The following is a 72089-nucleotide window of genomic DNA, read 5'->3' as shown; positions in this document are numbered from 1 at the left end:
TATAGATAGTTGCTTTAAAGAAAATAACAGATGGAGATTTGATGGAGTATTTAGGAATGAGTACAGGGAGCAGGGCAGGTGGTTTATGAGGTGGACAAGGGTGGACCATGTTTAAAACCTCATAACAAGTTGGAATTTGTTCTAGTTGCAATGGGAAGCCAGCAGAGGGATCAAAGCCGAGAAGAGGATTAGACACAGCTGTTTGGAAGGTCCCTGGTTTCTGAATGCAGGGTGGATTGTGGGAAAGAAGACAAGAGTAGAAGTAGGGGAAATGAGTCTGGGGAGAGTTTCAGTAATTCAAACAAAGACAATGGCTGGGAGAAGGCAGAGAAGTAAAGATGCAAGAAGTAGCTTGAATTTTAAATCATTTGGGTACCCCAACGGAGCTGCTCGTGTGCTGGACACAGGTATGAGGGGAGGCAGCAGTAGTAATGGATACCAAGTCTTTGGCCTGACCACAATGGATGGAGACACCATTGGCTGAAATGTGAAAGCCTGGGGTAGGCTCAACCACACACACCCAAGGGCCTGCCAAAGTCGTGGAGGGTGCTGCCCCCAGAAGTCTCTCCACATCTGACACACACGTGGCATTTATAAGCTGGCCGTTCTTTCTGTAAGAAACATCGATATAAAACAGGCTATGTTAGAATCTTGAGCCAACCAGAAGGGAAAATTACAATCTGATGTCCTTCATGAACATAGATGCAAAGGACATAAATAAATACAGGCAAATAAAATTCAATTGTGGATAAAACATCATTATTAAGTCGGGTTTATTCTAAGAAGGCAAAGTTGATTTAACATACTAAATTTAATCAGCATAATGTACCCATCATCAGATTATATAATCATCTCAATGGATGCAGAAAAAGCATTTAATAAAATTCAATACCCATTCATAATAAAAAGGGAACAGTGAGAACTTCCTTAAGAGTATCAACCAAGGGGGGAAAAAGGCCTGTGAATAATGGCAATTTGGGGGTTTTTCTCTATTCTTAAACTTTTCCCTTACCTTATTGCACTGGCTCAAATCTCTAGTACAATGCTGAATGGAAATAATAGTGGGCAATCTTGCTTCATTTCTAATCTCAGTGGGGAAAGAGCTCAGTATTTCTCCATTAAATTATGATGTTTGTTCTGTTTCAGTCAATGATAGACCACACATATGGTCATGCTCGTATAAGATTATATCACCTAGTGACTTTGTGACCATCTTAGTGTGTTTGAGTGCAATCTATGACATTTGCACATGGTGAAATTATCTGAGGATACATTTCTGAGTGCATCCCCATCATAAGAGACACATGACCTACACATTCACCAAGATAACTAAAACTAAAAAGACTAATACTACCAAGTGCTGGTGAAGACAGAGCAAGGGTCCCTCGTGTGTTGCTGGTGGAATTTGACAGAAGTACCTGAGGGTGGATACCCTACGTTCTATGGCTCAGCAATCTACTCCTGCTTAATGGAAATGTGCACAATGTTTCCTTAAAACACATACAAGAATGTTTGTAGCAGTGCTATTTTAAGCCTAAACTGGAAACAATTATGTCACTAGAATTATTAGGAAATTATGACCCAGGATTTAGAAATGCAGATGAAGAAACAATTGCTATACACAACATGGATAATTTCTACAAACAGTAAGTTGAATGAAATTCAGCATGTATACAAAAGGATGCTTACTGAATGCTTCTGTTTATACAAAATCCAAAGCCAGATGGAAGTAGGATAGTGGATACTTTTTGGAGCACACTGAATAATGGGAGTACAAACAGGGCTCTTGGGGTGCCACTGACCTTTTGGTTGGTTATATGAATATATACACTTTGTGAAGATTATTGGATTTTACATTTATCATTACACATATAATGTATCTTTTTGAACTTACATAGAAAGTTTAAATAAAAAATAAATATTAAACCCATAGCAAAATAGCTGACCCATCTGATTTTAAAAATAATCCAAGAACACACATTCTTAGAATTTAAAATTATCATTATTGAAAAGAAATATTCAGGGGCTGGGGATGTGGCTCAAGCAGTAGCGCGCTCGCCTGGCATGCATGCGACCCGGGTTCGATCCTCAGCACCACATACAAACAAAGATGTTGTGTCTGCTGAAAACTAAAAAATAAATCAAAAATTTACCTACCGCTGAGCTATACCCCCCAGACCCAAATACTTAATTAAAAAAAAGAAATATTCAGTGAATTGCCTGAGTAGAATGATCATGGCTGAACCCCAAGCTGGTGATCTAGAATAGGGATTGGCAAACTCTCCCTGTGAAGGGTAGAGAGTGAGCATCCTGGGCGTAAAGTTGCACCTTCTTTCTCCACAGAAAAGCCCTCTTCCCCATGGCTGATTTTAGTACTGTCAGCAAAAGAATCTCTGAGAAAGAGTCCATTATAGATAAACTTCCTATTTTCATGTTGCCCTATTTTACTTGGCCACTGGCTGAGAAGATACCAGCAGTCCAGGTGCTGGACACCCCTTACTAGTTTTTCACAAACATATCCAGTATAGTACTTTGTAGAAATGTGCAAACAAGGCCTCTGGCCTTGAGCTGGGCTTCACAGAGATGTCTACATTTTTAAGATGAGTTACACTGGGCTTCATGGTAACATCTGGCAGTGGGAGGAAAAAAAGGGGAGAAGAAGCTCTCCCCTTCTCAGTGTTGTCCTTGAAGAGTTAACTTGCCCAGAACAGTGAAAGAAAAATGTCACCAAAAATACCGAGGTGCTGTTTTATGTGAACTTCTGCAGACTGTGAACTTCTGAGCCCCTCCCCTTACATGCTGGGTATAAAGTTCTGAAACTCCCTGAACTCAGGGTTCAGGGGATTAATTGATTACAGCAAAAGCTGTGCCCTCTGAAGCTGGCTGCAGCCAAATAAAACTGTTTCCTGCTATCTTCGGTGCCTTGTCTGGTTTGTCCCTACAACAGGCACCGTGGCCCACGGTCTCTGTCACAGCTGCTCAGCTCTGCTCCTGAAGCACAAAGCAGCCTAGGACCATGTGATGGACAGGCATGGCTGTATTTTGATAAAACTTTATGAATGCTGAAGTTTGAATCATATATAATTTTCACCTACCATGAAATACTATTTTTCTCTTAAACCATTTGAAAATATACAATCCACTCATTCTTAACTCGAGGACCACACGAAAACGCGCCGTGGACTTACCTGCTTAGGGGGCTGTCATCTGCCAGGTCCAGGAGATGTACAGCAGAGACAAAGCAGGAGAGTGCTGGAAGAGACGAAGTCGCAAGTCCAACAACCCAGGAGGTTCAAGCCGATGTCCTTGGAATTCCAACAGCAGAAAGGAGTCAATAAAGGAGCGAGTCAAGGTATAGACATTAGACTAACAGGGCCCACAGAGCCCAGGGGGATGGACAAAGGAAGGGCAGCACCTCGGTATTTTTGGTGACATTTCAGAACTCCAAAGTTAAAGAGAAAATTCCTGACCCTTCTGAGAAGGAGAAAGCATTTTCCCTGGAGAGGCGTCAGACTCGATTCAGCCTTCTCCTCAGACACCGGACACGGCAAGACAGTGGACAGTGCCTCCAGTTCTGCAGGACAGCGCTCAGATCTAGAGGAACCTCTGCATATGGCAGAAAGAGCTGGAGAAATCTTCCCACAGACCAGGATGGGCCTGTTCCCAAGCCCACTGCTGGGATCGAGACCTCAGGACTGCAGGCTCGCAGGCTGCTTGCCCTACAAACCCCCACCCCCTTGGCTAACAAACCCCAATTTTCTTCAGTACAAGAGGACAGTGTGCTTTCAGGCAATATCTCTGAAGGGTAATTATTAATTAGACTAAACCAGGCAACCATTCTCTTTGCCCCTGATCAGTTAGGAGTGGGCGTATGATGAAATTCTGCCATGAGACACTAGGGGAACCGTCCAGATCACTCCTGAGCAGGATCTTCCTTAAAGATAAAGGAAGGGGAAAACATGGCTCTTCCCCTCCTGTTGGCATGGTTGACTCTGCCCAAGACGCTGGGAGGGCAGCGCCTATCTGCAGTATCAGGGAACAAGCCAGAGAACAATGGGCAGCCTGTGGGGGATGCCAAGGGGGAGCAGAAAGCACCTGGTTCTGATAACATCTGCACCGCCTAATTAACCCGCCCTTGACCCCGCCTACCTCCAGGATTCCCCGAGCATGAGATCACTTCTCCTCTAAGTCACTTCTAGCTGGGATTTCTGTTGTTCCCAAGAGCATCAACTGACAGAAGTAATCACAGAACTGGGCAGCCCTTCATCTACATAGTTGCAAATCTACCACCGCAGGCCCGTGGAAGTGAGGAAGGGACACTGGGGACACGGGGGAGGACGGGCCACAAGCCCTGGGCCTGTGGTCTAGAAAGGCAAGATCTGGGAGTAAATATGGCCAAAGTGTCGTTGATAAGGTCAGTGGACCTGAGCACCAGGTGCTGGGACGCTGGGACAACTAAAGCACGAATGTGAAAGGGGTCTGCAGGAGGAGCTGAGGGTCACACGTGGGTGTTAGTGCCCAAGACGTAGGAATCAGGCCGCTGGACTGTGTCTCAGGACTATGACCACTTCCAGCCAGTCGGGACTCGGAAGAACAAGAAGAGCCCCAACACACTGTTTGTCAGCACCTGAGGCCTCCCTCACCCCACAGGAGCTACTGCTGCCTTGGACCACCAGCCTTGGCCTTTGACCCTAACCCGAACCCTAACCCTAAGGATCTGCTAGTGACAGCTGAAGCCCTTAGAAGAATTTTCTTAGGTGCATTTGCATTTTCAGTGATGTCCCTTGGTGTCCCACCAGAGTCTCGCAATGACTTGATTTCATGGCCGTCAGGTCCACCAAAGTGTTTATACAACAGCAGCGATTCTGGAGCCACATTAGAATCAGTGGGGTGTTTTATTTGATCAGTCTAGACGGGGGCCTGTTGAAGGTTTTTATCAACAGCTGGCGACGTGACGTTAGTGTCCTCCACAGAGAAAACCCCTCTTCGGGGAGGTAGGCATGGGAGTCGGATGTACAAACCAGGGGACACTGTGGGAGGTGTGTTGGCTGGAAGGCTGGGTCCTTTCAAAGTCTTGCAGCTGCCTGGCCAGGAGTGCAGAGAAGACCCTAGGTCTGACTGGTTGTGAAGCCCTTGGGCTCAATGAGCAGGACGCACTTCTTCACCTCCCTCCAAACCATCCTTAGTTTCTGTCACAGTCATTGATATTGTATTTGGATTTGGAAATACCCGCCAAAGTCAGGCACCTCTGAGAAATATAAACAGAATACCTGCATCTTGGGGCCAACCTGTTTTCCCCAATTTCATTGGCAAGTTGGTCACTCATTGCACATAAAGGGTAGTTACTGGAGGAGGCCCTTTGGCTTGGTTTTGATTTGTTTGTCTTGCTTACTTTTCCTGCCACTCAACGTGACCATGCAGCAGGCCTCCCATGCCCACTGCAGCCTTCCCTCCCCACCGTCCAGTGCCCACCGGCTCACAGAGACTCCCATGTGCCTTTCTCCTTAACTCCGCACGTGGCGACATCACGATGATCACGGTGGAAGCTTTACGCCTTGCACAGCCAAGGCCACATGTCAGGGCTTGTCCCCCACAGAGCCCCTTGTTGAGCATTTGCCCACACACCACTGAATTCACATCTTCCTATTTCCGGAAGCACACAAAGCATATGAAGAGGATACCTGCTGTTCTTGGTGAAGGACTGACTATGAGCATCCATCTCCATCACCCCTTCAAAGTTACAGTGGACAGCAGCAACAAGGGTGTAGGCCAATAATTATGAAGGAACAGAGAGGGAGACCATCGGCAGGAGTGGTACACGGGACACCTCTAGGCACCCTGCAGAAGCCTCCAGTCCTGGCCACACCACAGCAAAGCATCTCTGGAGGGCTTCGGCTGGGCTCCAGCAGGCAGGGCCTGACCAAGCCTTGTCCCCTGCCTCAGGGTTACCTTGACACCAAGGCCTGGTTGTGCAGGGCCCCCCTGGGCTCCTCCAGCATGCAGCCTGGAGGTGGGGAGGTGGAGCCCCGGGAGTAAACCTTTGACTACTGGGCCCCTGGGGTGGGGGGGAATGGCAATCTGTGGTGCTTACCTGGCCAGCTTGTCCTGCCTGGCTCTCCTTGCCCAACCCCCTTCTACCTGAGATTGCATTTCCTAATGAGGTGGCAGCTCATGAACCTCGCCTTGCTTAGTCGGCCCAGGACAAAGTTCATGGAGGAGAGAGAAAGCAGCGAGTGGTGACAGCCCAGGCCCAGCTGGGGAGGCCACAGGCAAGACTTAGCATGAAGAGGTTAGAGCTTTGCAGGGAGGTCGGGGGGTGCTGGCCCACCCTCAAGGACCCCGGATGACCAGGAACAAGAAACACTGCACAACGTGGTAGGACAGAGAAACAGGCAGAAAGAAATGGGGAAATGGCATCAGCTCTCCACCCAGGCGACTGAAGATAAGGATGTGGTCAAAGGAGACCAGGAGTGGCCCGTGCTAAGCAGCCACTGGACAAAGCCACCAGTGGTCCTCTTCCAAAAGCTGATGGTGTAAAAAAGAACCCAGAGAGGAATGACAACATGACGCAGTGTGTGAACCTGACGGAATCCTGATTCCAAAGGAGTGAAACGATGATGTATGTGTCCCTGGGACAGCAGGAAATGGACATGGAATGTGTTAGATGACATGAAATTCAACACAGTCTCCTAAGTGTGATGACGGTGTTTGGTTATAGTGGGGAAATGTCTTTATTATAGTGGGGAAATGTCTTTATTTTAAAGAGATTCATATGTTGACATATTCAGGGATGAAGTGTACGTCTTACCAGCAACTTGCTTTCAGATAGCTTAGAAAATCAATGCAGGTGTGAGGCAGATGCGTGCACACCTGTGCACACACCTGCAGGTACACACAGGCCCACCTGTTGCCCAGGATTGACTCTAGGGAGAGGAAATCCAGCTGACGCTGTATTACTACTTCAAGTTTTCTATGTTTTTAATTCTTTTTAAATAAATGGTGGAGGAGACAATAGACCAGTGGCTTCAAGATTCTAAGGAAATGTGATTTTTTTTGAATGTCAGTGTATGTACAGGTCCACATTCATAGCTTCTCATAAGTGCAGGAAAGTCCTCACATCAGGGGTGCTTATGAAAATGCCCTCTCCTTTTCTGTTTTCCTTTGTATCCTGGCTTGATCATGCCCCTTCCCCTCCCAATCCCTCACAGCGGCCCTCCGACACCGACACGGGTGAGCCATCAAGAAAGAAGGCTTTCTATGTCCTGGATGCCCGAGAACGCACCTGCAGACAGGAACGTGCATGCAGTCGAGCACCACCTAACACCACGACAGTCAGCGACGGGCCCCAAGTGCAGGGTGGACCCAGAAGATGACAGTGGAGCCAAAACCCCCCAACCTCTTAGTGATGTCACAGCAGTCCCAACACCGAAGCCCCGTGCTCTACCCACGTACGTGTGGTGACACGGAAACAAGCCTACCACACTGCTGGTCACACACATAATGGCACATCAGTCAGGTGCAGTTCATGGTACTCGATGACAACAAGCAGCCGTCACTGGCTTAGGTCTTTCATGCTGTGCTTTATTGTTATGGACTCCTGTGTATTTACAGAGCTCACTGTAAAGCACAGGGTGTCACAGGGCCTCTGATATGCATGTGCATGACTCTCGATTGCATCAAGAGGCCCCATGGAGCGAGTGACCCATACCATCTTGGTTAGGGTTCGTACTCTGACATTCGCACAAAACAAATACCCTGATGATGCGTTTCTCAGGCCATGCTTCCATTGTTAAGTGGCACATGGCTACACGTGTACACATTTGCCCATATCCACATACACAGGTAGACGTTCTTCCACAAACAGTATTAGTTCAATTTTAAACCCTGGGATGGGTGTAGGGTTACCACATGGACACTGCAGTTTGCAACTTCTGTAACCCTGGTAAGTTAAGGCCCATATGCCAGCCTTCTGTTTGCACTCTGGTGAGCAGCCTGCTCCCGTGCTTTATTCATTATTCTAGTGGGTTGCTTCTGTCAGTGTTTTACTGTTAGTTTGTAAGAACTCTTTGTATATGATAGATAGGCATAAACTTCACCATCTCTACCAAACATTCTTCACATCTGTTCCTTGATTTATTTAAATATTCCCCACACAAAGGGTTTTAATTTTTATATATCTAGGTATGTCTATCTTTTCATGAAAGCTTCCAAATGGTCCAGTCAGGTACACGAGGCCTCCCATTCCCAAATTGTACGTGGAGTCTGTTCCATTTGGCTTCTTGTCGTCTATTCTAGAGTGCGGCTGAAATTTGTTCTTGAGTAGGAAGTAAGATGGGAATTCACTTTTTTTTCTTCTAGCTGAGTGATGAGTTGTGCCAGCAAAGTGTATTAAATAATCTTTTTTTCCCCCCACCAAAGTAGACCATTGCCTTTGTTCCATATTAGATTCTCTCCTGGATCTAATTTCCAGCTCACTATTCTATTCTACTGATTTAATTGCCTAGTCATATAAAAATGATATTTGATTTTTATTTCACTCAATAACTTCACAGCAGCACCTTGACAGTGTGGTCTGAGACTAATGAGGTGAGTTTTCCCTCATTAAGCTCACTCATATTCTAGAACTTACTCCTCTATAGAAAACTTCAAGATCATTTCGCCCAATTTAAAAAATAAATCTGCCCGGGTTCGATTCTCAGCACCACATACAAACAAAGATGTTGTGTCCGCCAAATACTAAAAAAAATAAATGTTGAAATTCTCTCTCTCTCTACCTCTCTCTCACTCTCTCTTTAAAAAAATAAAAAAATGAAAAATGAAAAATAAAAAATAAATCTGCTTAGTTTTCCATTAAATGTGTATAATAATTTATATGGTATTAGTATGCGTGTTATGTAAAATAATGTTATGCAAAATAATAGTTGTTTTCCCTTTTGTTCGGATCTCTATGTCTCTCAACAAGATTTTATAGTTCCTTGAGGTCAAGAGTCCATTAAATTTATTTGTAAGTATTTTACAGGTTTTGCCATTATTGTCAACTATATGTTCTTCATATTTTATTTCAAGGTACTTATTGCTAGAATACAGAAAAGCTATTTTTTTAAATATTCATGCTAAAATCGTTCATCTTCCCAAGTTTTCTTTAAGGTATAGTTGGTTTATTAGTTTTTCAGTTTGGTTTGGTTTGGTGTTTGGTGTTTTTTTGTGTCTGTCTTTGCTTCTGTTCTGCAGTACTGGAGACTGAACCCGGGGTACTTTACCACTAAGGTCCATTCCCAGCCTTTTCTTATTGTTTATTTTGAGCCAGCATCTTGCTAACTTGCTGAGGCTGGCCTTGAACTTGTGATCCTCCTGCCTCAACCTCCTGAGCCACAGGGATTATAGGCATGCACCACCACACCTGGCTAAAATATAGTACTTTATTCACTAAAGATTTTTTGCCTGTTTGTTTTCTAGGCATATTAAAGTATCAACAACAAAGATTCGAGTTTTTCCTATTTTTCTGCTGTTCATGCAACTTACTCAATTTTTATTGTATTACATTTGCTAAAATCTCTGTGACAAAATCAGCTGTAATAGTGATAGTGGGCCTTCTTAGTTTCTGATTTTAATTGAAATGACTTTAGGATTTTGTCTTTTCGAGTAAGTGTGCTCTTGGGTATTGGTAAAGGGTGTTTAATTGAAGTAGTGTCCTCCTAGTTCTGTTTTATGGAGAATTCCTCATGTAGATGTCTGCTAGCTTTTAATAAATGAATTTTTAAACATCCATTGGTAGGATTATGTGATTTTTTTAGTTTCTGATGTAATGCATTGGAGTAAAACATTTCCTGAGATTGAACTGTCACAAGATAGGGGTCCGAAGAGATCCCCCTGGAAGGGAAAAGGGGCGTCAACTCCACGCTGGCAGATTCTTGACTTTTGCAACAGAAAGGGATTTCAGGACACAATAGTGGGCACAAAGATGTACCAGGACAGCCAGGAGCTCCCTCAGGAAAGCCTCAACAGAGCGGGGCACCTACTCCCAGGGAGAGGCAGGCACTCAAGAGTGAGATGCACTTTGGTGCCCTGGGCTCTTCTTTTTAAAGGAATCTTTGTAAATGGTGAACATGGGAAGTCCGTGGGGTCGGGCAGGGCATACTGTGAGCCTGGAGAAGTCAACTCTTCGTGGTGGAGTGCAGGTCTGGTTCTTTCAGGGTCTCTAGGTTGACGTCATCCAGTCAACAGATAACGTTTGGAACGCACCCATGACATGAGTATCTCATGATATTTTCCATTTGCTTTATGTAATCTAAAGAAAATATGTTGTGTAAGCTAGCAGTATGCGTGGGCATTAATCATGTGGACTCAAATACTGGAATAATCAGGGCTTTTAAAGAATCTAGTACTGGAGGAAGTTTTCCTGTGGAGTGAAGGGGAGGTGCTCCCAAGGCTACTGCATTTAAAGTGACAGCTCCTGTCCTCCCTGTTGGTCTCCTTTCTACCTCCCCTTGTTTCTTGTATCCCACTGCAGAACCACCATGATTCCTAGAATAAGCCTTACACAGACATGAGTACAATTTTTTTAGGTATGTGGATTCTTTTCTGTTGTTGTTCTTTTCTATTTTTTCTTCTTTTTTAGTTTGCTCTGATTAGTGACACATGACAGTGGGATGCGCTTTGACACATCATACACGTCACACATAAACGGAGTATAATCTCTCATCTCCTGGTTGTGCGGGATGTAGAATCCCACCAGTCCTGTAGTCATATGTGTAAGTAGGGTAATGATGTCGGATTCTATTTGCTAATCTTTGACCACTTTCAACTGTGTTTGTGAGAAAAAACGGTTTTATAGTTTTGTTAGTACGTTTTTTGTTGTATACTAGATTTAGGCAGCAAACTTATTTTGTCTTATTCTAAAGCTTGGGTTAAAAACAGTGGATATTTGCTCTTTAACAACTAGATCAAACTCAGCTGGGATTTTCTGGTCTTGTTGGCCTCGTCAATAATAAATCTTTAAACATTTTTTCCAATTTCCTCTGTGATCCTTGGTCCTTTCAAACTTTCATTTCTTCTTTGGTCCATTTTGGTGAACTGCACTTGGCTTTGGTGTTGGTGTGCTACACAGGTCCTCTTGGGGCCATCGCCTCGGCTTGGGGGTGCTGCTGCCCTGGGTGTGAGTGCGACGCTCCTCCAGAGCTGTTTTTGTGCTGTTTAGAAAAGGCCCTAGAGAGCCTCCCAAGGAACCAGCCGGGATCGTGGAGCCACTCTGGCTCACCGTCCGTACGTGACCTGGAGTAGACTAGCTCCTATGACCCACGCACTCCCCACCAGACAATTTTGGACGTGCGAGGTATGGCCTGGCCCTGAGATGTGCCAGGGTGTGCCCCTGTCTGCCTGTGGTGATGAGCCTCCCCCAAGAACATGGGTACGTCCCCAGAAGCCAGCTCGCTTCATTTGGACAGGTGTTGCCTTGAGCACCCTCCCTCGCGCAGGTGATGACCCTGTCTCTTGCTCATACCCACCAGCTGCTCTGTCTCCCCTGGGGGACCCACTGCCTTCAGGGACATCTGTGTCTGCTATCACAGAATGGCACTCAAGAGTCCTCTTGTGACATTTAAAATATCTTTATCCCAATTTATATCCCCATTCTAATTCCTAGTCTTAACATATTTTGCTCCATTTTATGTTTAATTAGGGTAATATGGGATTGGTACCAGGATTGACCTCAGGGGCACTCGACCACTGAGCCACATCCCGCCCTATTTTGTATTTTATTTAGAGACAGGGTCTCACTGAGCTGCTTAGCATCTCACTATTGCTGAGGCTGGCTTTGAACTCACGATGCCCCTGCCTCACCCCCTCCTGGGCCACTGGGATTGTAGGCATGCACCACCACTCCTGGCTTCACTGGTATTTTCAATAGACAGTTGGATTTATCTATTTTTGGTACTGATTTTTGTTTTCTATCCCATTAATTTTATATTCTCTCCCTCTCTCCCTCCCTCTCTCTCCTACTAGGGATTGAATTCAAGCCCTAGCACATGCTAGACAAGTGCTCTACCTCTGAATTACATCCTCATCCCTTTTTTATTATTATTATTTTTTGAGACAGGGTCTCTCTAAGTTGTCCAGGCTGACCTCAAGCTTGCAACCCTCCTGCCTCAGCTTCATGAGTAGTTGGGATAAGAGGATGTACCACCCTATCTGAGTAAATTTTAGCTTTTTATCTTTATTAATTCTTTCTTCTTTATTTCTTTGGGTTGATTTTAGTGTCTTCTAGTTTGTTAAGATGAATGTTTAATGCTTTCATTGTTTTTATTTCTTAATGTAGAAGACACTTAAGGCTCTAAACTTTTCTGTAAATGCAAGCTTCTCGGTCCCCCAGGTCGTTATAGTAACATGTACTAATTTACGTGCTAAGCAGGGCAGGGTGATGTTCCAACACGGCAGGCACTGGTGGAACCCAAGAAATCGGCATCTCCCTGTCCTTGTTAATTCTTTATAGTCGGACCTTTGAGCCCCTCTCCTGTAGAATTCCATGAAACATGTAAAAAGTTATGGTGAACTGCAGCCTCCCTCTGTGCTGTGGAGACCAGGACTGACTCTGCTCCCTAACTGTGTTTGGGTACCTGTTCTCCAACCTCCCTCACCCTCTCTCCTTCCCAACCTCTGGTAATTAATGTCTACTCTCAGGTCAAATTGCGTACAGAATGTTCCATTCTTCTTGCTGTTTAGATGGTATGTAATTTCTCTTTGACTTTTTTGTTCTGATAATTAATAGTATACTTAATTTCTTACAAGTAAAAACTCTTCTGTTGCCCTTCTATTATTTAGTTATTTCTAATTTTTTTATACTGGAGAATATGGTTTCCTTTGCAAACCAACTTAGACATAATTGATTTCTGCAAACGTTCAATGGATATAGGAAAAAAAATATCTCTCTCTTGTTGAGGCATATAATTTTTTACATGTACTAATTAAACCAAGTTTCTTATCTTGGTATTTTATTCTTTTATAGCCTTACTTATTTTTATCCACCAGATCTGTCCAATTCTGATAAAAATGAATTCAACTCTCCACTGTATTTTTACATCAGACTTTCCTGGCATTTCACATCACTTTTGTTTAAAAATAAGTCACTCGGTTGTTAGGTGCCTGTACGTTTTTACAGTTGTAACTTACCGTCAGTCACGCTGTTACCGTCGATCTGTCCGTGTTCATTCTTCATTCTCTGTGCTCCAGGCCCCACTGCCGATGGCTTGGTTGTGTTTGTTCAGTGGCGGTGCACCCACGCTGGCGCTCAGCCACTTGTCACTTACCTTTGAAGGTGTGTAAACTGTACTTGACTGGCTTTGGCATTTAGCACTTGGTAGGACAATCTCTGTATTTAGTGGTTAAATTTAACCCATTCGTATAATGACAGATGCTTGATTTTATTTTTTTCTTCATTTGTTATTTAATTCAAGTACTGGGTCCTCTTTCACGTTCTTTTATATGCCCAGGTTTCATGAAATTGCCAGTCATTCCATTTCTCCTGTTTTTTAATATATGTTTTTAATTGTAGTTGGACACAATACCTTTATTTTATTTATTTTTATGTGGTGCTGAAGATGGAACCCAGGGCCTCACACATGCTAGGCACGCGCTCTACCGCTGAGCCCCAGCCCCAGCCCCCCATTTCTCCTCTTATAATTGTTTGTACCTTTTTATTGTAGAATGATACATGTAAAAAACACAAAAAACAAGTATGTCACCTAATAATTCGATATTACTCATAGATTACACGATTTGTATTATCATGAAGTGAACACCTTGTAACCACCACTCAGGCGAGAAACAGAACTGTGCTCGTGCCTCAGAACCCTCTCCAATCGGCCTTTTTTCTTTGGGCATGGAAGACTGGAGACAAGTCATAGAGATTCAAGTTGTTACTAGAATTAAAGGATGTTATTATGGGCTCAGTTCTTTCCCCCTAAAATTCACATGTTGAAGTCCTAACCCCCAATGCCTCAGAATGTGACTGTATTCATAAAGAGGGTCTTTAAAGAGGTAAGTAAGTTAAAGTAAGATCATACTGTTGGACCCTAATCCAAGATGACTGTGTCCTTATTCCTAAGTCCATACCAACAATGGATACTTACATAGCTACATAAGGGAGAATACACAAAGCTTCCATTAAGAAGAATTCCAAATAATCTATGTGAGCAGAACTCTCCCCTCCTTAACTGTGGACTATACATAGTGACCTTCTTCCAAACAGTCCGGGAAGGAGGTGGGGAAGTAACAAGCACTCCCCAGCCAGGTGATCGAGGTCAACGTCAACCATGATGAATCATGTGGACAGTCATCGTGAGGACAGTGCTTTGCCTGGTAGTCTTCCTCCCTGATCCCCAGTCTGGTCAGGAGAAAAACATCAGGTAAATACCAACGGAGGAGTATTCTCCAATACGCACAGCCACTATTCCTCAAACCATCCAAGGAAAGCCTGAGAAACTGTCACAGCCAAAAGGAGCCAGAGGAACATGATAACTTAAATGTAAAATGGTTCCAGAATGGAATCAGAAAAGGGGCACTACATTAAAACTAAGGAAATCCTGCCAGGTGCCGCGGCGCACACCTATTAATCCCAGTGTCTCAGGAGGCTGAGGCAGGAGGATCACGAGTTCACAGCTAGCCTCAGCAATGGTGAGGCATTAAGCAACTCAGTGAGACCCTGTCTCTAAATAAAATACAAAATAGGGCTGGAATGAGGCTCAGTGGTCAAGTGCCCCTGAGTTCAATCCCTGGTACCAAAAAAGAAAAAAAAAAACACTAAGGAAATCTTAATAAAGTATGGGCTTTATTAACAATAATGTATCAAAATCAGGCATAAAAATACTGACAAATATAGTAATGTCAAATGTCAATAATGGTGGAAACTAGGTGTGGCACATGTGGGACCTCTGTACTACCTTCAGAGTTTTTCTGTAAATTTAAAACGATTTTAAAATATGAAGTTTTTAAAAAATAATTTAGGGGCAAAGGCAGGATGAAACTGTGTAAGAGAGGCATTGTTCCAGTATGAAGAAAAATAAAATGTGACAAGACTCTAAGCAATTGATGGAAAGCAAAATGGAAAATCCATTTGAACACCCTCTTGTGAGCAGCCCAGGGAAGGTGACTTCCGAGCCTTAGGCAAGGAAATACAGCCATGGCACAGACGTGGCTCTTCTGTGAAAAAAGGGTAAAAGCATTTTAATGTAAATGCTGCATGTTGTTTTTAACATTAGATAAAATATAGAATTAGCATTTAGATAAAATGAAGGCCCTGGGTTCAATCCCCAACACTGAAAAAAAAAAGTTTTTTTAAAGAATAAAATGTTAGCATTCTTTGCAAAGAAAGAGTAAATAGACAACTGACTGAAGTTGGACGTAGATCATTCCACCTTACAAAGAAGTAAACAAAGAGTACCCTCTCTAGGCGATGGAACAGGAAGTGGATAACTATGTAACCTCTAATTTTAGCGGCTTTCTTTAGGTTTCTTCTATACTATGGAATTCCCTCTTCACAGGCAGATTCGATGATTATTAAGCTCCCAGGCCACCGTCAGGACTGTCCAGGTCTGACATCCATCATCTCAGATCCTGGGGCCCCCAGTTTCTCCCTGTCCTGCCCCAGCTTCCGGCAAACGCAGCTGCTGTCTCTGTCGACTGTCCTTTCCCGGACACATCACTAAATGGGACGGCACAGCAGATGGCCTGGTGGGCACGGCTTCTTCACTTAGCCATGTCCCCGTGGCTGCTTCTGTGGTTCTGCTATCTGCCCTGCCCTCCTTGTTGTTGGCGAATAATATTTTTGTATGGATTTACACATTTATCTGTTCTTCAGCTTGCGGACGTAGAGAGTGGCTTCCACTCTCTATAGGTTGTTAAACTATTCTTTATTTGGCTAGGTAATATTTGTTTTAATTAAATTTATTTTTTGACTGACACCAAAATTGTACATGGTTGGGGGGGATTCACGGGGTAACGTTAAACCTGTTGCACACATTCGTCTCCTGGAACCTGTCACTCCCTGATGGTGGACACCCACCCCTGGCAGTGCTGCTGGGAGTGTCTCATAGACACCTCTGTGTGGACGTGCTATTCTTTCTTATGCGTAGATATCAAGAGGAATTACCAAGTCACCTGCTGAAATTATGTTTAGCTTTTTAAGAAACTGCCAAACAATAGAAGATTAAGTAGATTTTTATAGGCACAACTTACCTTTAAACATTTAAAAAATGATTAGAGGCGTGCACATGGGGAGGGGAGGGGGAGCATAAAGCTAAGAAAGGGCCATGTCGCAGTTGAAGGGATGACCTCAAAGAGCAGGAGCGAGGGATGGGGTCTGGAGGCAGGAGCCCCTCTTGAGCCCCTTGACTTTCATTGTCACACCACGTGCACGCATCACCTTGATTTGGAATCTTTTAGGTGGATGATAGCCAGTGGGCGGGTGTGCAGACCTGCTCTGGGGCTGTGTGGGTATTGGGTTGGGCTGCTCATAAAAGATGGGGAAAGGAGCCAAATTCAAGTGATCTGTAGAAGGAACATTTGAAAAAGCTGGGGACTATTGAGTATCAACCTGTGCCACCTCTGTAAGAATCACGCATCGTCACTGTGATTGCTCACGGCCCATAAGAGATGTCAACATGGAAAGCTTTCCAAGGACCTAGGTTAATTTGAATTCTCTACAATGAATTCCCTATGTCTGTCTGTGTGGTATGATTGACTTCTCAAAAGAAGACCTCCTTTAAAACAGAAAAGCATGGATCAGTATTTTCACCCAAACAATGCATGTTCAAGTAAAAGTGGCTTAAACATGAGATTCATCTTCCTCGCTTTCCACGGAGGGCAGGTGAACCATCGCCAGGGCCGGTTCCGTGGCTCCACAGCGCTAGGGCTCTGGACGACCCTCGTATTTCTCTGGTCCTTCCCCACAGGCCTTAAGACAGCACAGCAGCTCCAGGCTCCACCTCCGCATGCGATGGCCTCCAAAAGCAAAACAGGGTGAGGGCTCCCTCAGAGGGCCCCCCTCGCCTGCCTCCCTGGGCTCCAGGGGTCTTCTCCTTAAGCCTTGGGGGCCGGGGTTGAGTCTCAAGCTGGTGGCTGAGCTGCAAGGGAGGCTGGGGAGCAAGTATCTGGCACTTTCCACATATAGAAGGAGGTGCTCCTGCCAGGCAGGGAGGGAGCTAAGGGGTCGAAGCGCAGTCACCCCAGGCTGCTGTAACAAAATGCCTCAGACTGGGGCACGCACACAAAGATCTTTTTTTTTTTTTTTTTTGGCAGTTCCAAGATCAAGGTGCCAGAAGGTTTGGCTTCTCCTGGGACCTCTCTCTCAAGCTGGCAAACAGAGCGTCCTCAAGTGGCCCCTTCTCGTGGACATAACTCCTGGTGCTTCTTCCTCTTCCTATAAGGACACCAGTCAGATTGACCAGGACCCCACTCTCAGTACCTCATTTCACCTTCATTAGCGTCTGCAGAGCCCTGTCTCCAAATACAGTCCCCTTGGGCATTAGGGTTCAGCACATGGATATGGGGAGGACCTGCTCTGTCCCTATCAGCAGACAATCAGGGTTATCTGCCCTAATGACCAGACTGTGAGGGGCTTCTGGCCAACATTCCTCCTGAGTTATCCAGGCCTTGTGTGCACACACACTCGGGTTTTTCTTTATTTTCGGTTTATAACAATCAAGAATCTGGCACCGCGTGTCCCTGCAGAGCTGGCAGCAGGCAGAGCTTCTGCTTGGTCGCCATCAGAGCTGTGAACCCTTCCCACGTCTTCTCTATCCCAGAAAACACTCTCTGCCCATCACTTAATGGTGCTTACAAGGGTCTTGACTTTTAAGCAATGCGACATTCAGTGTGCATTTAAATGCCATCCATTACCATCAAATGCTGACATTTACTTCATTTGTAATTCAGAAAAAGAAAACACATATCCGAATACAGCAAAGAGACACTCCCATCAAAGATAATGGACCCAAACAATTGCTGTCCCTTGTATTTCAAGTTTGGAGAACCGAGCTAATAAAAGATTAAAGAGAAGGGCCAGGCAGTGCAGGAACAAGTCTGAGCAATCGCTTGTCACTTGAGGTTAGCGCAGAAGTTATTTTAACAAGATATTACTTGCAGAATTCCCCCATAAATCTTTTATTAAGTCCAAGAATCTCAGTGAAGACATTTCCCAGGCAGGACTGTCAGAAATCACAGCTTCATGGCTTCCTTTAAAACCCGGGGATAAGAGATGATAAGTGCCAAGCCCACTGACCTTCAAATAAACCTAATATTGTTATTGATTTTCCTCTACTCGGAAAAGCAAAATATATTTTTTTGGAAGCAACCATTAACGAGCCTGTTTAGATAAGCCTGGACCAAGCCAATGAGTATTTATTTTACACTCCGATTTGCTAGGAGCGGAAGCCCCTGGTTGGCTGTAATAAGCCTGGACACTCTCTGATTGTTCTGCATCGCCCATGGGTACCATAAAGAAGGACAGTGGAGGCAGCCTCGGCAGGTCAGAGACGGAAAGTCCTGCAGAATTCCGGCGTCTCAGGAACTTCAGCCGTGGTGACCTTGCCAACAGGGGCCAGGCTCGGTATTCCTCGGGAAGTCCACGTGCCCTTGGTGCCTCTGCCGACTCCTGCACTTCCTCCCCCACATCTAATGCATCTTTCTTTCCATCTGTCTTTCTTTTTCTTTCTCTTTTGCATGTGGCTGCCCAGGTGTCCCAGCTCCTTTGTCGCCGTCAGCTGACTGCGTTTGCATGGTCTGATTTCTGGGATCCCTCTTCTGTTCCCTCTGCCGCCTCTGCTCACGGCAGCTCTAGCCTAAGCTCTGACCTCAGGCAGCGTCCATCCTCCAGGGTTGTTCCCCTTCATGTGGGGTTGGCTCTGCTGGGTCCTCTGCCTCTCCACAGAAACTTCCTGATCCGTCACTCATATCTGCAAAATGACTCGCTGGGATCTAAGGTCCACTACAAGGGGAAAATCCTCTCTGCACCAGTTTTTTGTTTTTATTTTTTTTCTTTGTTTGTTTGTTTTTCCTTTAACTTGCAAGCTTTCTGTGGAGGAAAAAATGCAAAGGAAAAAAAAAAAGAAGAAGAAGAAAGAACTTTTGAAGAAAGTGCCAGCATGGGATATGATTGGCTGGGTTTAGTACAACAAAATCCCCGGGAGGCGACGCCCCAGAGGCCACCCAGCCGCAGTCAGCTTCTCTCGAGAAAGCTGGCTCATTGTTTATGATTGGTCAGCTGCCAAGATCATCTCACAGGTTATGATCACCCTCCTGGAATTTAAGACTAATTAAAATAAAAACCCGGCAGTTTCTAGACAATGGGAATGCTTAAATTGAAGCAGAAACAAACACTTTTCAGAAATCGTATGTATGATAAATACTTGGTAAATTTATCCTCTGAGCAGTTGACTTTATAAAAAATACTGCCAAATAGGTGGTTCATGTTTTGACACATGCCAACTTTTAGGTCTTCCCAATTCCGGTCAACTAGGCAACGAAAATACTATTACCAGCAAGGGAATTTTAAGAGATGGAAGAATTTTTTTTTAAATAAACTAAAAGAGATGAGGTGGGTTATAAGATACTTACTCTGTGTTACATAAAGTGATTTTTAAATATTTTAAATTTTGGCTGTGCGGGAACTTCTTGTGGATTACAGTCCCACAAAAACAAAAGTTAGTGTCAGCCATAATATTTACCTAGAAAATGTTCTCTCTTCTGGCTGCTAATGCTTGCCCATCCTAAAAACGCTTACATATGATTTGTCCTGGTCTCTACAATGCTGAGACTCAGAACTGGTGGGTAGTTTGAATTTTGTTCTATTTCGATTCTTAAAATGCAAAGGCTTTCGCAACCACCAACAACACTACAACAGCCCCTTGTCCCGGGTTTCACCTCTGACCAATTCAGTTACCTGCAGTCAATTGAGGATTGGAAACTTCAAGTGGAGAATTTGAGAGTAAGTTTTAAATAACTTTTATTGCAATATATTGTTATAATTATATTAGTTATTGTTGTTAATCCCTTACCATGCCTAATTTATAAATCAAATTGTATCTTAGGTGTGTACACAATGGAAAAAACATAGCACGGATAGGGTTAGGCCCCCTTGGGGTTTCAGGCATCTTCGGGAGTCTTGGAACACTTCTCCCATGACGGGGGACTACTATACATGGATAGTGGGGTACAGATTGCAACAGGCTCTAAGGAAGACAATTTAACGATATCAATAAAAATGTAAATGCACATGTCGCTTGACTTAGCCGTTCTGTCTGTGATGACTTATCCTACATATCGACTCACACATGATGAAAAATGTGTGGACAACGGGTTTTATTGAGACACTGGGCCTTTCCCTAGAGAGCAGGTCGTTATACGTTGGCTAGCCCACCTCTGGCCCCATCCTCTTTCCATTTTCAATGCAATGTTACATATCATAAAGTGCAAATCTCAAGTGTTCTCTCAATGGATTTTTATATATATGTGCACCAAATAGCCTTTAAGTTAATCACTCTGAACAAAAAAAATGGAATGCATTCACCCTAAAACACTCCTACATGCCTTTTGCTGGTCACAACTCTCTCTCTCTCTCTCTGTCTCACTCTTGCTCTCAAACACACACACACACACACACACGAAGTTATCATCCTGACCTCTTCTGTTATAGGTGAATTTTGCCTACTCTTAAACATCTTATAAATCCACACATGGTTTATTCTCTGTTTTTCTGGTTTCTCAATCTTCATTGTGGCTGAGTTTCATCCGTGTTGTTGAATGAAGCAGTACTTTTTCACTTTATCTCTGTGGAGTGTTCCATTGTGTGAATGTGCTGCAACATATTTATCTATTCGGCTCTTGATAGACATTTGGATTATTTCCAGTTTTTAAATAAAACTAGTAACATTTTTGCCCATTCTTTTGGTGGCAAATGCATTTTTGTCTCTTGGGCAAAATTAAGTAGCTGAGCACAGTGTGTATGTTTGCCAAGTGTTAGTAGATACTGCCAGACAGTTTTCCAAAGAGCATACTCTCCCACCAACCACATAAGAGTCCTATTGCCCCATGTCCTCACCTGCACTTAGTATTAACAGTCATTCAGTCATTAACAGTCTTTCAGCCATTCTGGAGAGGGTGCAGAGGGGTCTTTAATGATTGTAATTTGCATTTCCCAGTGAGTAATGATACTCAGCATCTCTTCACATGTTTGTTTGCCATTTGAAAACCTTTTTTCATGAAGTTCCTGCTTTTTTATTTTATTTTATTTTGCCTATTTTTAATTGGGTTAACTTTTTCTTTTTGGCTTATATGAGTTCTTTATATATTGTAGGTACAAGTCCTTCACCAGATATACATCTCGCAAATATCTTCTCCAATCTTTGACTTCTAACTTTCTCAAAACTATATTTTAATAAGCAAAAGTTCTTAATTTTAATGAAGTAAATCTGGCCACCTCTTTTGTGGATACTGTTTTCACTGTGGCTTTGCCTAAACCACCCTTGTGAAAGTACTCAGTTTTCCTTTAGACAACATAATATTTTGCCTTGACATCCTCTGTCAAGTGTAAATCAGACAATAAACACTTGAAGCTCACAAGTCCTAGAACCATCATTAGACAACATCACCATTAACTAATTTTGTTATCTGGGATGAGGTGCCAAGCAGATGCACTTGAACTTATACAACCTGTGGTCTCTTTGGGTGCACACACCCAAACTCAGAAAAAAGCCAACATAGAGCCATGATTGTTTTTCACAGTAGCACATTTATTAGGAGTTCAGATCTGCTTATTTATTGGACATTATTCCAGGGTTAGGCCAAGTGACTGAGCCAGTAGCCTTCACCAATTAAATTTGATTATAACACAATTAAATAAGCATGTTGCTTTTTAAAAAAAAATATGATCCTAAAACATTTGTCACAAATATATTCTAAAGATAAAATTTAAGGCAAACATTTGGTGTGCCATTGGTGATTCTGGCATGAATACCACTATCTTGATATTTAAATAACAGTAGAAAATTCAGAAGAAGTGTGCACAGTTTCCACCCTGGGAAGCTCACCCAAAGCCCTTGACCAGCCTAGAAACCCCAGTGACAAGAAGGCAGATGAGCCTTCTCTCCCATGACCAGTAGAAACTGTGCCCCCTCCAAATCACAGGGAGATCTGCCCTTCTTTCTTGTGATGATCTACAGAAATTCAGAACATTCTATAAAGCGTGTAGCAGCGATCAATACAGACTTGCAGCTGTACCCTCAAAGAGTTTAAATATTTATGTCACGGCTGTGCTTAAGTTACTCGTGGAATTATGTTGCATGTGATCCTTATGCAGTCAACAAAACGTTGATTAAATATCCACAACTCTGTTTAGTGCTCTGCGTTAGGAAATTACATTCTTTGAGTCAGCAAACAGGAGCAAGCAAACCGACCCAGCCAGGACAGGAGGAGTTAATGCGCACTGTGCCAGTGCCTACTCACAGGCCGGGGAGCCCACAGCACCAGGGGAAAGAAAGTGAGAGCAAGACCCCTACTGCCCTGTCACTCACCACTCACCCAACCAAATGAGGATCGGTAGGGTTGGAATAACTCATGCAAGATCACACATACACCCTTCCGTGTGTGCAAAGGTGGAGGGGTCATCTTGCCCTGGTGGGTCCCAAAGTGGCCAAGGCTGGAAGAAGGAGCTGGAGCCAGGGCTACATGGGGCAGCTTGTTCTATGTGAGGTGTGCATAGGTGGATTTAAGGTCTGAACATCCTGAGAAGATTTTCTTGATTTGCAGGGACTCGTAGATGGCTTGCTTGCTGAATTTAACAGTCAAGTCGGGAGTTTTTGCTGATAAATGCACCTGGACAGGCTTTTCAACTCCCTCTTCATTCCTGGAGATATTATTTAGTATATTTCTTTGATGGCTGGCAATGCACAAATCGGTTTTAATATCAATAATGTACCATTTGGAAAACATTCAATTCTTGGGCCCGCCAAGAAAACATCCCTCCGTGTCAGGGTTTATTGAATCCAATCCTGGAAGACTGCGGGAGAGGGGAGGTCCTTCAACAGAAGTGTAAACAGATGGTCTTTGGGAAGTGCTAGCGTTCTTAAGCACTGAATTAGTTTTGGACAGAATGGAGTTGCATATGCCAACACTTTTTGGCCAGTGGGATGGTAGCAGAGAGACATAAAAACTATCATGACAGTCTTCAAACCTTTGGGCTTAATTTGGGCCTCAGTGATCTGATAGCAATGGTTACAATTGCCAGGTACCCCTTGGCCAGATAATTTAGGGAAAGAAAGCATGATTGGCAGACAGGAACGGGATACCCAACTGGACTGAGAGAGTTCCAAGTGTCTGACGGTCAATACACTTCTGGACCCCTCCCCCAGGGGCCAGGGATCAGTGGGGCTGTGCCTGACAGCTTCTGACTTCTTCCAAAATAGAAACACCACTCACCACCTTACCATCCCCACCCACCTCACCCCGTCAGGGCATCCCTCTCTGGGTTAACTATACCCAGCCTGGCTCCCTCCTGCTCTGCCCCTCTGGGGGTCTCACTGCTCTGAGGTCCTTTTTTCCCTCCATCCTTGATGATCCTCTGAACCTACCATCTTCGGGTGGACATCCTCACCTGATCTGCAGCCCTCTCCAGGACCACCTCAACTTCCATCCCTCTGTGCCTGTCACTTTCCCCTTTGACTGTCCCCTCCTGAATTGACCAGGAGCTGACTTCTCTCTTAGCCCTGGGCTGAAGCTTCTTCCACCAAAAACACTGAAATTCCTGTGACCAGTACAGAGCGTGGCACATAGTAGGTGCTCAGTAAGGATGTGTTAAATAATTCAACCCGGTGACCTTCCTCCAGCCTCCCCACTGCTCTGCCACCCCGAGCCAGGTGCACACTGCACCCCCCGCATCCCTCCTTCCAGTTCCCAGGGCCTTTAGCACCTCTTCCTAAATGCTCCCGTGTCTCTCTAGCTCCCTGGCCACTTCCAGATCCCTGGTCACCTCTTCTCTGGTGCTTTTTCGATAGAGGCCATCATTGCCCCAAGCTGGGGATTTACAAATCCATGACCCCCACTTTTAAAAAAGTGTCCTTTTTTTACTGGGATGAAAGTCATATAGCATACACGTAAAGATGTTAGGGTGTATAATTCAATGACATTTAGTAATTCCAATTTTGTGCACTACCACCTCTATAAAGTTCCAGAACAGTCTCTTCACCCCCAAAGAGACCCTCTACCAACTATGCAGTTCCTCCTCCTGCCTTCATTCCCCGACCTGGCACCCATGCAGCCCTTTGCTGTCTTGTGGATTTGCCTTTCTGGACGTTTGGTTTCAGTGGAATCGTATCACTCCTGGTCTTTCTATCTGGTTTCTTCAAAGACCCCCAATTTGGAATATGCAAATTGCAGACAATACTCTTCGTTCCTTCCTAAGGAACGGTATCCCATGGTACAGAGATGCCACAATTTGTTTGTGCACGTGTCACTTGATGGACAATCACGCGGTTTCTGCCTTTTGCCTGTTGTGAATAGTGCTGCTGTGGACATCATACTTATTTTTTAAATGCCTATTTGCAATCCTTTTGGGTACGTATCAGGAGGAGAATTACAGTCTTATGCCAATGCCATGCTTGACTTTTTGAGTCATTCCCAAACCCTCTTTGCAACCCTAATCCGGTTACCTGGGCTTGTACAGTAGGTGTGATCCAAACCTCCAGGTCTGAAACTGGCTTTGCCCCCACCCCAGCCCTGTCCTTCCCTGCTGGTGGTCCCCACTTCATGGGCTACTTCACCAATGGGTTTATAGCCCAAAACCCTTGCCCAGGGCAAATCTTTTCAAAACACTGTTTGCAAGATCATTCCAGATTCTTCTTTCAGCCCGGTCTCCGAATCTTAGACTTCAGCAGCATCCAAAGGCAGGTGGTTGTCTGCCCTCATTCTTTAATTCATTGTCTGCACCAGAACTAGGAAATCCTCAGCTTTGGGGAACAGAGTCCCTGCCCTCACAAAGCTTGAACACGAAAGTGACCAAAACTCCACAAAACCACAGGTGTCTGCAGAGGCCTGAAGAGCATGAGATGACTCAGCAGACAGTGAAGGAAGACACATCTGAGCACATCCCCTGGGAAGGGCAGACCTGTCCACAGGCAAGAGAGACAGGCCTGGATGAGCACAGAGCGTGAGTGACCCGTGAGCTGAGAGGGCACACTGTCCAGGGAGCGGTCCTCTCCTTCACAACTCAGGAAGTGGATGTCGAGCTCAGAAACAAGGACCCTGGGATTGGAAGAGAGGGGGAGGCTTTCCCTGGGGAGCCATGAGGAGCCAGGAAGGTACTGAGAGGAAAGATGGGGTTTCCATGGCAATGCGTGGGGAGTGCTGATTGACAGCAGTGCGGGGCGGGAACTGGACCCAGTCTGCTGGGAGAGCACTGCAGGTTCCCTTCCACCTCACCCAGCGGCGGGTCAGAAGGGTGCTGGATGTTTTAGAAGTCAGAACCCATACGACCAAACGTTAAGACCGAGCACAGCCCTGAGAGGGACCAGAGTCACACCATGCTGTCCTTTGTACCTCCCTGAGTGCTCAGAACATCGCAATGGCACTGCTTCAAAGAAGCCAGAAGATAACTCCAAAAAAAGTGTGCTCATGTGCGTTTGGGACACGCCGGAGTGAACAGAGCTAAATCAATTTCCACACACCAACCCCTCTCAGAGCTGCTGACGCTCCAGAGCAGGCTACGAATTTCCAGATATTGAATGTCACAGGCAGAGTCTCCCACTGACCCCACGGAGGCCTTCACCTGGACAGGATCTGTGCGGCCAGGCACGGGAAACAGGGTGGCAGCCCTGCTGAAGGGATCAGCAGGGGCCTTCTTCATCTGCTCCTGGAAATCAGTGGGCCACGGAAGTTCTCAGATGAGAGGACACTACGAGAAAGCCTTCTTGAGGCATTACCCACAGCACCCAATATCTAGGGGATTAAGATTTAAAGCACCATCTTGACCTTGAGGATATTAGAATCCACTGGGAGGAGAGAGAATCACTGACAAATAACAGTCAGCCAGTGTCTGCCAGGATCCAGCAAAAGACTGTCTAACCTGAGAGCAGGCTCCTTAATTATCTGCCACCCACCTTTTAAAGCAACACGTTTTAAATATTTAACAATTAGAGAGGTAGAGGAAATTACTTTTGAATTATTATTAATAAGAATAGCATGCCTCTTCTTTATGGCTGAAATCAACAACTCACCACATGTTCCAAGCACCTTGATTGGCAGTGTCTTTTCTCAGCAAACTTTTGATGCCCCAACCTGAAGAGCCTTGGTCCCTCCCTCCCTGTGCCAAGGACCGAGGTATTCTGCATGGACTTGGCCACAAAGTCCCATTCAAAATGCAACTGAAAGTTCTTCCCAGGTTCTGCTGCCAACAGGATGCTTCTTATGTTGCTATAGTGCTGTTTTCGTTGCTGTTTTCATTTGCTGTTTTGCCAAACTAGGAGAGTATTGTCTGCAGAGTGGAGTTAGAGTAGACTGTCTCCATGCAGATGAGGAAAGGAACGCCTCATTCCCAGGAAACAGAGCTCTGCCGTGCACTATTTGGGTGTTCTGAGATGCCAGGAAGCTGTCAGTCACGGGTCTCAGACTACAGGGTGTGACCTACGGGTGCTCTGTGCCTTGCCTTGGTCCAGTGCAGCATCACTCGCTGGGTTGGCACCAGCAAGGAGCTCTCTGTGCACAGGCTTGCCCCAGGTGCGAATAGAACTAAGTTACATTTTACCTGCTGGGTAAACCGTTAGATGTGGAAACTTGCCTCAGCTAACCTGCAATTGGCATCAATGGTGTTTGCCAAAGAGAGAGTCACCCCTGCACCTAACCCCTGCTCCTCCACTGTAACCAAGTTCTCAGCTGGCCACCTGATGGCTGAATGCAAGGTTCTCAGCCACCTGATGGCTCAATGCAAAGACTACATTGCCTAGACTTCTTTGCAGCTAGCTGAGGCTATTGAGTTAAGTTCTAGCCAATGGGATGAGCAAAAGTCAGGTGTGTCCTTAAGGAAAGATACGCCCTTTCCTCTCCTTGCCCACTTCTGGCCAGAACAGGGACGGGGTGGCCAGCATCTTGCACCATGCACACAAAGGCTTGAATGTGGAGCCATGAGAGAAAAGGAGTGGTGCCCTGGCGACTTCATGGACCAGACCCCCGTTCCTACTCAGGCTGTGGTGTGAGTGGAAATGGATACCTATCTTGGTTCAACTATGGTAGGTCTTTATCCCACACAACAGAAACCATACCCTAAGACTGGTCCTCAAGAAGCTGCCTGGCTGGTTCCCCTTAATAGATGGACAAGGGTAACAGAATGAGGGCAGGAGCAACTCCCCTTGGGAAGATGCTTCAGAGAAAGTGATATTTGAACTGGGTCTTGGAGGATGTGAGGCCCAGACAAACCGAATTGGAGAGGGGATCTATCGGGAGACTCAGAAAGGAAAAAGAACAATGTATTTATCAATTCTTTTAACAGATCTGTATACACATGCACACACATGCAAGACCCCAGAGGAGGCGGGAAGGGAGGGTAAAGGGATTCCTGAGCAGCAAAAGAAAGCTTGCCTATTCCAGTTAAACTGAGGGGGAGAAGGAAAAGAGGGCAGGGTTTTAGTTCTTAACTAAGAGCTTTGGCTGCAAGAAACAAAACCCCAGCACAAACTGGATTAGGCAAAAGAAAAGCATTGGCTCATAGAACACCAAACTGGGGGTAGAGTGGGTGTCAGAGGCGGTTGACCAGAAAGCCCAATAATTTCACCAAAACCTAATGTCCCTCCCTCTCTCCATTTCTGCCTTCTTCATCATTCGCTTTATCCCAACACTATTCAACTGACTGTAGTATCCAAAAAAACAGGCTTCTTCCTCCACACTCAGAGGGAGGAAGAAATCCTGGCTATCTTAAGAGTGAGGCAGAACCTTCTCAGAAACTTCCAGAAGAATATTTCAAGTTTCACTGGTTAGAACTGGATGGTCAGTCATTGGCAAGGGGAACCCTTAGCCTTAGGCCAGTCTCACCTGCCCTCTATCAGGGTCATCTTTCCCCACTCCTTGCTGCTCCACAGTGGGACAGGGGGTGTGGGCAAGGGGAAGCTGCCCGCAATGCACCCCAACATGGGCTTAAAGGGAATGGGGCAAGAATTTTGAAATCATTCAAGCCAGACATCTCTGTTTTTCTGAAACAAGGGGGAAGTTCTTTGGCAGAGAATCTGACATTTTCACCTACACTTCTTCCCTCATCTTCCACATCAGCTGACAATGGTCAGCTCTGGAAGGGAGGGAGGGAGGACTGGGAATTAAATGAGTAGAGAAGGCCTCTGTCTCCTGGGCCCAGGACAAGCAGGCACCGCCTGGAGGTAATGTCGAAGGTTAAATGCAGGAAAAAATAACACAGTACACAATTATGGTTGCTCATTCTTCTGCCTAAAACGGGGAGTAAAGGTCACAAATCAAATCAAGTCACCACATTAATCCAGGAGTCACCTGTTTCCAATCACCTCAGTCCTTTGTCAGTGCACGACAGAGCCCTCCCTGTTGCATTAAGCAAAAGACCACGACTCTCCAGAGGATGACAATGGAGCCACCAGGAGAGGACCACAAACCCCCAGGTTATCACCCCCTTGAAGACACAGCTCTGGGCTCTGGGCCGAGGTGGCCCCGGAGCCCAGGCGCCTGCCACACTGAGGAAGTTTGAAGAAAAAGAAAAATAAGGATGTGCCCCAGACCCAACCCAACAAGTCCAGAGGGGAGCCTGTCCTCCCAGCTTGGCCATGGGAAAGTCCCGTGTTCAAGGCCGAGGTGACCTGGGTTCCTAAGTGTCTTCCTGACTTGAATAGACGCAAAGCTAGCAACTCGTTGTCAGTGTCCTGCATGCTGTGTTCTGGATCATTCCATTCCACAAAATCCATACAGTGGGAGACACCAAATAAGTGGGGCTCTGCTGCAGGAGTGGTCTCACCTGTGTCCCTGTCCCTCTTCCCTTGAGGCAGAGGGGACCCTAAGATGCTCCACTGTGCCCCTGTGTCTAAAATAGGCTTGCCCCGTAGGCTTCGTTTATCTGGCAAAATCCAGCCCCACAACCTTTACCCAAGTTCTTAGTTTTCAGCCCTTCCTTCATATTTTTCTTTGTCCTCCTCTAAAAAGTCTCTGTGTCTTTCTCTGTGAACCCCATGGGCCCTGGAGCACCCCTGAGCTGAGCCCAGAGCTGGTGCCCAGAACAGGGCTGTGCTGGGTGCACGGCCGACCCACTTCCCTGCTCCGACCACCCCCTGGGCTCCAACTTTACCCCAAGTACTTTCTCACTCTCCTGTTCCAGCTTGGCTTCCTGGACGTGCCCTTCTCAATGCTCCCTGAGCAGCCCTGGCCTGCTGAACTCTCCAGTGGCTTCCACCGTCTCTCCAGCCTGGTGTCCCCAGCCCCCCTGACCCTAAGGAAGACCACCCTAAACTTAACTCTGCCTCCCACAGCAGTTCCCTGAAAGTGCTGGTGCCGAGGATGTGGGCTCTCTGCTCTGAAACAGCCCCCAGAGACCCGCGTCCTCCTCGTTCCTGTCAGCATCCAGGCGAGAGGCTCATGGATTCAGACTTTCTGCTTCTCTGCGTGACACCTGTCACCTGTCAGATGGCTACTGTTCTGGTGCACTGTGAACCACACGTCCTTCATCGTGTTGACTCCACATTTGGCAAACAAACACAAGAGTCAGTACAGAGGACACAGGGGTCATTCTGCTAATTTGATCAGCACAGACGCCTACCACAAATCACTAAACTAAATCCAGCACGTGGCTCGGACCTAAGAGCTGCAGCAGTGGCTTACCCAATGGCCAGAGCTGGTCAGAGTTCCTAGAACACAGTTCCTCCTCTTAAGGCGGCAGCCACACAGCATTGGGGTTGAACTTGGCTTGTGATCAAGGGATGCTGGGCTAGTCCGTAGGAGATGATGGGGAAGCAGTGTTCGAATGCAGCCTGCCCTCCTTGGCTGCAGAGCTCATTCATTGATGGGAAGAGAAGTTGCCATGCGTCTCCATTAGTGTCGTGGGTGATATGCTCTGGCAGATGCCAAGCCCAGACCACTCCAGAAAAACACTTGATTTCAACAGTACTTGAGAGGTGTCGATCCCCTTTCCAAGCATAAGAGACTAGATTTTGTTTTGGAAAATGTCAAATCCACTTTTTAAAACCATGTGATAAGGGGCTGGGGTTGTGGCTCAGTGGTAGAGTGCTTGCCTCGAACGTGTGAGGTACTGGGTTCGATTCTCAGCATCACATATAAATAAAAAATAAAGGTCCATCAATAACTAAAATGAATAAAATAAATAATTTTTTTAAAAAATAATAAGAATAAAAAATAAAAACGTGATAAGTAAGCATTAACATACCTCTTACCCGGATTCATCAAATCAACTATTAACATGGGGCCACATTTGTTTCCCCCCACCCTCTCTCCTCTCCTCTTCCTCTCTCTCTCCTCCTCCTCCCTCTCCCTCTCTCTCCCCCCTCCTCCGCACCCCCCCACCCTGTTTCTCTCATTATTGTTTTTTTTCCTGAACTCATTGGAAATACATTGCATAATAATGACCCATCATCCCTGAATACTTGAGCCTTGTTTTTTATAAGAACAAAAACTCTCTTTTATGTAACCCCAATATAATTACCAAATTCAGAAATTTAACTTTGACACAATCCTATTACCAAATGGTCCACTTGCAAATTCCCAGCTGTCCCAAGAATGTCCTTTAGAGAAACATTTTTGGGCCTTGGGATCCAAACTATACGTGTCACACTAACTGTCGTGGCTGTGGTTTCTGTCAGTCTGGACAGATCTGAAGCCTGTCTGCCTTTCCCACATAGACAGCTTAGAAGGCACAGGCCAGTGGTTTTTCAGTACCTTCCTCGATTGGAATTTGTTGAAGTAGAATGAGATTCAGGCTGTGAATTCTAGGCAGAATTCAGGCAGCAGCCACAGCATTGAGGTTAAACTTGGCTTGGGATTAAGGGATGTTGGGCTGGTCCGTAGGAGATGATGGGGAAGCAGTGTTCGAATGCAGCCTATATTGCTGGCAGAACTGCAATACAAATGACACCGGGTCTTCAGCACGTGGGCCAATTCATCCCCCACTGGTGACATCAGCTCTGATCACTTAATTAAGCTCTATCTGCCAAATCTCTCCACTGTAAAGGTACTTTTTTTTAGAGAAGACTTTATGATTACTAAATAATATAAACACTTTGATACCTCAATTCACAGCACTTGGTTAAACATAGAAGCACATAGCCGGGTGCGGTGGCACATGCCTGTAATCCCAGCAGCTCGGGAGGCTGAGGCAGGAGGATCCCGAGTTCCAAGCCAGCCTCAGTAAAAGTGAGATGCTAAGTAAATCAGTGAGACCCTGTCTCTAAATAAAATACAGAAATAGGGCTGGAGATGTGGCTCAGGGGTCGAGTGCCCCTGAGTTACATCCCTGGTGCAAAAAAGTAAATAGATAGATAGATAGATAGATAGATAGACAGACAAAATCGAACAGCCCCAGTCTCGGCCAACATGAAGTCCATCCAGGGAAGACACCAACACACACAGGCCCCATGCTTTGTGAAAGGGAGCAGAAAGGGAGCTGAGTTGAGCACTTCCCATTATACCAAGCCACACGAAGTGAATGGTACGGCAGGGGTCATACCAACTGCAGCACCAAGGAATGAAGCGTCTGCTTCCAAATGTAACAATCGAGAAAAGTATGAGACTTGTCATAAACAAAATGGAGTTCCTCGTGCCAAACCCTAAAATATATATAAATATATATATAAAAAATAAAAGCCAGGAGGCTCTGCCAGGAGAGATGTCCCCCATGCGAGCCTGATAAAAAGAACTCTCACAAAGGCTCTACCAGAACCAAGGCCTTGCACGGAGGACCCCACAACCTCACACAGAAGACATTTCTGCAAGGACATCTGCCCGAGAACTGCCTGTCCAGCCTTGGACTGACCCCACCCTTGTTACCGCTCTTTGTATTCAAGGATAATTAATTCAAAATAACTCATGTAACCCTCCTCACTCTGCCTTTGGAGACTTCCCTGGCCTCAGCCTCCTTGACCCTGCACATGGTTTACCGGGGCACCCACAGTCCTCTCTCAGCGCTGCGGCCGCGGCTGCCACGTGAGCCCATTCGTATCTGGAGCATGGCTCTCGGTTATTTAGGCCTCAACAAAGGCTTCCCAGGGCAGAAGAATCGCCTGCAATATAACAAGCAGGCCAGAGAGAAAAGGAGAGTCCAACAATCAATGAAAGAACGATGTCAGCCTCATCAATAGTCAGAGAGGCACACAAAAAGGGCGACTGCTGGACCCATGGTAAAGCCAGGACCTTACCTGTTGATAAATCCAGTGCTGACAAGAGGGCAGGGATTGGGGGTGAGTGTGATTGGCACCTTCTGGAAAGTGAATCTTGCAGAGCCTCCTGGCTTCTGCCACACCCCAAGGAAGTCCAGGTGGGGTGGCCACAGATTGCCACTTACCCACCAGGCCACACCGGGCTCCCAACACTCCTTTGCTCAAGTGATAGAGACGACCTAGACTGAGCTTCCTGAAGGGGTGGGAGTGAGCCTGAATCCCGGGACCAGCCAGGTATGAGGTCCGAGATGCGCAGTCAGTGATTCAGGAGTGAATGGAGAAACCAAACGATGGGTGTACAGATGGATGGGTGCATGGGTGGGGTGGATGGACGGATGGCAGGTGTTTGGTTGAGCAGATAGATGGATGATAGATGGTGTTATGGTTTCGATGTGAGGTGTCCCCCAAAAGCTCATGGGTGAGACAATGCAAGAAGGTTCAAAGGAGAAACAACTAGGCTGTAGAGTCTTAATCCATTCGGTGAATTAATTCCCTGATAGGGATTAACTGAATGGTAACTGGAGGTAGGGTGTGGCCGGAGGAGGTGGGGACTGGGGTGTGGCTTTGGGGTATATACTTGTATCTGGCAAGTGGACACCTCTCTCTCTCTGCTTTCTGATCCCCTGTGAGCTGCTGCCCTCTGCCTCACTGTTCTGCCATGATACCCTGCCTCACCTTGAGCCCCCGGGAATGGAGCCAGCCTCTTACGAACTGAGACCTCTGAAACCGTGAGCCCCTAAATAAACCTTTTCCCCTCTACAGTTGTTCTGGTCAGGTCCTTTAGTCACAGCAGTGAAAAAAGCTGAGGAAAGCAGACGCGTGGGTGGATAGGTAGATAAGTGGGTGGAGGGGTGATGGATTGGTGGGTGGGTGGGTGGGCAAGTCGATAACTGGATGAATAGGTAGTTTCTTGGGTAGTTGGACAAGTGGGTAAATGGATGTATGTTAGTGGATAAGTGGATGAAAGGGTGGATGGATTGACTGGTAGATGGATGGATAACCCACTAGAAAAAAAAAACATGATTTTTAAAATTTGTTAACTTGTTCTGATTAGTTACACATGACAGTAAAATGCATTTTGACACATTGTACACAGATGGAGCACAACTTCTTATTTCTCGGGCAGTACATGGTGCAGAGTCACACCACTAGTAAAATCATACATGTCTATAATGTATATAATATCTGTCTCATTCTACTGTCCTTCCCATCCCCACAGCCCCACCCCTCCCTTCACTCCCCTCTGCACAATCCACAGTTCCTTCATTCTTCCTTCCTCCCCCACTATGGATCAGCATCCACTTATCAAAGAAAACATTTGGCCTTTGGTTTTTTGGAATTGGCTTATTTCATTTAACATGAGATTCTCTAGTTCCATCCATTTACCTGCAAATTCCATAATTTCATTCTTCTTTAAAGCTGAGTAATATTCCATTGTGTATTTGTACCACATTTTCTTTGTCCATTCACATGTTGAAGGACATCTAGGTTGGTTCCATAATTTAGCTATTGTGACTTGAGCTGCTATAAACATTGATGTGGCTGTGTCACTGTAGTATTGCTGATTTTAAGTCCTTTGGGTATAAACCAAGGAGTGGGATAGCTGGGTCAAATGGTGGTTCCATTCCAAGTTTTCTGAGGAATCTCCATACTGCTTTCCAGAGTGGTTGCACCAGTTTGCAGTCCCATCAGCCATGTATGAGTGTGCCTTTCCCCACATCCTCGCCAGCATTCATTATTGCTTGTATTCTTGATGATTGCCATTCTGACGGGAGTGAGATGAAATCTTAGAGTAGTTTTGATTTGCATTTCTCTACTTGCTAGAGATGATGAACATTTTTTCATATGTTTGCTGATTGATTGAATTTCTTCTTCTGTGAAGCCTCTATTCAGTTCCTTGGCCTGTTGATTGATTGGGTTACTTGAAAAAACATGATCTTAAAGAGTCTTCAAGGCACCATTTTCCAAAAAGGCTGAAAGGAAGACTTCCATCTTTTTTTAAGTGGATTGGAAGAAGCCAACCCACTTAAAAGCCCCATTGGCCAACCTACTACATCACTTCCTTCCCCAAAGTCAAGGCCATTGGCTTTGAAAGCCCTGCTCTGCGCAGCTCCCAGGCCAGCACGACAGACCTTGCCCAGGGCATGCCTCCGTGGCCTCTAGGCACACCGTGGAGCAGGACAGCTCAGACACATGTGTTGGGTGAATGAAAGAATCTGTTAACCAAAGTGTAGAAAATGAATCAACCCCAATCTCCCATCCAGAAACAGAGTAATAGTTACCAACTTTGTGTATAATTTTCCATTGTTTTAAATTAGCAAGTATCTATTTCCAATACAAAAACGGATCATGCTGCCATATGCCACTTTATAGTCTGTTTTCACATAAAAATGTTTGTCAAATAATTTCCTCTTTATTCTATATTCTTCAAAAATGTAATATGCCATGTATAAATGGTCCATAATTTATCAAACCAACCTTTTTGATTATTATTTCCAATTGCTTGTTATGTAAGTCCTGCTGTGATGGACTTTACAACTCTCTGTTTACAAATATCCAGATTATTTCCTTCAAATGAGCCCCTACTTGTAGAACTGCTCTATCAATGGACGTGTAGAACCTTGAGGACTCACCCAGTTGTCCCCCAGGGAGACTGTGCTAATTCACTCTCCTGCCAGCAGAGCAAAAGAACCCTGTGTCTGGCACACTAACCTGGCCCGGTTCATAAAAAACAAAACAAAACAACAGGCGAGCAAGTTTCAGTGTAAGATCTGACTCTTTTTTTATAGGATACGGGAACCTTCGGGTCACCCCGTTCTGCCAGCAGATTCACTTCCTGCACTTCCTGAGAGTAATGTCTATTTCCAAAACGTGCCTGGACTCCAGTCTCAAGGGCCTGTCTGCCTCATGAAGAACAATAATGTACTCTGCGCAGCACTAGTTATTTGGTGTCTGCACAGGGGAGAGAAGCGGAGGGACCGAAGCAAGGGGTGGTTGAATACCTCTGCAGGCTGCCCCGGGTGAGCAGGACTGGGCCTGGGCAGAGGCAGCTCCAAGGAGGCGCCCGACCACACTCCGGCTGTCTGGACAAAGCAGGAGTATTAGCACACGCATTAGTTCCTTTTCTAAATGTATTTTCATTTTAATTGACACACAATGATTGTCACATTTATGGGTTGCATTGTGACATTTCAATATATGGATATAATGTGTCATGATCAGATCGGAGCAATTGGGCACATCTAAAACCTCAGATAGTGTGTGTGTGTGTGTGTGTGTGTGTGTGTGTGTGTTGGGACATTCAAAGCCCTCTCTACTAGCTCTTTTGAAATATTCTATAAATTGCTTTCAGCCACAGTTACCCTACTGTGCTACAGAGCATTGGAAATTACTCCTCACATCCAACTGTCCCATTAGCCATTCTCTCTCCATCCCTCCCTGCCTATCCGCTTCCCAGGCTCTGAAAAACACTGTTCTATTATTCTCCACTTCTTTGAGATCCACTTTTTAGATTCCATACATAAGTAATAATCTCAAGTGTTTGTCTTTCTGTGCCTGAACTCATTTTATTCATCATCATGTCTTCCAGTTCCATCCATGTTGCTGAAAATGACAGAATTTCATTTTTGTGGCTGAATAATATTCTATCGTGCGTGTATACCGCATCTTCTTTTTCCATTCATCTGTCCGTGGACACTGAGGTTGGTTCCACATCTTGGCCCATGCATGCACCTTATTTCCGACAGATCACCTCCATCACAATAATTGCCATTCTCTCATTAAAAATTGAGGAAGTGGGAAGAACGGGAGCCAGGCTCTCGTCCAGAGTTCCACTTCCAGAATCAGCCAACAGAGCTTTGCTTTAGACCTCCTTCCATGCTTTTCCCCTGTGGATAGATCAGTTCTGTCGTTGTAATAAGACGGTGTGTGGTTTTATTTACCAACACACTCTAAGCACCTTTGACTCTTGTTACAAACTCCAGCAATCTAATTTTAACAAGTGCAGACTCCTCCTGTGAGTGGCGGGGACACAGCAGACCTGCTCCCCTGCGTGATGTGTAGTTACAGTCAGCATGACCAACAACAGTGCACCAATAAGCAACATCCAGAGGACACTGGCACGTGCCCATGTCTCAGAGTTCTTGCCCTTAACACATATGCCCATAATTGAAGAACCCACTAAAAAGCAGACAAGGCACACGCAGGGGGGGACCTGTGGGAAACAAGGTACACGCAGGGGTGGGGGACCCATGGTGAACAAGGCACACGCAGGGGTGGGGGACCCATGGTAAATAAGGCACACACAGGGGTGGGGGACCCGTGGTAAACAAGCAGGTGAAGCCCACGAGTTGGCCCCTCTAACTCTTCTCTCCAGGGCAGCAGGACAGCATCTCAGATACTTTTTCAGCAGGATATTGCCTGAAGTGCAGGGTCCAGCACTCTGCCTACTCTCAAAATGTATTAGATGACGGGAAGGAGCACACGGAAGGGGGGGGCCATTCTTAAAAAACGTTGCCCTTACCCACTGGTCATGGCTTTGGATGAGAAAATTTTCCGAATGCAGAGGTTATCAAATTAGCAAATATTAAAACTTTACATTATACGGTAAATGAATACCCTTAGAATCAGATTAGTTTAAATTTTCCTTTTTCTCAATAAAATATTACTATTTTATCAACAGCTTTTATGTAAATGGGGTGTGACAATTTATATGAAAATTAAACAGCAAGGCATAAGGCTCACTGCGTAGGGTGGTGTGAAGGTCCCTAGAGAGAAGATGGACAGGTCTCTGGTCACAGTCTGGCTCCAGCTTCTCTGAGAAAGACTGAGTCCATTTGGAGACATCGGTGGAGGAGGCCATCAGGAGCCAAGTGATACACGGCCCGCTCTCGAAGGTATCAGCAAGGGGTAGGGTGCGGATCCACATGGGCGTCCCACAGGAACCACTGATCCTGGTTTCCTGGACTCATATAACGGCCATCAGCCACCCATCACAGCAGACAGCTCTGAAACGAGGCAGGGACGGCAGAAGCACCTCACCAGGGCCCCCCACGAGGAAGTCAAGGCAGGAAAGACCCCCCAGTATATGACAGGGGCAGTGATCAACGGATGATAGCACCCACCACATGTGGCCTTCCGTGCGGTGGATTTCATGCGGCCATTGAAGGACTGGAGCTCGGACACGGGCTGCAGCCTGGAGGCGCTTGAAGACATTATGAAAGTGACGCCAGTCACAAAAGCACGAGTTCCACCTGCGGGAGGCTCCTGCGGTGGGCAAATCTGGAAAGACTAGAAGTTACCGGAGGCTAGGGGAAGGAGAAAGGGGCGGTTTTTACTGAAGAGCACAGAGCTTCTGCGGAAGGTGATGAAGATTTTGAAAATCGGCAGCAGCCATGGTTATAGGACATTGGGAACATTTCCAGTGCCACTGACCTGTCTCTTAAAATGGTCAAAATGGCAAGTTTTATGCATCTGTAAGTGTGTGTGTGTGTGTGTGTGTGTACTGTGTCCATCATAATCCCAAAGACAATTCCAAGCCTCCAAATCCTGACTGTTGAAATCCCAAAAGGCAAAATGCCTAAAGTCTAAAATCCCAAAGATCACCATCCCAAACGATGAAATCCTGGAAACCACTCAAGAAAAGCCGCATCCAGGATTGTGTCCTTCCAGATTGTAACCAGCACCACAAGTGATCGGAGTAAATTCTAGAGATAAAACCTTAGCAAAAGAAGTTGATTCCAAACTATTCTCTGACATTAGAGACTTAAATAGCTAGCTATTTTTATATCTACTCTATGCACTGACATCAGTTTATTGGAATAAAAAAGCTGAAGAAAATGAAATAGATAACAATTTATGAAAACATATTACTGATATAATGTTAATGTGCAGGTCAATTCTTTTGTTTTACAATCCTTTTACAACCTGAAATTCTTCTTTATGGTGTTCATCACAGGTTGTAACGATATATTCATTTTTATGACTGTCGGAGCCTGACCCTCTCCTCTTTCCACTGGGCTGTATCTCCACAAAGCCCGAATGGATCACCTCTACCCTTTCCTTCATTTTCTCCCTAACAGGTCTTGACCCCTGAGTAGGCTTTCCCATAAATACCGTATAAATGAATTCAAATCATTTTTACAAATATGCCATCAGCCAGCTCCCCTCCCGTCAGCACGGTCTCTCAAGGCTCAGCACCGCGCACTTCATCTTGCATGGCTGTGTCCCATTTCCAATGGCAGAGACGTAAATTGTGCAGAGACTTTTAGAGAGTTGTAATTTGCTTTATGCATTTTTCACAAATTGGATGCTGAGAAAGTACGTTAGCAGAGCACTGATGTTGTGTGTAAGTATTGTGCCTGGACATAAAAATGTGGAAACTCTTTCAATAGATAAAGAGATGTCCTTTTTGTACATTGCATTTACAAAAGGCAAAATTTCTCAAGACATCGGCTTTCTGGTGACTCACATGCAGTGATGACCCAGAGGGGTTCTTGACTGATCTCCTCAAAGACTTGGGTCGTCTGTCGGGGCATTTTGGATGACGCTGGTTATAAAGCTGGGTGCACAATTACCAGCCATCCCGACATGCGTCTGTGTCTTTCTCTTTTTGACCTACTTCCTTGTGAATACAGTCCATCAGCTCATAACTGTTACGCTTGTGCATCTGTTGTTGGTATATCTGAGTGTTTATGTTGCAAAAATATCTATCATCGCCCTTTTTATTGTGCAAAATGGCTTATGAAGTGCTCTATTGAATTTTTATGTTTCTCAAATAAATCCCCTTTTAAAATGTAATAAAAGTTTTTTTTTTTTGATTTTTTTTTTTTTTTTAAATTTTAATATTTATTTATTCTTTTTTAGTTTTCGGCAGACACAACATCTTTGTTTGTATGTGGTGCTGAGGACCGAACCCGGGCCGCATGCATGCCAGGCGAGCACGCTACCGCTTGAGCCACATCCCCAGCCCAAAGGTTAAACGCCATAATAAAAGTTTTTTAAAAGAATTTTAAAATCATGTCTTCCAGAATTATCTTGTTATAATTTTGATTTTTCAGGATTTCCTTTTTCTTAGTATTTGTTTTTTTAGATATGACAGTAGAATGTATTTGACATGTTATGCATACGTGGAGTATGACTTCCCATTCTTGTGGTTGTACATAATGTGAACTTACACTGGTCCTATATTATATATGACCATAAGAAAGTTATGTCGGTTCATTCTACTATCTTTTATATTCCCATCCTCCCTCCCTTCCCTTCATTCTCCTTTGTCTAATCCATGGACTTCTATTCTCCCCACCCCCTTATTGCATGTTAGCATCTGCATATCAGAGAGAACATTCAGTCTTCGGTTTGGGGGGATTGGCTTATTTCACTTAGCATGATATTCTCCAGTTCCATCCATTTACTAAAAAATTCCATCATTTCATTCTTCTTTATGGCTCAGTGGTATTTTTTATTCATTCATCTATTGAAGGGCATCTAGGTTGGTTCCATAGCTTATCTACTGTGAACTGAGCTGCTATAAACATTGATGTGGCTGTATCACCATAGTATTGCTGATTTTAAGTCCTTTGGGTATAAACCGAGGAGTGGGATAACCGGTTCAAATGGTGGTTCCATTCCAAGTTTTCTGAGAAATCTCCATACTGCTTTCTAGAGGGGCTGCACCAATTTGCAGTCCCACCAGCAACGTATGAGTGTGCCTTTTCCCCCACATCCTCACCAACATTTATTGTTCCTTGTATTGATAATTGCCATTCTGACTAGAGTAAGATGAAATCTTTAGCATTTCTCTAAATGCTAGAGATGTTGAACATTTTTTCATGCATTTGTTGACCATTTGTATTTCTTTTCTGTGAAGTGCCTATTCATTTCCTATGCCCATTTATTGAATGGGTTATTTGGGGGTTTTGGTGTTACATTTTTTTGAGTTCTTTATATATCCTGGAGATTAACCCTGTATCTGAGGTGCATGTGGTAAATAAAGATTTTCTCCCATTCTGTGGGCTCCCTCCTCATGGTCTTAATGGTTTCCTTTGCTAAGAAGAATCCATCCCATTTATTGATTCTTGCTGTTACTTCTTGTGCTTTAGGAGCCTCACTGAGGAATCGGGTTCTTAAGCCAAGATATTTGGGGAAATCGCAAGGGTCAGCACATCCAGACTGCAATGGATAAGCCTTGCCTTGGGAAAACCACCTTTGAGATCATAGTGTCTCCTCTGAGAGGTAAGTGTCTCCTTCAGGATTGGTGTTTGGGATTGTGTCTTCCAGGATTAGGGCCCAAACCCGTGTCTATTTAAAACTAAAAAATAAAAAATAAACACTTCTAAAGATGCAAGGGAAAAAAAGAGCAAAGGTCATCTTTGTGGTGACAGCCTGTGCCCACCTTGGCTCCCACGGCCCTGATCTGGGTCCTCCGCTCGGTCCCCACCAGGGCCGGGTTCACTCTCCACATCATTCTGGAAATCCTTTCGTCTATCCCCTTGTTGCGTCTCCTCATCTCCCAGATTTTTTTTCCTATGTTACTAATTATTTTGGTGAAGTACAAACTACTGCAGCTTCCTGGGAAATGGATGCATGAGATGTAAAAATTTTCAGGCTTTTCAAGTCGGAATCTGCTTATTCTGCCCTCAAATGTGATTGATAGTTTGGGTGGAATTCAGGGTTGAGGGATCATTTTCCCTCCCCTCAGCATTGCTCACTGCCTTTCAGCTGTTGGGGTGGCCTCTGGGCTGAGAAACCTGAGGCCACCATGACACCTGATCCCCTCCTTCTCCTGAGGAGGTTGTGTTTTACGTCTTCTCTCCACTCATCCGGTGTTTGTCCTCAGTGCCTTGAAACTTCATCACCTGGGTCTGTTTTGATGGACTTGTAAATTCATGAGCCCTTTTGATCTGAAACGTGCGTCCTTTGTTTTGGTGATTTTTCTTGAACTCTATCTTATTATTTTCTCCTTTTCATTTTCTCTCTTCCTACTCTCAGAGCTGATCCACTCATTTTCTAGTCTTTTTAATTTTCCACCCATTGGAGATTTTGTTCAATTTTCATGAGATTCCTCAAGTTTTTCTTCCAATCTTTATTCTGGGTTTGTCACTTCTAGAAGACTTTTAGTCTTCGAGCAATCTTTTTTTTTTTTTTCTTTTGGTGGGGATGGGCAGCTTTAATTATTGATTTGTGGCAGTTCTTTGTATGATCTAGATAGAAGCCTTTGTCTAATGTATGTATCTAGCCCTACTCCCTGGATTACTTTTTTATTCTGTAAATGATTATCTTTTGAGAAGCAGAAATTCTAAATTTTAGTGAACTCCAAACAACCAGTCTTTTATTTTATGATTTGTGCTTTTTGTGTGTCCGGTTTAAGAAATGTTTGCCCACCTCAAGATCACATTCTCCCGCTCTCTGCTAGAAGCCTTATTCTTCGGTCATTCAAGTGGGGTTCTATTGTCCATCTCAAAAACTGGCTTCTGTGTGTGGCCTAAGGTGGGGTCAGTATTCTCTGATGGTCTGTTTTGGCCTTTGTTTTTGAGGTGGGAAACTAGAAGGTGGGCAATCCTTGGTCATGTTCTCATGCTTGACCGTGAGGAACTAAAACTCGGTCTAGAATAACTGCAAGTGTGTGGGAACGGAAATCACCTGGGAGTGGCCCCGCACGTTCATCAGGAAAACCTGCACGTTGGTACCTTCACAGTCTGTCCTCTGCTGGCCAAACTCCCCAAAGGAGATCCCTTCCGTCTCAGCCCTGATGTCAGCGTCCCTGGAATCTGAGAGGAGAGAACAGGGAGGCAAGATGGAGCACCCTGGCCCAGTCCCCCGGGGAAGGGCAGAGATCCAGGAGAGAGGAGGGTCAGCCTCAGCGAACCTGAGACTCGCGGCTGCCGCCCACTCCCGCGTGTTTTGAGGGCTCAGCTGTGTACATTGGGTTGATTTTCCATTTTCTCAGCCACCGGCTGGAGACTCAGCCCTCTCAGATCTGCTGAAGCAGTCGCCCCTTGTCCATCTGTTCCCAGGCTTCCAGACAGCACTGCTGTTCTCCTCGCACATTCTTGAAAGTTTATGCCTTTTTAAAAATCAGCTTTCTGAACTGGGGGGACAAATTTAGCGTGTCCAATCTGCCATCTTTACCTGCGAGTTGAAGGGATGTGCTCCTTTTTAAAAAAAAAAAAAAGTATGAACTTTTTTGTGGGGGAAGAAAAAGAGCTCAATTAAAACTGTATCTCAAGAAACTTGGAAATAGTCATGCCCGTTAATTTCATTTCTAGACTTCTAGGAATTCATCCCAAAGAAATCATCAGAATCGTGGACAAAAGTGTCTCTCATTGCTGTTATTTATAAAGCAGAACACTGAAAACAAACTAAATGTTCCACAGTGTAGAAATAGCTTAGAAAACAACGGTGTGATCATAGGGGGTGATAACTCCAAGCCGTTCCCCACGGTGCCTAGGAGGAGTATTGAAGACGGGGGGTGGCCCTCCGGATCAGTAAGCCCTACAGGAAGTGGATCTGCCCAGTCTCACCCCAGTTCTGGAGCAGGAGGGAAGGAGACATACTTACTGACTGAGGGAAGACACCCAAGCAGAAGGGGGCAGAGGCAGAGGAGAAGGGTATGGGCAGGAGAAAAGAGATCAGAACCCAACCACAGCCGTGGGTCTCATCACTTACATCACATAATCCAGAAAACACAATTGTCTCAGATTTTAAAATAGGCTCTGGCCTTCTCTTGGCATCTGGTGCCCCTCACCTCTTCTTGCAATGTGCCTGCTGCTAGTACCCCTGCCTGTTGCAATTCACGGCACCCACCCTGGTTCTGTGGGTGCCATGCCACCTCAAGGTACCTGTGCTCATCGGCTGGCACCTACCGAATCACAGTCACAGGGACTAAGGAGGAGTCATGGGCGAACATCTGGAGACCAGCCTCACCAGCCAGGCTCAGAGAGAGATGGCAGACCCCACGGGCCACAGCTGCAGATGACAAGACGAGCTCGGAGCTCAGGGCTCTGTAATAATTATCATTATTTAACATCATTCCACAAGGAACCATTAGAGGAACAAGGCTTGAAATTAGAGTCAAACGATTCCCCCTTCTCTCCAATCCGCGCACACGAGACCCCAGTGGCACAGCGAGAGGGGTGGGAAAGCTGTGCTTGGTTATACTGTAATTATTTCTAACTCTATCCCCAACCCCAAAATACCATCTTGTCACATGGCTTGTCATTTCCGAACGGCTCAGTCTATCATAACTTGTCATATTTTCCCAGCTTTTATTGCAGTTCTCATGAAACACATGTACTCCTGGGGGAATAACGGCTTAGGCTGCAAGATTCTTTTTAAAACCCGCTGAAACTTTGTCCTGCTGGCTCCTGGCTCAGCCACCGCGGGTGGGTTCTCTCCTGTTTTCCCTGGGCCTGCTGCTGCCAGGTTGTGAACTTTCCATAGTGTAGGGGACACTTGGACAGTCCTGCCCAGAGCCCTGGCCCACCCACCAAAGGTGAGGCACACGAAAACTCTGAGGTTACCCTCAAGGACAGAGGAGAACCAGTGTCCATTGATGATTCTCTGGGCAACCAGGGTGGGCCACAGCTCCCCAGACAAGCAGCACACTCTGGTGCACCTTGGGTGACCAGCTCCCATTGCTTCCTAAGAGCACACCGTCTCCCCGAGTGGAATTACTTTACCTGAAGGACTGTCTTCTCCAAGCCAAGGGCTCTTGGGCTGAGCCCTTGTCGAGTACAAGTCTTGAGCAGGCAACCCAGGTATGCAGGAATAATGGAGGTGCTTACGTCCAGAGTGAGTTTCTACTGTGTGCAGCCTGGGCACCTGGGCTCCGCTGCTCCTCCCAGGTCCTCAGAGGCTGCTGAGAAGCCCCGAGCCGGGAGCAGTGTGAGAACCTCCTCCTGCTCACCTGCATTCCCTGCCCCAGCCAAGCCCCGTCCTGCGCCAGCCTCCACCTTCACCAGTCCTCTCTCCTGCTCCCTGTAAACTTGTCTCATCAGAGCTTAGTTGCTGTGCTGCCCGATGTCACCCCACGTGGCCAGTGACACCTGCTCAGCTGCTCCCAGGAACTAGAACAGCCCTATAACCCTAAAGGCCAGCTCTGGGACCACCTGACACAGGGTTGTCCACTTTAGGTGGACAGGACCTCCCCTCCCCCATGCATTCCACATGCACACTTCAGAACACCTGGCACGTTGGGGTTTTGTCACAGCTGTTTCCACCCCTGTCCCTTAATCTTCCCACCAGGGGTGGCTGTGAGCAAGCCATTGGAGAAGCCAGGGTCTCCCATCATTGTCCTGGTGCCTGCCCGGGCTAATGGGTGTGCAGCGACTCGGCTCTCTACTGATGAACGTGGCTGAGCTCGGCAAAGACCCTGGCACCAGTCGCACCTGCCCACCACTTCAGGGAGGTGGCAGAGAGCGCGTGCCCAGCTCACTCACCTTCTCTTGCAGACAGGGATCTATTTCCCTTGAAATGTCAAGTCTGGCAGCCCATCTTGATCAGAAAGGGCAGACTTGCAGCACACCAAAAACACCGTATTAAAAAGATGGACAGATCCAGTAACGGAGAGGTAAGCACAGTTTAGGGTCAGTCTGCAGCAGGGAGGAGATAGCCCCACTTGCCACAGAAAGACACGCAAAGGGCTTCGCTGAGCTTTCAGCCCACACACTCACACACCCACACACACACACACACCCTCACACACAGCCTGCACCCAGCTGCAGCTCAGCAGGACCCGCACATCTTCTCCTGCTCCCTGCCATTGCTCAGGCTTTGTCTGAGACGCCCTCTTCCTGTCTCTCCCCAGCAACGTCCCTTTAATCCTTCAAGGTCCTCTTAAAACCCACCACTGCCAAGAAGCCCGATCCCTAATCCACGTGCCTTTCACGGCCCTTTGATGGTACTTGCCAGGCCACACACACCATTTAAAGAGACCTGTATATGCATCTGCACCTGTCACCAGATCCTAACTCATATGGGGGAAAGAACATTTCTCCTTTAGTTTTGTCATCTGCAAAATGGGCATAGCCACAGCCACGGGGTTGTTGGGAGAGGATGAGCTGGTATAAACGGAGCACTGGAGAAGGCACCCAGCACAAGCAGGTACTCTGGGGGTGGTCAGGGGCCTCTACGAGCTCCATGCCTCACTGTTCCCACACCATTCACAGCTCCTTCAAAGGTGGGAAACTGAGGCACACCAAGGTCAAGTGCTTCCCCAAAGCCACTGACACAGTAGAAGTCAGGGTCCTCACTCCTAGCTCTGAATCCAAAGTGCCCTTCCTCCACCCAGCCCACTCCCTGAGCCAAGGCCGTCCCTGTCTTATCCAGAGCCTGGCCTGACCACGTGTCCTTTTTGAATCTCGAGGAGGGACGTCGCCCTTTCTTAAAAAAAAAAAAAAATGCCCCAGTCAAGAAATTCACATCACAGCAGCACTGTAGCAACCCTCCGCCCTGCTGGTCCTGCCTGATTCCACCTTGAGCCCCCACGGCTGCGTCCAAGTGGGTGGTGGTGTGAGATGTGGTCCAGAGTGAAGATCAACCCATTTGGTTCATTGAAATTACTCTCTGGAAGGCGCTCAGGGCTCTCTGTGCAGCAGGAGGCCTCTCGGGGGACAGCTGCTCTTGAAGCCATCTCCTGCCCCCCTCCTGCACCACCAGGTTGCCCGCGTCCAAGAAGGGCCCACCCTCAGCACCCACTGGCAGGGGCTTCCCAGGCTGTGCAGCACCCAGAACCTAAGCCAGCCATTATTAAATCCACCTTTTCATTCTCTGTGACGACAACGTGCCAGGCTGGGTCTGCCTCGAAGCCTTCAGAGACTGTCATGTCTGAGCATCTCAGTGGAAGGACAAACCCAGGAGGTCCTAAGGACACACCAGCACCCCCTGGCCAGCTCTGCCGGGTAGCTTGGTACCACCCAGGGGGTCCTGCTCCCCTCAGGACAGCCACGGACAACCTGACACGGAGGCCTCCCGGGAGCTCCCACCCCATCACTCCTCCTGGGCCCAGGCACTCGGCAGGTAGGGATGTCAGCCCTCTGCTCATTCCTGGGGTTCGGGAGCCTGAACATGGCCATGTTCTGAGACCTCCTCAGACTCCCCCTGAGGCGTGGTGCCCACTGACCATGGAAGGCGGGGGCCTGTCGGCAAGGGACGCCATGGCCCAGGCTCTGAGCAAAAGCACCGTCAGTGAATGGGCTCTCCTGCGGGTCAGGCTGCTGCTGGGAAAGGGTCCAAGCGTCCATCTTGGTCAGACATTTTCAAACCCGACTTGTTCTTAATTTTTGTTGTTTCTGTTCCCAAAACTGATGTATACAGATATACAGACCTTCTCTCTCCCTCTGCCCCCCCACTCCGTCTCTCTCTCTCTCTCTCTCTCTCTCTCTCTCTCTCGTGCTTACACCCACAAACACATTCTTCCCCAGGATGTGGCTGGCTTCTCTATTCTTTTTACTGAAGAGTAGAGACAATGTAAAACACAAGGCCTCCAGTTAAATTTGAATTTCAGATAAGCAATGAATAAATAAATTTGAATGAACTTGGAATCTAACTGGACACCCTGTATTTTTACCCTGAGTCTGGCAAGTCTGCTGTATTTGTTGGGATTCTCTAGAGGAACAGAAGAACCAATAGAAAATACATAGACCTATAAAGGCGGGTGATTAGATTGGCTTACATGGTGAGAAGCTGGGCAGTCCCACAAAGGCCGTCTGCAGGCAGGAGAGCTGGAGGGACCAGGACAGCTCAGTCCAAGAAGCTGGAAGACCCAGAGCAGCCCCAGGCTGAGGCAGGCCTGAGAGCCCCTGGAGAGCCGCTGGTGTGAGTCCAGGATGAGAGGTTGCAGAAGCTGAACTCTGATGTCCACAGCCAAGCTGGGCCCTGCCTGGCGCACGCCTCTAATCCCAGCAAAGGGGAGGCTGAGGCGGGAGAACTGAAGGTTTAAGGCAGCCTCAGCAACTTAGCTAGGCCCTAAGCAACTTAGCAACAACCTGTCTCAAAATAAAACATTAAAAAGGGCTGGAGATGTTATTCAGTGGTAGGGAGCCCCTGGGTTCATCCTCAATACCAAAAAGTAGAGATACGCCAAAGGCAATAGACACACCTGCCTGAGAAGACCTTGCACTTGGGGGGTGAGGGGCTTCCTTCTTCCTTCGCTTTTGCTCCATCCAGGGCCCCAGCTTACTGGACAGTGCTGCCCACACTCAGGGCAGGCTCCCCCCTCAGTTTCCTACCCCACATGCCAGTTATCTCTGGAAACAGGCAAACCCAGAAGCGAGCTGCTCTCATTCCCCAGGCATCTCTCAATCCAGGCAAGTTGACGACCAAGACTAACCATCTCACCCTCCCCGCTGCTGATGACTTCAGGCACAGAGCAGATGTGGCCACGGGGGTGGGAGGGGGTGTGGTGTGCTGTCTCCCGCAGAGGCCCATGGAGGGATCCCTGCCTCCCACTCACAGCATGTCCCTCTGGGGTCACCAAGCCTGGAGCAGCAGGCCGAAGGTGCCCTGAAGAGTGGACTGCTATCAAGTAAGTACCCTGTCCCTGGCTGCCTCCGTATCTCCCTCCATTGCCCCACCTCTGCAGTGACCCCTGCTCACCCTTTGAGGAAGCCGCCTCCTCTCCCGCTTCAGAGGGCCTCAAGCTACTCCCAGCTTGCAGAACCTTCGCCCCTTGCAAGCACCTTCCCGCATGGTGCCCTGCCCAAGTCCCCCACATTCACTGGATAAAATGCTCTTTCCTTAGCCAGCGTCCCAACACCCCAGCCCTCCTCTCCCGTCTTCTCTCCCCTGCGCCCGGTGCTGCTCCTGACCTAGCTCCCTGTACACTGCCCAGAGGGCCTGGCCTGCTCCTCTTCACGGACCCAGCTCAGCACATGCCTCCTGCCTGCCGCTGTCTCCACTCTGCAAAGTGTCCCTTCCAGGCACTTGTTGGATGGTTCATTGCCAGTCTCTACACCTCACCCCTGCTACTGAGTCAATCCCTTAGAGCAGGGACCCTATAACCCAGGGCCTGGCAAGTACAGAGCCATAAGAAGCATGCTTCAAAAATGCTGTGGTCCAATGAACGCCATGCCAACTCGACCAGGAAGCTGTCCAGCAGCCTGCGATCCCTCCATGTTCCGAGCTTGCCTGGCACAGAGTAGAGCTACCTACTGCACCTGCCATTTCTGACCAGGATTATAGAGTATGTCTTATTCCTCCCATTAGACTGCAAGTCTCTACAAGGTGGAACCCAAGCCTGCAGTCTTCTGTGCAGACTATGAGCATGTGTGTTTTGAATGCATGCGTCAGTAGAGGCATGAGCAGGTGCAGGCAATTAGGCTGTGTCCCTGGGGCCAGCGAAGTGCTTTGGGAAAGGACACCACAGTTCAAGGTTCTCAGCATTGACTTCACAAGGCTTCTCCATCAAGGCTGGAACTCAGACCCTTGGCTTCATCTCCCAGGTTTATGCAGCCACTCCCCTGGCCTGAATCCCCGCTGTGCACATCGACACCCCAGAAAGACGGAATCCCCAACCCAACACAATCTACTCAGAGAAAGTCTGTTTTTGGGGGTGTCACTACCCCTGAAGCCCAGGTTGGGGCTCAGTGGGAGGGTGAGCGGGGGCAGCAGGGCAGGTTGGGCAGCAGTTCTGAGACGCCATGGAGGGCAGCGCGTGTCCAGGGTGCCAGGGCCCAGACTTTCTCTGGTCCCCATCCTGGAACACTGCCAGGCCACGAGCAGTCCCAGTGCTACAAGGTGACCATCACACCCACTCTGGTCGGTCTGTCCAGCTGCTGGGCGACTCGAGAGGAAGATCACCAAGAGGTGCAGCATTCTTGCCTCCATGTTTCATGCAACAAGAAGAATTCCCTGAGTGCTGACCCTCTGGGGATGGATGCCCTGAGCGTGTATTGTCACATGTCACCCTGTGGTGTATTATCCTTAATTCACACCCCTGCTTATTCTACAGGAAATTAAGTTTCAGAAAAGTGACGCAATACAAGGTCACCAGATGAGTGTGTCCAGGTCTGCCCAAATCCTCACGCTTCATCAGCACCTCTCATTAGCTTTTTTTTTTTTTTATTTAGTTTTTTAGATGGACACAATATCTTTATTTTACGTTTATGTCATGCTGAGGATCGAACCCCCAGTGCCTCATACATGCTAGCTGAGCACTCTACCACAACCCCAGCCCCTCTCGTTAGCTTTTTATTGTGTTTCCTTCTAGATAAACATGTGCTTTCTTTTAAAGAGGAATCCACATTATCAATCAAACCACTCCAATTATTTCAGAAGGGGATCACAGTGAAACAGTGATCCCCTGTATGGAGATGCTGGCGTAAACCAGAAGGAGAGAGCTCCTTCTTTCAGCCAGGCCTGAGCTCCAATTGCACACCAGCTCCTGAGTGAGAATAGCGGCTGGGCTCCCTCCAAAATCATTAAGACCTGTCCATTCCCCATGCAGTTCACAGACCCAGGGGGACCATGGGGAAGAACAGCAAACCCAGGTGACTGTACCGAAAGATGATCCTGTCTTCTGATGACCCATCTGCAAGGTTGCAATAAAAATATTAACTGAGTAATCTTCAAACGCACCTGCCCCACACACGGACAGCTCACACACTCACACCCCTGCACGCGCTCACAGTGAACGGAAAGGCTGCGCACTGCAGTGGACGTCACTTTGCATACCTCTTTGGGTTTTGTGCCTGGCAGGCTGCGGTTTTCCTATTGTTTCTCTGTTCACCTCCCTTCTTTTCCATGTGTCCCTGACATGACAGCCTCGTGAGAAGAGCATTGCAGTAGTCAGACTGGATGAGAGGTATCATTAGAGGTGCATTGATATTACTGAAGACAGGGCTCATTAAAACAAAATAATAAAGATCCAGATGATAGCAGGGAAAGAAGGTTGTCTGGGTGCCACCACACAAAATACTTCGTTAGCGCTCCTAATTAATACTAACAACTGTCACGAAATAAAAATATCACACCCCTTAAGATCTGCCTGCCTATCAGGCGCTGCTCTCGATGAGAAGCCCCCATGTCTGTTTCACTGTGATCCCCTTCTGAAATAATTGGTGTGGTTTGATTGATAATGTGGATTCCTCTTTAAAAGAAAACACACTATTTTTCATAATCAGAGCCGGCATGCATAATGAGCAGGCTGGTGATGCCTTCAGCATCAGGTCTGTCAAAGCGCACGGTTATTTCCATATTGATGCAAACTAAGATATTACACTCCCTCATTACGTTGACGCCGCACATCTTTCAACAGTCAGCTCCGAGTCATACATTCCTTGCAAACAAAATTACCTTCATTTTCTCCTTTGGTTCGGCGGAGCTAGCAGTTAAAATGTGCCCTAACAAGCTAATCAACTAATTTTTAGAATATGTTGGAACCGTTTAATATTCTAAAAGAAAACAAGAAAAAGTTGCTAATGGGTCTGCAGGCGTAAACAGAAATAAATAGACAACTGGTTCATTGAGCATTAGCATACTTAAGTTTGAGCCAGTCACGGTGGAATTCATTTTGCAAGTCAAAAAGCAGTATCTATTTGTATCCATAAGCCAAACAACCTCATTTACTCTGTACATCCGTGAGCAGATCACCTTGGCGTGAAGGCAGCAAGGAGAAAGGACTCTCAAAGGGTCGGTGTGGGCTGGGAAGGGCTGAGCTCGGCAGCCTAGGGTTGGCTTCTCCCCTCTGCAGAGGGGAGAAATGTGTGACTGTATGTGGGGGTGTTCCAAGAAGGACCCCCAAAACCAAGTGCCTCCCAAAGGAGGTCGTCAGCCAAGGAGCATGGGGCACGGCTGCTGGAGGTGGCCCCAGAGTGGTTGAGTGCAGTTCATGGGCCCAGATGAGCCTGGGTGTGCATCCCAGGGCCACTGGGAGCTCCCCAGCAGTTGATCTGGTGTGCCTCTGTGTCCTCATGGCGAAGGGGAAGGGGGACCAAGGCTCCTCCCAGGCAAGAGAGCGGTTAAGTATGGGAGGATGGGCGGGGGGAGCCCAGCTGGGTGTGGCCATGAGCTCTGCCCTCCTCCACTGGTGAGTGGGTCAAGGCTGGACAACGGCGGCTGCTTCTCACAGCACCCGTGGCCTTGCCCATCCACCCTCACCACGCAAGGACTCAGTGCTCCTCCCCTCGGAAGTGCGGCAAGAAAGCCCTTGCCAGATGCCAGCACCTTGATCCGCAGGCCGGCTCTCCAGGCAAACCCCACTCCAGTTCCCAAACCTGCCCACAGGTCCCCGCTCACACACAGCCTCCTCCCGGCAGCCCTTTCCTCCCTCACCCTCTTCCACGCACCCGAGTCCTGCCCATCCACATCTGTGAGGCCCTTCTCCAATGAACTCCCAAGCCTTCCCTGACCTCCACTTAGTGCACTTGCCAATGGACACACTTCCCTGACTCTGAACTGATGTGGCATCTTCAATATGAGCCACTGTGTCCACTAAGCCTCCAGGATGGGCAATCAGTGGGCAATCGTTTCAACTGGGGGTGTCAATGTCAATCATGGTGCCTGGCATGTGGTGGATGCTTAGCTCAAATGTTTACCAGATGGACAGATGGACGATGGATGGACAAAGGGTGGAAAGATGAGAAAAGGCATTTCAACTGCATTTTTTTTAATTTATTTTTTAGTTGTAGTTGACACAATACCTTTATTTTATTTATTTTTATGTGTTGCTGAGGATCGAACCCAGGGCCTCACACATGCTAGGCGAGCGCTCTACGGCTGAGCCACAACCCCAGCCCTCATCTGCATTTCTACCAGGCCCTTCCCATTCTTGCTGGATGGCAGTCACGGGGCCCTTTCACCCTCACTAGCTGGCCTCACCATCACCCCCAATCCTGTGCACACATCATGCTCTCTTCTCCTCTGAGTCCCACCACTGTTGGGAGGCATGTGCCTGGTGCGGGTGACAGTCCATATCTGCCACAATCCTGCGGCCCTGATGGGGCAAGGGGCAGATGCTGGCAGATGTGCAAAGAGCAGCCCCCCCACGACACTCCTGCTGTGCTTTACACGTGTTTCCTCCAAAGTCCAGGTGTCCCCCTGTGTGTGGGAGCCCTGTGCAGGGGGCCTCAAGAGGTGATGAGGCCACTCAGGTGCCCACCCTGGTGAGTGTTCAAGGCTGGACAATGGAGGCTGCTTCTCACAGCACCCGTGGCCTTGCCCATCCACCCTCACCACGCAAGGACTCAGTGCTCCTCCCCTTGGAAGTGCGGCAAGAAAGCCCTTGCCAGATGCCAGCACCTTGATCGTGACTTCCCTGCCTCCAAAATCGTGAGGAAATGACTTTCTGTTCTTTATCAATTTCCCAGTGTCAGTATCATTTTACAGGAGCATTAAACAGAGCAAGAGACTCGTACCAGGAGGGAACTTGCTCCAGGGCTGCTGGCAAGGCCGTGCCCAGGCTCAGGGTCAGCTTGCCTCTCTGTCCCCAGCACAGTGCCTGGCACAGATAAGTGAGTTCAGTGGAGTCTGGACAGGGCTGAAGAGCGGTCCCGGGCTGGCCAGACCACATGGGGAGGTTGGGTGACTCCACCCCTCCACAAGCATACAACAGTTCTTGTCCCTGACCAGCCCAACTTCAATAGGAGTGAAGATCATTCTGGAACTAATTCCAAAATGCTTAAAAAAAAAAAAAAAACTGAGATGAAACCTAATCTGCAAGACAGTAGCTCATCGTCCCCCGGCCCTGCCAAGCTGTCACTGTGACTGTCAATACAGACAGACTCCTTCCCCTCTGCACCACACTTGCCAACACACTGTCCAGGATTTCACTCCCTCAACTTGTCCTGGGGACGAGGTGCCACCAACCCCATCTCAGATGGAAAGGCGGTGCTTTTGGGGTGGAGCGAGATGCCCAAGACAGGCCAGGCAGGGCTGCAGCCAGGACTTGAACTTGGGCCCCAACTCCCAACACATTGGCTTTCCTATGTGTCGTAGCACTTATCTTAAATCTGCAAAATCCACTTGTCTACCTTAACAGAAGCTCCTGGATGTCTACTCTGGCCAGAACCAGGGCAGGAGACACGGCCCCCAAACAGGAACAAGCCTGATGTGCTAAGGGAAAGAAGAGGGGTTGGGAGGGAGGGTCCTGGCACGATGGGAGATGGGTGGGGAAGACCCCAAGTTCATTTTCAGATCAGAAGACTTTCAGAAGATTTGCATAATTTATGTCCTTTTAAAAGCCATCCTCTAAATCCATAAATACAGCTATGAATTTTCTTCTTTTGAAGAAGACCAATAGGCAGAAATCACTAACCCCCAGCTCAGTCAAGGAGAAGTAAAACATCACACATCAACTTGAAACAGGAATTTCAGAGCGGATCGCCACCACTGTGATTTCAGAAAGTGCTTGTTTTACATCAATACACTTCTGAAGCCACGCGGATGATAATTCCTAACAATCGCTGGAGAAGATGAAAAGAAAGGAGAAAGCCCTGTTGGGAAGTAGGTGGGAAGCCAGCTGGGGGTGGGCGGGGTTGATAGGAGGGGAGGGGAGACTGAGCCTCCCTTCTCAAAGGCAGAGTCCTGGTCTTCGCTCCCTCCAAGGAACAGGTCCCTGCAGAACCTGGAGTGGTTATTTAGAAGGTAGAATTCTGTTCCATTACTCACTACCGTATCCACCTATTTTTTTTTCTTTTCTGATTCCTTGAAAGTATTTAAAAAACATACTTGAGGGGCCAAATTTCAGTTTTCTGGAAAGAGAACCATAAGAAGGTGTTATAAATAGACTCTCTGAAATTACATGCAGAGGTCAGAAGACAGCAGAAGCCGCATTAGCCGGAGCCCCGGTAAATATACTTTGGATGTTATGGCAACAAAACTGTGCGATGTTGCAGGCGAAGAAAACACGTATGTCGACAGAGTGGGCTTATCCCTTCCTTTGTGCAGACATGACCTCCAATACCCACGTGTGAGGGTTGTCATGGAAACCGCAGCTCACCCTCTGGACCCTTGAGACAAATGGCCCCAGGCATCTGAGCCACCAGCTGGGTGGGTGAGCACCAGGGAAGGCAGACACTGAGTAGGGATAGTGTAGCTCACAGTGCCCACCAGGACACGACCTCGCTGGGCAGTGGCGGGAGTGAGTGGGGACCTTGAAGGACACCTGCTTTGGCTCCCAAGAGGCTCCCAGCCCAGAAAGAGCCCCCAAGTGAGGCAAATTGCCCCTTTCCAGGGGGAAGAGGCAAGTGCCAAGACAGGTAGGGTGTCAGAGGATGATGTGAAGATCTCACAGCAGTGTGCAGGGAAGACTTCTCAAGGACATGGACTTCCAGTTGGGGGCCAGGGAAAGGATGGGACCATGCAGGTAGAGAGGCCTGGGTTCAGAATTTTGCTTGGCTGCAATGGATTGCGTGCAAGAGGAAGATAAGAGAGGGGGGGGAGGGAAGAGAGAGAGAGAGAGAGAGAGAGGTGCAGATCAGTAAGTAGCCTCAGTATACAATCTGCACAGATTCTTATGTAGCTGATAAAATTCTTTGCAGATAAAATACTTTTTCTAAAGTGCAGGATTTAGTTTGTTGAGAGGACACCACGTAGAGTCAGATTTGAAAGCTTCTGGAGTTGAATGTTTCTAAATACTTTACTGGTTCCTTTCATCTCTTGGCTTTTGTAGGGTAAACTCCTAGAAGTTAGCATCAACAGTAAGACGGGGGTTTTACAGTGTTGTATCTGGAGTGTAATTTTTTTAATTTTGTAATAAGATTAGATTAAAAGTCCAGGTTGGGGTGCAGTCAGGATGTTATTACGAGGGTAATGGGTAACACCACAACTGCTAGAAGAAAACACAGGGTCAATCCTGCGACATATAAACACAGGCACCCATCTCCTCAACAAGACTCCTAAAGCTCAAGAAATAAAATCAAGAATGACATCAAATCCAACAGTAAAGGAAATAATTAAGAGTGTAAAGAGAAAGCCTACAGAATGGGAGAAAATCTTCTCTACCTTCTCTTCTGACAGAGGATTAATATTCAGAATATATAAAGAACTCAAAAAACTAAACTCAAAAAAAGCACTAATAACCCAATAGATAAGTAGGAAACTGATCTAAACAGATATTTTTCAAAAGAAGAAATACAAATAGCCAACAAATATATGAAAATATGGTCAACATCATTAACAATCAAAACTACACTGAGATTTCATCTCACTGTGGTTAGAGTGGCAGTCATTAAGAAAATAAACAACAATAAACGCTGGTGAGGACTTGGGAAAAAGGAAACTTCTACATTGATGGTGGGATGTAAATTAGTTCAAACACTCTGGAAAGTAATGTTTCAAAAGAATAAGAATGAGGGCTGGGGATGTGGCTCAAGAGGTAGTGCGCTCACCTGGCATGCTTGCGGCCCGGGTTCGATCCTCAGCACCACATACAAACAAAGATGTTGTGTCCACCAAGAACTGAAAAATAAATTTAAAATTAAAAAAAAGAATAAGAATTAAATATCATATGACCCAGCTATCCCACTCCTTGGTATTTATCCAAAAGAACTAAAATCAGAATACGATGGTGACCAAAGCATACCAATGTTGATAGCAGCACGATTCACAATAGCCAAGTTATGGGAACAGCCTAGGTGTCCATCAACAGATGAATGAATGAATAAAATGTGGTACATATACACAAGGGGGTTTTACTCAGCCATAAAGAAGAATGAAATATGGCATTTGCTGATAAATGCATGGAACTGGAAAAATCATGCTTAATGAAATGAGCCAGACTCAGAAAGTTAAGGACTGAATGTTTTCTTTCACATGTAAACACTAGAGGTTTTTGGGTTTTTTTAAGGAAGATTTAAAAAAAATTGTCTCACAAAGATAAAAGGGAGACCAATAGAGAAGAAGAAGGGAATCAAGAGGGAGGGAGGAGAGGAGGGAACCAGGAAGCCCTGGGGAAAGAAATCTACCAAGTTATGCTATGTCCGTGTATGAATATACCATAATGAATCTCACCCACACATATAATTATAATGCACTAATTACAATAATAATTATAATAATAGAAGAGAGGTCAATAGAGAAAGTGGATCAGGGGAAGGAGGAAAGGAGAGAAAGGGAAGGTGCTGGGGAATGGGATTGACCGAACGTGTCGTGCACAAGTACAAACAGAGCATCATCAATCCTACTATGATGACTAACTATGACGCACCAATACAAAATGCAAACAAAGAGCTGTGCACAGTACACACTGGTCATGGAAGGAGGAGCGCTGGGCTCAATCACCACAGTGAGGCCCAACCCCACCCAAGCCCTGACTGAGGGACCATCAAGCCTCCACATCCCACCCCACCCCCAGGTGATAAAGAAGAGATGTTCAGAGTGACCCCAACTCTAAGCTCTAAAGTCACACCCATGCCTTTCTATAGCTGCCATTCCAGGCAACTGGAAGATATTGAGATCAATTCAGAAAGATCATGGGACTGGGTGCCAGGTAAATCAGGGTGAAAAGAAGCAGGCCTGCCCCCCTGAGCCCACGGGGAACACGGTCAGGCTAAGCTGTACCTTGGGTGAGTTTCAAGTTGGGTTTATGGTTTGTGGGCAATCTGGAACCAATCACACTCAGACTTTGGGGTCCCATTTGACATCTCTAAGTTTTCTCTGCTAGGAATGGAAAGAACATGGCAGTCCCCCCATTAAGGCAGAGCTGGGCAGGGATCCCTGGGGAAGCGCAAGGACAGAATCCCTCAACCTGCCCAGTGGCCTGCAGGCTTTGCTCCACCTGACTCCCAACTCATCAAGTAGCCCCTGGACCAGACCACTAGACCTGCACCTGCAAACTTGCTGAGGTCTCCCACCCAGGAACACCAAGTCTGTTTTGCTCAAAATATACTTATGGCTTTTTGTTTTGCTTATTAATTAATTAATATTTTCAAAGCGCTTTGATGATGAAAAGCGTTATTGAGAAGCAAAGATTTTACAGTTATTTCTGCTGTTATTTATATAAACCACATAGGCATCGCTACATAATACTGTGGATGACTGCATGCTTTAAACAAAGAGCAAGCCCTGCCCCAGCAGAGTTGGAGATTCCAGCACAATAACAGAAATAAAACACCAGCAAAAAGGAGCCCAGATGAATCCAAGCCTTCCGAGAATCCCAAGTGGTACTGCATAGTTCCATCAAGTCCACACTCAGGTCAGAGGAGATCAGCTCCCTGGACACCAGGCAAGAGAAGCATGAGAAATGAGGAGACCTTGACTGTTTTTGACACTGAGCCCCGTGGACTCACGGACCTCAAGGTGTGTGTTCCGCAGCTTCACCAGTGTGGCTCCCATTCTTATGGATGGGAAAGCAAAGGTGACCTGAAACAGAGCTCCCCTTTCCTGGTCCAGTGTCACCCTGGCAGTGACTTGATGTTAACCAGTGTGACAAGGTGGAGAAAATGTCCTCCTGCAGCTGACACGTGGATCCCGCTCAGGTAGATAGACGCCTACCTTTAATGGGAAGAATCAATTGACAACCCGCTTAGAACAACCCGCTTAGAAGGCCCCAGGACCCGTGGGCTGTGAAGATGCCCTACAAGGACAGGAGGTAAAGAAACAGGGAGAGGAGGGGAGGGGTGGGAGAGACACGGGCGCAAGGCTATGCAAAGCACAATGGGGCAGTAGAGTGACCAGGAAGCACTTGTGATCTTGTATAAAAGGGGAGGGGGAGCTTTGTGTACAGCAGTGGGGAGAGAGCTGAGGCACCCTGAACAGAGTCAGACGGGGCACTGAAAAGGAAGCTGGGGGACAGGGGACTTAGGATTCTTCTGGGCCATGGTCTTGTGGATTTCATCCATGTTTACCAAAATCCTCTTCTGGCTGAGACCCAGCCTTCCTCGGTGGCACCAGGATATGAGCTCCAAGACAGGAGAGGCCACACCTCGCAAAGGAGGATTTGCTAAGAAGCCATTGAAACCTAAGCTTCAAGGCCCTTCACTTGCAGGGCCCTTTTTATTTTTTTATTTTTTTTTTAATTTTTTATTGTTGGCTGTTCAAAACATTACATAGTTCTTGATATATCATATTTCACACTTTGATTCAAGTGGGTTATGAGCTCCCATTTTTACCCCATATACAGATTGCAGAATCACATCAGTTACACATCCATTTGCAGGGCCCTTTTTAAAAGGACCCCCAAATTGCATTAGCTTCAGGTCACAAATCCCTGGGTCTGCTCTGCATGGTCACTATGTCCTTGGAGTCCTCCAGCACTGTCCCTGGACACAGGCAACTTTTAACTTAGTGTACAGGATGGGTGGACAGACAGACAGAAGGAAAGAAATATAAATGGATGGATAGTGGGATAGAAGGAAGGAGGAAAGGAAGGTGGGAATGTGGATAAATAGTTGATTGAATGAAAGGAGAATGTGTTAGTCAGTTTTCATCACCATGACAAGTAGCTGAGAAAGACCACTTCAAGGAGGAAAGATTTATTTAAGCTTATGCTTTCAAAGGTCTTGGTCCCTGATTGGCTGGATCCATTGCTTTGAGCGTGAACATCATGCTAAACGTGCCTGGTGGACTAAAGCCGCTCAGCACATGACACTCAGGAAGGAGAGAGAGGAGAGGGATGGGGACAAGAACACCCTTCCAAGAGTCCATTCAGCTACAACTGGATTAATCCAGTGATGAAGTCAAAGGCCTCATGATCCATCACTTCTCAAAGCCCCGTCTCTAATGTTACTTCATTGAGGACCAAGCCTTCAACCCATGAGCCCTTAGGGGACATTCCAAATCCCAATCATAACAGATAAGGAAAGGGATGAACAGAGGGATGGAAGGGAGGAAATAAAATGAATGGACAGTTGGATAGATGGAGGGAGGGATAGAGGGATGGATGGGTGGATGGGTGGATGGATGAAAGGAAGGAAGGATGAACAGATGGATATAAGGAAGGAAATATGGATGGATGCATAGTTGGATAGATGGATGGATGGATGGATGGATGGGTAAAAGGCAGGGAAACATTTAGAACTAAGGAGAACCTGAAAGTTTTTGACTAAAGGGTAGGAGTTCCATCTTAAGTTAGTTAGTTCAATGCCAAAATATATCTTAGTTGGAAGGGACCTTAAGCAAAAGATCGAGAATTTCCATTATTGAGCCACCCACAACGAAATGTTTATAAGGAGAGCACGATAGCCACAGAGCAGACGTTAACTGATATTCAAAGCAGGGGAAACAAATGGCCAGTCAGTCAGTGTTCCAGTTAAGGTCCACCATTTATTTTAACTTCCCGTCTTGGTTAGTGCGTTAGCCATTATCAGTAAATTTAGAAGCACTGGAGTTTCAAGGCTGTCCTCCCTCTAGCTGCCTTGCCTGGGGGACGGAGAAAGGAGCACTGGGGAGTTTCTGTTGACTCTCCTAACAGAGCTGTCACCATCAGCAGAGGGTTCCGTGTTCATCCTCAAAGCTCCATGAAGAGGTGAAACTCCCTGAGGAAGGGTGGGGGTGCCTACTATTCTTCTCATTTTTTCTGTGATCCCTTCATTTTGAGAGGAAATCTGAAGGCTGAGAGAGGAGAAGAAGACCCCCTTTTGCTAGGAGCTTCTTCGTGTGACCAGCCATGTAGACTAAGCCTTCAAGGGCTCCACCTGAAAGTACACGATGTAGTGACCAGATTGTCCCCAACAGACTTGTCCACCTTGAAACTCAGAATGTGACCTTACTTGAAATGAAGGTCTTTACAGATGTAGTTAAGGTTAAGAACCACCAGATTAGGGTAAGTCCTAAATCCAGTGATGAGTGTCCCATAAGAAACAGGAAAAGAAGAGCCCAGACAGGGGAGGTGGCCTTGTACAGAAAGAGGCAGAGATGTCACAACAAGCCCAGGGCTGGAGCCACTGGGAACTCGAAGAGGAAGGAAAGAAGAAGGGTCCTCTAGAGGCTTTGGGGGAGTTCAGCCCAGAAGTCCCTTGATCTGGGACCTCCAGCCACCAGATGGTGAGAGTCAAGTTCTGCTGTTGAAAGCCACCACGTTTAGGGTGATGAGTTGCAGCAACCCCTTTCTCTAAATCACCCAAACAGAGCTGTGGCCAGTGTGGACCAACTCTGATAAAACCTGTTTCCCCTTCCCCTAACTTCTCCTTGGTGATAAAAACTTGTCTAAAGGGAATGGGAATGGTCCAAGTAAAAGGATAATTATAGTTAAATTATTTTTTTTTTCTTCCAGGAAATAGAGTCCCAACTACCTAAATGGATGTAAATATTTAGAAACAGCAGCTCTGTTCCTCCTTTGCCAGAGGGAACCCTGTGGCCATGGTCCCATTTTCATATCTGTGTTATCCGGCTGATTTTTACTTAAAATGTGCTTTTTTATTATTGTATCCAGTAAAGCCCACGTTCTCCTGGAATGGTCACCCATGATGTGACGGCTTCACGTGGTGATAGCTCAGTAACTTTCTATTCTACCAGATGTGATTCATGTGGTATTCTCTTCTGAGATGATACCTGCCCCTGAGGTTTTATTTACAAGGAAAATGTGGAGTCCAATTTTTAATTTGGAATTTAGGAAAATAATTATTCCTTTGCAGAAAAAAAAGTATCAGAATCCTAGACTGACAAGTTAGAAATTAAATACTTTGATACAGTTAAAAAAAAAAAAGAAAGCAAGAAAAGAAATTGTGCACTGGGTACATTAGCAACAACATTAGGCTAGAAAGCCACTGTTAGGAGGTTGTGACAACAGTAACAAAAGTAAGAATTCCAGCTACTCTTGATGGGGAACTCCAGGAAGCACAGAGGCAGAGCACTGACTACCCAGATGGCTCTCCATCAGGGCGAGAGCCAAAGACATTTTTCGGTTGTCACACTGGGTAGGGGGAATGGGATTTGGAGGGGATAGAGACCAGGGATGCTCCTGAACATTTTACAAATAACAGGACAGGCCCCCACCACAAAGGTCATCCAGCCCAGAATGTCAAGAGGGTGAGAGGAGCGACCTTACTGTACCAGATGTCACTTAATACCCAGCGTAACCCATCGGGAACACCCAGTGTGGGGCACTTGTAGACCCAGTCTACAGAGAGGGTGGCCGAGTGCAAGGGCCATGAACAAGGTTTGAAAGTCCTGAGCTTATTCTATAGGAGCACATGACAACATGGGCCTCTTCTGCTAAAATAGGAACTTGCAGAAGGTTTCAAGGAAGCAAGACTTGGAGTGAGGCTGTAACTTCCAAGGCTGTGTGTTTCTGGCTGTTGACTGTGAGCACATCGCAGAACCAAGGTGACCATGTTCTTGCACAGCCTACCAACCCAAGTTGGCCTCTTCTCAGAATTTTTCTCAGTTTCATCATCTGTAATTGGATAACTTTTCTCCAATTTTCTCCTTGCAACAACGGAGATAAGGTTTCTGTTTAATCATCCTCCCCTGAGCACTTGCAATCAGGCAGGATATTGCTGCTTTTAAAATAAGACAATGACATTTAATGACTTTCATTTCTTCCTATACAAAAGATTAATTCATATGCCGGAGTCATCCTTTGGTAGGAAAACTCAGCCCATTCTTTTTGAAATTCTGCAATATGATTAACAACTCAACCCCTCCCTTCTATTTTTAATTTTGTAGCTTTCTCTGTGTATATTTACCTTCACAGTCTAATTTAGCCTTTGCTTTAATGTTAGGATAAAATTAGCCAGCGGAGCAGAGGCATGACGCCATGTCCTCTTGGAGTGGCCCAGAGAGTTGACCACCTCAGCCCCAGGTACTGCTGGCACGTTAACTAGGAGGACAGTCATGGTTCCAGAATGGAATGTGAAGGCCCCCCTGGAATGCCTGCTCAGCCCATGGACTGAGGACTTCCGGATCTACTCACCATCCCGCCCCATGGCATCCTCCCTTACGCCCTCAGCTCTGGTTATGTCAAGCAACTCAAAGAGTGGCCTGGACCAAGAGTCCCCAAATCTCCAATGGATTCTCAGTCTCCACATTTCTTTTCAAGACTTTTCCTTCTGCCTAAAAGCCTTCTCTCTGCCACTTCCACCAAAACCCTCCTTATCCTTCAAAGCTCATCGTGAATATCATGTCCCTGAGGTCTCCACAGACTGTCCCGTGGAAAAGACTGTCCCTCCTGGGCTCCCCCAGTCCTCGCTGTGGAGGCTCCTCCTTCGTTCTGTCTTTCGTGACCACGTGGGCACTTGCTGATTGCGCTTGGTGGTCCGTCATCCAGGTGTGCCACCTAAACTTCACCAAAGCCCGGCACCTCTGCATCGTCTTACCCAGGGGAAAGCCAAGGTGGAGAGAACTCCAGTTCACACAGCTGCAGAGAGGCTCGCCTGTGGGCACAGACACTGTGAGACGTCTCTCTCCCTGTGAAACCCCGTGAAAAGCCCCTTGCAATCCGAGGAGGAGGGTCAGACAGGCACCCTAGCCAAGAGGACTTCTGTGGCCACAGCTAGAAGCCTCTGAGGGCTGTGTGAATGGCTTCTGCCAACCCTGCCACACGCCAGCCACACGTCCCATCCCCAGGCCACCCCCCCCCCACTCCCTGGGCCTGTTTTCATTTAGAAATTGCCACATTGAGCATGCAAATGTGAAATCTGCTAAAAATTCCAGAATAGTGTCATGAGTCAATATTAATAAAGTGCATTTATCCATCACCTACAACAAGATTTTTGTCATCAAAGAAGTCAGATCACTTCATGTCAGAAACGGAAGGAAAGGTTTCTCCGGATCCTCAGGCCAAGTTCTGACCTCAGCAACTTGCTTCTAATTCCTCCTGATGTAATGGGTCGTGTGACCTGTTTCCTAAGAGAAAAGATGCCCTTTTGGGATGGCGTCTAGCAGTTCCCATTGTATCCAGTGCTCATGGATGACTTGATCCATTATGACAACTTCTGGGTGCCCTCAAAGCCACATCTCTGTACGTTACAGAAACGAGGCAGTGCTGTTACAAAGCCCTGAGAAATCACAGTTGCTACAGTGCTGCCCGAGAACAGAGACTGCCTCTTCTCCACCTGCCTCTGTGTGTCCAGCAACCAAGATAGAAGGGGTCCCACTTTTTCTTCCAACACCCTCCCCCACCGTCCGCCACAGACTGCTTTAGCCTCACCCTGACCGATGACCGTCCGGATTCCAGATTGCCTGCAGTCCCAGTGGCCAGCACAGCTGGAGGTATCTTGGAGGTCATCTTTCCAGTGGCTCTTAACCTCTGTAGGCTCCAGACACCTTTAAAAACTTGATTAAAAAAATCTCTGCCCTGACAATGCCAAATGCTGGGCAGGGTGTGGAGGGGCAACAGGACCTCTCAGTCACAGCTGCTGGGAATACAAAATGACCCAGTGGCTTTGGAAAACAGTCTGTCAGCTTCTTATAGAACTGACCCTCACCACGCCATCCAGCGATCCCGCTCCTTGGTGCATAGCCAAGGGTGGTGAGGTTTATAGCAGCTCAAGTTGTAATTGCCAAAACTCAGAGGCAACCAAGAAGACCTTCGTAAGCCAATTCATAAGAGCTCATCCTGATGGAGGCGCATTATTCTGCACCAAAAAGAAACAAACGATCAAGCCACCAAAGGCATGGGGGCAACTTCGGTGCATATGGCTGAGAGAAAGTAGCCAGTGTGAAAAGGCCACCTAGAGCACGATTCCAACAAGATGACGTCCAGGAAAAACTGTGGAGAAAATAAAAAAGAACGGCCATCGTCAGGGGTCAGGAGAGAAAGATAAGGACTTTAAGGGCCTGAAATATTCTGTACGATAGCGTGAGGGCGAGTACATGTCTTTACACACATCCAAGCCCATAGAATATATGCCCCCAAGAGTGAACTCTTCAGTAAATTGTGGTGTGGGGAGGAAACAACGTGTCTCTGTGGGTTCCTCGTAACATGCACCGTCCTGGCGGGGGGTGTTGACCATGGGGGAGGCTGTGTGTGAAGGAGGCAAGGGGTATATAGGAAATTCTGTGTCTTGCACCTCGATTTTGCTGTGAGCCTAAGACTACGCTCAAAAATAAAGTGTACTTTAAAAGAAAAGAAAAAACTCTGGCTCTCTTTCTCAGAAAAATGCTCAAATATGCAAGCTGTTGCACAGAGTGTCAGTGTCCAATGACCTTGGAAGCCCCAAAGGCCTGGGAACCTACCGTCCACTAGCCAACATCCTGCCTGTATGGTGTTCCATGGGCCACAATTTAATTATCTATACTACTATCAATGGACATGTGTGATAGTGCCAGTTTGGGTCTGTTACAAATAGTACTGTGTGACGTGTCTTTTATTGACTAAATGTACACAATTATTTTGAGCATATACTTGGCCACAGGGTATGTATTATGTTCAAATTTAGTATACAAACCTAAAGGTTTTCCAAAGCAAATGTGATGATTTACACTCCCACCAACAGAGAATAAAAGTTTCAAAGGCTTCTTATACTCTCCAACTCATGCTTATGTGGGCCTTTTTAATATTAACCATTTTGGTAGATGTTTAACTATGAGTTTTTTTAAGTATATTTTCAGTTGTAGGTGGACACAATACCTTTATTTTATTTTTATGTGGTACTCAGGAGTGAACCCAGTGCCTCACTCATGCTAGGTGAGTGCTCTATCACTTGAGCCACAACCCCAGCCCCTTACTATGACTTAAATGTACATTTCCCTGAGGATTAACAAATGAAGCCCCTTTTCAGTTATTTTTTGGTAATTTGAATATTCTCTTTTGTAAAATGTTTATCAAGTTGTTCCCCTGTTTTTCTGCTGGGTTGTTATTTTTTATTGGCTTGTGGGAGTCCTTCATGTATTGTGGTCATGAGCCTTTGGTTTTATTATATATATATATATATATATATATGGCAAATATCTTATATGAGGCTTACATTCGCCTCCCCTTGGTGAACAAAAATTTTTAATTTTAGCACAGTTCAACATATCAATTGCCCCTTTATGATTAGTGCTTTCTCTGTCCTATTTTAGAAATTATGCCTAAGTCATGAAAATGTTCTCTACATTTTCTTCTAGAAGCTTTAATAATTTAGTTTCCCAATTTAGATCTAAGATCACTCTGGAATCATTCCTTTGAGAACTGCTCTTTGTATATGGTGTGAGTTAGGACCCAGGTTTCAATTTTTTCAATATGGATATCCCAATGATTCAGTACCATTTATTAAAAGGCTATCCTATCTCTAATACTCCTCAGTGCCATTCACTTTTGAGAAAAATCCGCTAAATTTGTATGGGTGGGTGTGTTTCTGGACTTTATTCCCTTCTGTTAGACTATTTGTTCACCCTTGTGCAATATCATGCTCTAGTTACCATACTGTAACTATATAATAAGCCCGGATATCTATTTGTGTAAGTCCTCTGACTTTGTTCTTCTTTAAGACTGCCTTATTTATTTGCTCATTCATTTTTGCTGTATGAGTATAAATGTAAGAATCAGATTGACAATTTCCAAAAAAAAAAAAAAATCACCCTGAAATTCGGATTGGGATTGCATTGAATCTACAAATTAATTTGACAGAGAATTGATATTTTTACAGTATTGAATTTTCTAATCCATGAACATGGTATATCTTTCTTTCCATTATTTGGATCTTCTTTTTTTTTTTTAATTTGGATCTTCTTGAATTTCACTTTATAATAAATTTGTACTTCCTGTGCTGAAGTGTTACACTTTTTTGTTAGATTAATTCTGAGATGTTTGATACCGATCTGGAAGGAATGTTTGTTTATACTGGGTTGGTTTTGATTTGAGTGCTACTGGCAATAGTTTCTTTTTCTGTTTTGTTTTGGGCTGTTGTTGTTGTTGCTGCTGTTGCTGCTGCTATAAGGAAATACAAAGGATTTTTATATGTAGATCTTGTATATACCAGACATTACTAAACTGTTTTATTAATGCTAAAAATTTATAGATTGTTTTGGATTTTCTATATATACATCATGTCATTTATAAGTGGAGACATTTTCCCAAATCTCATTAAAATATCACCTTCTGCATGAACCCTGTCTTTATTCTACCAGCAGAATGGATTCTTCCCTTCCCTGGTGATCTAGCACTCACCAACTACTGCCTTGTCTCTGAGACATTGTACTCCTGCCTGAAACCTTAAGCATAGGACTTAGTCCTTTCACAGAAGCTCAAGGGCAACATTATCTCATCTAGAGCATGGATCAAGTCGAAATTTAATACACTGTAGTAGTCAGGAATTTTCCATGTAAGTAGCAGAAACCCAAATCAAATCAGCTTGAGGGGGAAAACAAAACGAATATATTGGCTCAAGTAACAGAACATTCCACATGTATCTCTACTTTAAGTACACCTAGGTCCAGGGGCTCAGATTATATTGTACAAAGCTGTATTTCTATATCTCTGTTTCACTTTTTTTTGCATTGACTTTATTCTCTAAAAATACTTCCCAAGGGGCTGGGGTTGGGGCTCAGTGGTAAAGCACTTTCCTCACACGTAGGAAGTACTGGGTTCAATCCTCAGTACCACATAAAAATAAATAAATAAAATAAAGGTATTGTGTCCATCTACAACTAAAAATATTTTTAATGCTTCCCAAACCAAGCAGTGCTCCTCCTGGTCCAGGGCTCCCGGAAGCTCCAGCCTCTACTGGAGCTAATTTCCAAGGAGAAAAAGGAACACTTTTCCACAGGTGCTCAAGCAAAAATCCTGAGATCATTCTGATTGGATGAACTGGGTCATGTGCCCATCCCTAGATGAATCACAGTGATGAGGAAGATGAGAATTCTAATTGTGTGGTCCAGGTGAGTGGGGTCAACCTTATCCAAACCCAAGGACTAACAATGGGGTGATTAATGTTCTCCTGAGAAAATTCAGGGCGGTTATTATCAGAAGACAGAGATGGCAGCATGCTGAGAGGGCAGAAACTACATTGTCTCGTTGAGGTGACAGCCCATCAGGAAGGATATCATCTAACCCAGCCAGTGAATTACCCCTAGGGAATCAGCTGTTCTCTAATGAATTGGAAAAAAAAAAGTGGTAGCTTTGAGCCAAAGCTACCACTGCTACCTGCTGCTCACTTCCTAGTGCCCTATCCCGCAGAATTCTGCCCAATGGAAATCTGACACTCTGCAACCTGTCTGACTGGTAAAACTTCTGGAAACTTCTGTGACTGTGATGCCCTCACAATGCTGCTACAACAACTCTTGGACCATCTCAGATGAACAGCCTCCAATAGGTAAAGATCCTTGGTGTCTGCCCTCCCCATGAGGATTGCCCGTGGCTTGGGAGCAGTTGGCATCTTCCTACCCAGGCAGCTGTGGCTCCATGTTCCCTTTGTCATTTCAGGTCTCTGCTCCTGGGTAGGGACTGGCACCAGCACTCTGGGGAGAAAGAGTCTCCATTACTGCCCTCCCAGCTCCCACTTCTCCTGCAGGTGACTGGTCTCTTCTTGGGATGACATTCCTTAGTCGGGCTGCCATCAAAAACATGCCTTGAGCCCTTCTTGCCAAGATATTCTGCATGAATACCACAAGAAGTGCAGCACATCTGTCTTAAAGCAATTTGCTTCTTTTACCAAGGAAAATGCTATTTTTAAGAGGAATAAATGGTAATGTCAATGTGCATAACCTTTGATACAGTATCCCCGTTTCTAAGAATCTATCTTAAGGAAATTATCATAGACATGCACAAAGATGCATGTAGGAGGATGTTCACTGAAGCATTATCCTTAATAGCCATCCCCCAAAAAATAGAGAGGAGTCTAAATTTTCATCAGCAACAAAGACTATAGAAATGATGGTCTCAGCTGAGGGATAAAATCATGTGCAACCATTAAAAATATAAAAATATTCACTAACTCGTGAAGCTGTTCAAGGTAAGTAAGTGGAGCAAAAAGGCTATGAAGCAAATTTTCAGTTTAAACAGATGAATCTTTATGTATAAGGACAATAGAGCAGGAGCAGTGGCCACCCCTGTCATCCCAGCTACTCAGGAGGCTGAAGCAGGAGGATACAAGTTCAAGACCAGCCTGAGCAATTTAGCAAGATCCTTTCTCAAAACGGAAAAATTAAAAGGGCTGCAGATGTAGCTCAGTGGTAGAGCACCCTGGGTTCCATCCCCAGGACTGGAATTGATCAATCAATCAATCAATCCCTATAGAAGTAGGTCTTAAAAATATGCACCAAAATACTAGCTGAGCAGTATAAAACCATTGATCCCTGGCTTTTGTGTGTGAGGAACCATCACCTATATCTTTCTTTGTGAGATGGGGAAATTTCACTCATCCCAACAGGAAGGACTTTGTCCACATTAGCATCGGACCACAAACTACATCTGTTTTAAAGAAATGTGTTTCTCTTAACTGGCCTCCAAAGGACAATTGAATTTTTTAAAGCATGAGTATTAGCCCTGAATGTGGTTTTATTGGTGGAAAAAAAAAATCTTTTAATGCAATGATGTTGGGAAGGGACCAACTTTGAAAACCAGAAGCAGGCTTTTGAGTCCAAGAGTCCCAGCTGGGACACAAAAGCCAGAGGCTGCCCTCCCATTGCGCTGAGGTTGGAGAGAGCGGTGGGAGATTTCCCTCCTGATTTCCAAACTCAGAAAAGCTGCTCCGTTGTCTCTATGATAATAAGTCCTGATAAAGCAGGCGACACAGGTGAGGCTCCAAAGTCTCTTCCAAGCCCCGTCCGCTCAGAGGTGATGTAAACAAAACACTTTGGCCAGGAACAGAAAGAGGTGCAGAGAGCCTGGGTCTACAGACAGCTTTGTGCAGAAATCCACAGACAATCAAAGGGGCCAGGCAGGAATCTTCTCCTCCTTTAAACATGTGACTTTGGCTGTCCCTGGGACCCTTTATTGTTTGTTTTTTCCTGATTCTTGCTGCAGCTTAAATGTGAGCATTGTTTTAAACAAAGTTGTTGTATGTTAATTTACTTTGCCAAACACACACAGCACCATCTCAAGAGCTGACATGATAGATGGTAACTGCGCTGGCTATTGGCCCCAAAGGCGGTAATTTGTGTTTTGAAATTCCTTAATTATATATGTACACAGAGACTTTAATAGCCCCCACAGAGGTACTGGGTTGGACCAGAGTCCCTAAACCTGACACAGAAACAGGAATAAAAACTTAAGGAAGAGTTTTAAATCAGCAATAGGGGTAAATCATATTTTTAAAAAAAAAAATCTAATGTAGACACTAAGACATTCTAATCACCACATCTATAATTACAAAGCAAAGTAAATCACTAAAAATGTTAAGAGTCTTCAATATGATGAAGAAGAAGAATTAACTTTTAACTTGAAGCTGCCAACGATGTGGGATGACTCAGGCTAACCCTGGGGAATTGTAAGGACGACAAAGGAAATCGGCTCTCTGAGCTGCGAGGAGATGCCGGTGACTTCACAAGGGTTCGTGTCTCACTGTTCCACACAGCAAGGCATGAACCGCTCAAATGATGACGTGTGGCAGTGCCACCTGAGACCACCCAACTTTTCGAACCCTAAAGCAATTCTATCGTACATCGTGCACTCTCGATCAGCAAGCAGCGTGTGCGTCTCTAGACACGCGCGAAGCATGTTCACCTGGAGCTGCCCGGCCACCCACACAGCATCGTGTTGCAGAAGAGGAAGCCAAAGTTCAGAGGACCCCAGGGTCCAAAGTGACAGAGCCAAGGCCAGTATCCACTCTGCCAAGCTGTCTCCCTGCAGGGCTAGGGCCTGTGATGCCAGGATAGGAAAGAAGCCATGTGGGGTCACCTAGCCACCAGGCAAGAAGACCCACAGGTCTAGCACCTAGAAACACTGCCAGCCAATGTTGGGATGGCCCAGTGAGAAGGAACAACCCCTGTCTGGAGCCCAAGACCCTGCTCCTGCTGGTGGCCCCAACTCTCTCCTGGGGAAGCGGTGGCAGCTACTTGGGTCAGATCCCATTTTTGCCACTGTCCTCTAGGATACCTTGGGCAGCACATTAAACATTTCTCCAAACAATAGCTTCCCCTTATTTGCAGGCAGGTCAATACCTGTCTGAATAACTCACAGGACAGTTGTGATGATAAAAATGAGAAAATTCACGCCCAGCACGTAGGCTGGGAGGAACTGCTAGGTCCGTGGGAAGAGAAACGGCAGGTCATGAATTCAGTACACGAAGGTGTTTGAATGCAAAGTATCTACACTTAAGGAAGGGCTGTACCACTACTCAAAAACATAGCACTGAGAAGTCTCGTTGTGCAGCCTGGCGCTGGTCCTCTGGGACATGCAAAGGGACAGGTGAGACCGAGTCCCCATCCTTAGAGCAGGTTCCATACGTAATAAATGAAATGTCCTTAGCCCCAGGGGGGTCAGCTGCCACAGGAACTGTAACATCATACCCTTTGTCAGAGCTGCAGGGAAAGTTCATCACAAAGCTGGGGAAGCAGTATGCAGAGAGGTCCCAGGGCTGAGGCCTTGGAGACAAGGCAGCACCAGCAAGATCAGCCAGGTCCTTGGGACTCGGAGGTGGACCAGGGAGCAGCAGCAGCATCCCTGGGAGCCGGCCAGCTGTCGGCGGGTCAGGCCCCATCCAAACCTGCTGAACCAGAATTGGCAAACGGACAGGAGCCCTGGGGCTTCGTGTGCGTCACAGCTCGAGAAGCACTGAGCTGGTTGGTCCCGACTTCTGGAATTCTGGCCCGGCTGACCTAGAAAACCACCCAGCCCAACAGCCTCCACATGCACCTGAGGTTCACCCCTGGAGGGGCTCAGGTGGGAAGGAGCAGCTCCTCCATCCAGGGCAGTACCAGGTCTGATTCAGGCCCAGAGGCAGAGGCCCACTCTCGGGCCACAACATCTAGGGGACAAGCTTCCCCCTAACTGCAGTTGCGGAGCTCCCCAGCCCTGGTTTTACCTCTTTTGGGGACTGGATGCTTCCCAAGTTTCTACAAAGGAAGTTGTATCTCAGCTTCGGGGCCTATGTTAAGTCAGATGCACAAGCACATGGGTGAACGCCACCCGGCTGTCTTTGACGATGCCAAAACCAGGAGGGGAGACATTTATGGACACAAGGAACCAGATACTAGGGAAGCCAGTGACTCATCTGAAGCCCGTATTCATCAGTGACAAGGCTGGGGCTGCCATTCTGGTGACTGCAGCCCACCCAGGTCTCCCCACCTGGCCTCTGCCACAGAGCTGGATGGAACTCCCACCAGAGCAGGGCAAGAAGATGGAGTCCCTTCCATCCACACTGGCTCTGGAGGCACCTGACATCCTGGCTGGGGTGTCAATGAGCAGCCTATGGTGAAAGTGGTCTCCAAGACGTGCTTTGAAATGCCCAAAGTGACCATGGTGAGATGCTATGGTCACACCCTTGAGGATGGCTAGTGTCGAAAACAGGAAAGAGCCAGCGTGGGTGAGGAGGACACGGAGGATGTGAAGCCCCTGTGCCCTATGAGTGGGGGTGTCGGGCCAGGCGGCTCTTGTGGAAACAGAATATTCTAGAACTTTTTGACAGTTTCCCCAAAAAGTCAATGCAGAATGACTCGATGATTGGCAGCTTCCTCTCTGGGTATGCTTTCAAAACAAATGAAACCTGGGACTCGAACAGGAGCTTCTGCACCAAGGCTCACAGCAGCATTGTCCACAGTACCCAAAAGGTGGGACCAGGCCTAGTGTCCACAGGTGGAGGGATGGATCCCAGTGGAATGTCACACAGCCTCAAAAACAAAGGGGGCTGACTTCTGGCATGACAGGGAAGAACCCTGAGGACGTCACACTAAGTGAGACAAGCCAGTCTTGAAAGGATGAATACC

The 72089-nt window shown here is 46.4% G+C and overlaps 1 pseudogene; it reads right to left on the bottom strand.

Moving 5' to 3' along the window:
* Positions 1 to 40544: 40544 nt before the first annotated feature.
* LOC125612756 lies at positions 40545 to 40666 on the bottom strand (annotated as a pseudogene).
* Between the last annotated feature and the right edge of the window lie 31423 nt (positions 40667 to 72089).

The sequence above is a fragment of the Marmota marmota genome, unplaced genomic scaffold, assembly GCF_001458135.2.
Source record: "Marmota marmota marmota unplaced genomic scaffold, marMar, whole genome shotgun sequence".
Lineage (NCBI taxonomy): Eukaryota > Metazoa > Chordata > Mammalia > Rodentia > Sciuridae > Marmota > Marmota marmota.
Note: the sequence above shows the minus strand (reverse complement) of the source record. Positions and strands in the feature narration are given on the sequence as shown.